The sequence below is a fragment of the Mustela putorius genome, unplaced genomic scaffold, assembly GCF_011764305.1.
Source record: "Mustela putorius furo isolate JIRA1106 unplaced genomic scaffold, ASM1176430v1.1 tig00003858_pilon_pilon_pilon, whole genome shotgun sequence".
In the NCBI taxonomy this organism is placed as follows: domain Eukaryota; kingdom Metazoa; phylum Chordata; class Mammalia; order Carnivora; family Mustelidae; genus Mustela; species Mustela putorius.
In genome coordinates, this window is record NW_025422010.1 from 35639051 (window position 1) to 35711139 (window position 72089).

Below are 72089 nucleotides of genomic sequence, written 5' to 3' on the forward strand. Positions count from 1 at the left end.
TTTAATGTGATTTAATTCATCATTGATTGTTTCCAGTAATAAATTAAAATTCAACAAATTGTTCAAAAATACTTACTATCTACATGTCAACACTTGAGAAAAGTGTTGTAGAACCTCCAAAATAGAAGTAACGGCCCCCATCTTCAAAGTGTGACGTATTTCAGAAACTGACTTTTGCTTTTGCTTTTGCTTGGGCTTGGGCTTGCGAATGGTTAGCTCGTCACCTGGATGGCCATCTCCTCTATCCTTCTCCCTTCAGTAAATCTGTATCTCAGATGTCCCAGGCAGTTGAACCAGATAATGTTGTTTTCCAGCTGGGCTTGTAAGACCCTATTTCACACCATGGAATCCTGCCAGGAACATTCTCCCTAAAATATGATTTAACTGTCCCCATACTAAACCTCAAATTGTTTCTTCTCATCCTTGATTCATAGGAAAGAGAATAACCTGTTTCCTCTTTACGACTATGTTTATATTTGCCAACTCAGAAGTAGAAAAGGATTTCTGAATCTAGGGAATATATTTGTAGAATTTCTCCACACAGTGAACACAAGAAGTTAAAAGAATGAGAGAACAGGAGAGCTCAAAGGACTGCAGAGAATGGCTCCCTTCCCCTCAGCTTTCCCATGTAGGGACTGTGCCCCAGGGAATCTGGGTCATCTGCACAGCACTTAGGTCTCTCTCTGCCACAGCATGCTGGCTATGGAGAAAAGTTAGCCCCTTAGCCTCTACATTAGCTTCTTTACATCTTCTCTTTTACACAGTGCATAGAGGACCCATAGCCAGTAAACTAAGACAATTATGAACTGTCTAGCATAGAGAAGCAAAAACAATCATGGAATGCAGCAAAGTTATTAATGTCACACTGAACAGGTATTTAAACCTCTCTTAGACTTCAAAGAAAAAAAATTAATTCATTTCAAATTTATTTAGACTGGTTTGGAAGCTATCTTTTGCTCTTACTGGTCCTTAAATCCCAACTCTCAGTGTTACCTCCTTAGAATTCTCTTTTCTACTTTCTGGACTTGGTATATTTGTGAATCGGTGTATTAACATGGTCCCAAGTTTACTAGATTCTCCATGAAGAGATGCATCTGATTTCCTACTGGTCTTAAATAATTAAAATAGGACAGGTTTCATTACTCATAAAACTTCCATGACCATAGCTTATCCACTACTTTATACCTGTCTATTTTTGCTGGAATGTACGGGGGAAAGAAAGGGCGTCTATGGCCAGGCTGTTGATGAAGTGATCAGCCAGATTTTATGGAACCTCTAGACAAAGAAAGCATACAAGAATGGAACACAGCATCTCCAGTGGGATTGTGTCTATGCAGCTATGCAGTTAAGGGTATAAAAGTCCTAAAGCAAATAACAGAGATCAGCAAATGTTTGTGTCCGAAAATATTCTTCAGAGGAATCAGGGAACTAAACAATAGCAAGTAAAATCTACTTCATAGGTTAAAAAAAAAAAAAAAAAAAAGGAAAGAAAGGAGAAAAAAAGATATTGCCAAGAAAGATAGGAAAAGGCCTTGATCAAAACAAACAAATAACAACAATAAAAACTGGATTTCTGTGCATGTTTTTTGATATTTTTTTGTTATTTATTTATTTGTTTTTTGCAGAGCTTGGTCACAGGAGAAAATACAAAGCAACATGGTATTTCAATGAGGGAAATGAAAGCAAAGTCATCCATGGCCACAAACTAAGTTAAATACAGGTCGGGAAATACTGGCCCATTACTCCTCATATTCATTACATAGTCTCTCCCACCACTCTGGATTCACTCCTCTGGGCTGGCTTAAGCTTCTATGACCTGAAACCATGACTGAAGGACATTTGGTCACCAAGACAAAGGGAATCGATTTACTACTCTTCTCATCTCTGACTTTCGTGGCCTAAGATTTTCACTAAATGTCTGACAAGAGAAGCTTTGAGCAGAATCGTAATAGACATCTAAAAGAGTTCCAGAGGAACCAGAGAAGAATTTTCTAGAACAAAGCCTATGCTATAGAGAGAAAGAGACATTGAGATATTTTGTTCTAGTGGCCCCTCCTTGTGCTGTCTTAGGGCAATTAAGGCATTGATTGCCCTTTTGTAAATGAAAAGAGCTAAGGCCCGGAGACATTCCAGGGTGAGGAAGGAATGGAGGACAGATTGGAATCAGAATGCCCCACTGCTCCAGTGGGAGCAGGACCTTCCCACCATGCCACACATCCCCTTCATAAGTGTGTGGCAAGTAGATGTCCCAACATTTACCAAAACTTTAAAATCAATTAGTGTGCTAACTTCAGAGAAGATACTGTAAGCTGTCCAGAGTAATAAAATCAGCAATGCACAGCATTACTTTCCTCTATGAAGAGCTTGAATAAATAAGACATTTATAAAAATGAGTGGAAAATCTGAAATGAATATCCCAAGAACCATGAAAAAATAAGCTAAGAGAAATTGAATTTTCTTTTGAGTCTCTAAGAGAGAGGCGGCAGTTGAGGACTTTATACATAATTTATAAGGAAAATTGTCCCGTTCACTCAGGTATACACCGTATCAGTTTGTGGGAAAGATTAAGCAAGCTGTCTTTTTTTTTTTTAATTGAAATCAAATATAGGTATGGAAGAAAATGAATTCTGAATGAGGGAGAATGCAGTGAGTCACATGGCCAAAGGCTTACTGGAATTTACATGAGAGCTTTTTTTTTTCTTTTTTAAACCAAGTAACTTTGACCTTATTTATTGATCAGTAATAAGAAAAGGCCCCACAGAAAAGTCCTACTTGGTACGAAAAATTCCTGTTCTCATTTTCCCATCACTCCAAGGAAAGCTGCCCCTTGGCATAAACAGCACATACTTCACTAAATACCTATGATTTGAACAGCATTAGTAAAGTATTCCAGGCTGGCTGCCATTGTCTCCTAAAATGTTACCATTATCAATTCAGTCCTTGAATTTTTTTACCCAGAGAGAAGCTTTTTTTTTTTTTTTTTCCTTCTAATTTTATTATGTTAGTGCTCCATGATTCACTGTTTGCATGTAACACCCAGTGCTCGGTGCAATACATGTCCTCCCTAATACCCATCATGGAGCTCGCCCAACCCCTCCCTCTGAAACCTTCAGTTTATTTTCCGGAGTCCATAATCTCTCATGGTTCATCTCCTGCTCTGATTCCTGTCTTTCATTTTTTCCTTTCTTCTCCTTCTTCTCCTTCCTTCTCCTTTTCCTGATACAAATACTCCAGGAAACACTGAACTAATCCCCACTAAGATACTGGTAACTTTGTCTAAGCTTTAAATTAGGAGGATCGCGGAAGGCTGAGCAACCAAAAAGGGAAAGACCTTGAAAGGAAGGGAATGAGCACTGCAACTGAAAGTCTGGAAGAGGGAAAACCATACTATAGTGGTGCCACGGTTTTGCTGGTAGGACCTCAGGATAGGCCAGGAGGATCTGTACCAGCAATCGCTACAGGAAACACAAGCAATTTGCCACAGCCCCTGTTTGTATCAAGCCCTGCCCTCATCCCTCTTCTCTGTGCCAGGAACTTCATTCTGATGCCCCCTTGCACCGCTGTGAATTCCTTCAGCAGCGGTGGCATGTAGGCATTAACATGTATGTCACTCTCATGTCATGTGTTCCCTGGCCATTGTTTTCTGGGTATTCCCTGTATTCTTGCCTTGGGGCTCCACTCTCACTGAAGAGTTAATACTTCGCTCTTTGGGTGCCCCACAGAATCTGTAACAAAGCTACTTCTACTTAGCAGCCTCAATACTAATACTAAAGAGAAAAGAAAAATTGCAATGATGCAGCACTTTAGTTTCCGAAACCCATTTATTTATATAACTGCTTATTTATCTAAACCAAAAAAGAAATTAAGCAAGGGGGATTTATTATTCCCCATTTACAGAGGCGGAAATAACCTCTGAAATAGCCATTACTAGCAACCTTTGCTGAAAATTACTCTGTGTCAGGCACTCTTCAGAGCACATTATACACAGTAGCTATTTTGATTATTTCGGAAGCACTATGAGGGTTCTCAGATGGATGAGGAAACTGCCGCTTTACATATTTGAGCTACTTTCTCAAGATCACACAGGCAGGGAGAGGCAGAAATTGGCTTCAACCTAGTTGTATCAAATCAAAACTTAATGCTCTTAAATGCTGACGCTCTAAATAAGAGTTAAAGTGTAGGTGGTTTTTTTCTCAAGGTCCTACTTCCTAGGTGGTAGGGAGGCGACTACTCCCCGCTCTAACTCCTCAGCAGATGCACTTTCAACACCAATCTGGTATTTACTGAAATGCAGGCGAGCTGGCAAAAGAACAGAATGATCAGATACCCCCGGCCCTGCACCCAAACTTCAGCAAACACAGGTTCCTTACCTGGAGGACTCTGCTTTGTGGTGGCAATTTCCTGTGGATCTCTTAGATGGTTTCAAGATGTCCTATCTGCAAGAAATGGAAAGGATTAAAAGGTTCCCATTAAACTTATGGTAATTTTAGCCTTTACAATATCTGGCAATAGAACATACAGGTGAGCACAGGGTAAATTCCAGTCGAAGGCTACAACTTTGATCCCCCTGTTATTAGCAGAGTGAGTCACTGGAACCAAGTGCTACAGAGAGCACTTGCTTCTGCTAACTTCCTTGAACATGACCATGAGGGAATGAGACCCCAACACACTCAGCTTTTAGATTTTTTACTCCAAAGGCATTATTACTGTATTTTGATGAAGCAAAGACATGTCAACAAAATTAATAAATGTTATTTTCTTAATAACGATGACTATTCCACTTCATGGAGTAGACTTGAATTATCCAGTATGTGTATTTCGTCGAAGAAAAGAAAGCTGAATCCAACTCCCATTTCTGACTTCAAAATTCAGGTTAATATATTTAACCAAATTGCCAGGTGAGATTCTGGCTACCTTGATGAAACGGTCAAAGGAGATGGCATGGGCTCTGATGAGGATCCTCCTCCAGTTAAGCAGCATTACAACCTGTTCTGTGTTCTGATTTGCACAGTGATGCTGACGCTGCTTCTACCACGCACAGCGGACTCTTTGTACAGATAAACCACAAACTGTCGAATGTCACTGTACAGATTCTCATAAAGTGGCCAAAATATGAGATTGCTCCAAAATATGAAATTAATCTTCACAGCACCAAAGTGAGGAGAGAACACTGAAAATTATTTAATTTTATGAAGTCATCTTGACTCCCTAACCTAATCACTAAATTTGAAAGGGTAAGTCTAGTGGGGTTGTGTAAATTCACTTACAGAGTTGTTTCTTTCTTCTAGAAGGAAATAAAATGTCCACATTTTTTATGTCAAGAACATTATTCAATAAATATAAAGAAAACAAAAACAAAAACAGAGAGATCTCACATATGTAATGACAGTGGCTCTCCAAGGCCTAACTGTGTTTCTCAAAGTATGGCTCTAAAATCACACATGAGAATCACCGGGATGTGGAGCGAGGAGGGAAGAGGTAGAACCTTTATTCAAGATGCAGATTCCTGGGCCCTAACTCAGACCTACTGAGTTAAACTCGACAGAGACACCCTGATGTCAACACACATAGCAGAGTCCAAAGTCATTGTTCTGTACTGAAGTTTGAGAATCACTGGCCAGGTTCTTGAAGCACCAGGAAAGTGAGGAGTCTGTGGAGGAGAAGGAAGTGGGAGATAAAGGCAGCTGCCTCAGACACAGTGGAAGGGCCTAAGGAAAGTCCTACTGATGGGAATTCCTAAATTGTTTTGGCTTCCATTCAGAGCAGGCCCAGGAGTCTGGACTTAGAGCCTCATGAAAAGTGCCATTGGAAGGATATGCCCCCTGAAAAGGGAAGAGAAAGAGTCATAAGGCAGGCTATGTGCTTGACTCAAAGATCCTGGGATCCTCCCCAGGGAAGAGGTGAGCTGCATGATTTCAGGAAAATGATGCTGAGGTCAGCCCTGCCCTCTACTTGGGGTTCTGGAGCAACAACCTCTATTAGGTTTCCAATACAACCTACAAGAAGTGTAGGTTGAGATCAGTCAGAAGAAGGCCTATGGAATGATGCCCTACGCTTCCTCTCCACCTGAAAGGGGGATACAGAAGGCAACTAAATTAAGAGCAGTGGGCTGACCCCAAGCCCAGTCTAGTTGAAGCACCATCCTCTGCCCTGGCAGCTGAAGCCAGAAATGGACTAAATGAGATATGCATATAAAGCATTTAATGAGGTGCTAATTTAAAAGTAGCTCACTCTCTCTCTCTCAAATAGGTAAAATCTTTAAAAAAAAAAAAAAAACAAGAGTAGCTAATGGCACAAAGTATATGCAAGTGCTCTGAGAACACTTAACAAATGAAACATACAGAATTAGCAAACTGCGGTTCCAAGAAAACTTTAAATTGTTAAACTATTGAATGTAGAGTGTTTAAAAAATTGAGCTCCACAAAACTAAGCAATAATTCTGAACCCCCATTCATACCACCTACTTGTCAATGGTGAGGAGATGAGGCCCTACAAGGGACAGACCTCTGATCCCCGACCTCACCTGCACTTGACCGGAGTACCACTGATTCTGTTTTATCCTGTAACTTTGATCAGAGAGCTTCTCAACTAAGAAAGAGTATGAGAAAAATATTGTGCTTGAAGACAAAAATTAAAAGATCACTAAGACCCTAGTAAGAAAAGAAGTACTATTCTAAGATACAGTCCCCCAGGCCCAAACAGCCTTAAAACCCAGAACTATTGTCAACCTTACTCAAGATTTGTCTCCTGCTTTGCTTACTGATGAGTGGAATTGGAATCCCAAAGCACACTTAGAGTGAGTGGAGTAGTTTATAATGTTTGCAGCCCTAACCTGACTCTACTAAAGAAGAGCATACTGCGTTGACCCCAAGGGTTTACAATAAAACCCACTGAATCTTTAGGTCCCCTAAGCGCTGCCTTGTCACAAGCACAATGAATTGCCTCACAAAGAGGTAATACTTTGAATTACTGTCAGCACCAATTCTTATCTGCTAGAAACTGATAAAACAATCAATAGGGAGGTTTTTGTGTATTTGTTTCAAGGAAATAACGATGTACTCAGGGTTACTGGGAAGGCCTCTTGGTCTCCAGAGAAGAATAAGGATTGCAAGACAAAAGCCTTGAGAACAACCACCACCTGTGCTTGATGACCTTGGATAATTCTTTACTTTTTGTCTACAAGCCTCCCATCTATAAAATGGGAGGGATAATAGTTGATTCAATCCCCCCAAATAGGAATAGGTCAAATATAAACTACTAAAGTTATAGAGGACAAGTCGGCTCTAATCATTAGACACCATCACTTTGTGTACACCAAACTTCATTGCTCTCCACCACTCTATGTTATAGCTATCCACTTAATCTGTCTCACGCCTATTAAAATAGAACTGTCTGAAGATTTGGGACAATGTCTTAATCATCTTTGTCTCCACAGCACCAACACAGTATTTGCATATTCTGGAGACTAATTTCCTCATTTATTAAATGAATGAAAGAAGGAAACAAATGAATGAATAGATTAATAAATAAAGGTTTTAAATCATTTAAAATTCTACTCCCAAATCAAGAATCCTTTTTAAACTATCCACAAGAAGGTTCCTACACCTAGAAATCTACGTAGCAAGGAAGTAATCATGATGACTAGGGAAATGTCAACAAGCGTAATATTCCATTATTAAAGGAGCAAAAATTGCACACACTTATTACCCGTAGTCATGCCATATTATCATGCCAATCATTTAGTTAACCAGAGATCTCAAATATTTTCTACCTGCTATGGATTCAAAACAGCTGAACTCTAGGCACTTTGTGAGTCTAGAATCAGAAGTGTCCATAAATCTCTAATAAATATTCACATGACAATTTGGGCCCATCATTAGCTTTATAATGATGTACAATATGCTACAAAAAAATGAAAAAAAAAATCAAGTGTCCAGCTTGATGAATTTTCAAAAACAGGACCCATGTAACTAGCACCCAGATAAAATAATAGAACATTACCAAGAGCCTCGGAAGCTCCCCTTGTGCCCTCTCCCTCACCAACCCCAGCAAGAGTAACCACTGACCTGGACTTGTAATATTGTACATTATTTGAGCCAATCCTCTAGCTCTGCATACACAGAATAATACTGAATAAAGTCTGGTAAGTTTTTTTCTTTCCCTTAACATTGCTGGGGTATATATACATATACATATGTATACGAAAGTATAGTATTCCATTATATGAATGCCCTACAATGAATGTATTTAGCCATGTTACTGTTGCTGAACATTTGGGTAGTTTCTCATTTGGGAATATTAGTAATAGTGCTGCTATGAAATCTTGTACATGTCTTTGCAACTGTGTGTTTAGCTTTCTGTTACAACCAATAAAAGCTTTCTGAATCATGAATCGATTTCAGTCTTGTCAGTTCCATGTCTGAACATTTCTCCATCTGGCCACCTCTGTATTCCCTGCTCCCAACTTGTTCTAAGCCACCTCCCTTCCAGTGTGGAAGACTCTGCTTTTATAACACAAGGTCTACACTGTAGAAGTGGTGTCTCCTTAAAAACATAAATAAGATCATACACCATCACTGCTTAAAACTCACCAGTGGTCCCCCACTTAAAATAAAATACTGTGTCACATTCTACAAGGCTGTATCAAAACTAGCCTCTGCCTACATCTCTGAATTGATTTTGAATCATTCTCTCCCCCTGCTCATCTCCTCCAGCCACACTGGCTTCTTGCAGGCTTCAAATACACTAAGCATGTTCCTTCTTTCTAAAATGTACCTCTCCCAGAACCTTCACAGAATAGGACCCTTTTCTTTATTTAGTTCTCAAATCAATGGCTTCTCAGAAAGGCCTTCCCTGACCCCCTTTTAAGTCATTTTCTATTTGGTTAAATGGAGCTCATTATACTACCTAATGTTTCTGTTATCTATTTTCTTGCTTACTGAGTATCTTACTGTTTACAACATTTTTATTGAGATATAATTCACATACCATAAAATTCACCCTTTTAAAGTGTACAACCCAGTGGTTTTTAGTATATTCACAAAGTTGTGCAAGGATCATCACCACCTGATTTTGGACCACCCCTCCTCCAAAAGAATCCCATGAGCAGTCATTTCCCATTCCTCCTTCCCACAACCCCTGGCAACCACTAACGTAGTTTCACCCCAATCACGGATTTCTGGATTTAACTACCCATATAATCATATAATATGTGCTTTTTGCATCTGAATTTCCTCAGTATAATGTTTTCAAGTTTCATCATGTTGTAGCATGTATCACTATGTAACTTCTTTTCTTTGCCTAATAGTATTCTGTTATATGGCTATATCAAATTTTGTTTATCCCTTCATCAGTGGATAGATATGTAGGTGTTTCCTTTTATGGAGGAGTGCTAGTCTACATACATTGCTATGAACACTTGTATATGGATGTATATTTTCATTTCTCTTGGGTACAGACCTAGGAATGTATGACTCTCTTTTGATATTAGAGTGTCATCTCATGTCTCTGAGAGCAGTCACTAACAACATCAGCACCTGGTAGATACCCAACCCCCTTTGGAGTTGAATTAATTAACTTAGGATCTCAAAGCAAGCTTAACCAAAAACTTACTGACTTTTATGATTTGTCTTAAAAATGTGATGTCATTTAGGCCTCAACTGCCTAACAAAAAGCACTCAGTAAAAAGTGAGTTTTCCATACTAGTTTTCACATGAAGCAGCACATACTGAAAATCATGTATTGATAAAAATATTTAAACTTAAATACACAATAACAATTTGGAGGAGAGCGCAGAGTCAAGAATACAATAAGCCTCCAAAAGAAGAAAATTCACCTATGGCCACTTCTACAGATGAATCAGCTTGCTGAATCCCCAGTGAAGATTCTCTGAGGACCAAGTGGAGATGACTCTAGGCAGGGCAACTGTGTCCTTTAGCACATGTGGAGACAGTTGAGAAAATAAATGAAGCAAATGACTTTAAATATTTGAGGCTGCTGCTTACATCAAAACTGGAGTCAAATGTTTTTATCTTCATAGCTGTGGGTATTTATCTCAAAATCCTCTTAGAATCCCATTTATCTCTCAGCAAGGTTGTTTAAGACCATCAAAGCACAGGAACTTCCCCAGTGGAGCCAGACCAATGGTCCATCCAGCCCAGGATCTCGCCTCTGAGAATAGCCAGTGTGGAATGGTATGAAAAAAAGGCAAAAGTCCTTACTGAAATGCATTTAATTGTGCAATGTCAGGGCAGGGGGTTTGGAGCAATCTCTTCTGAGCCCAGCTGGTGACCAACTTCTGCCCTAAAGCAGGAGGCCTGACGGCCCTTATAACTCTTAGCCTGGCAAGTGTAACTGCGGGCTCCATTTCAGAGCATGATTTCCTTCCCCCGGTGTTTTTAGAAACGAAGGTTGGATATTTACCACCCAACAAGCTTGCTGCTATCGCATTATGGCGGGCCATTAGAGTTAATCCATTAGCAAAGGGAAAAGGATCTTCAGGGAACTGGAGAGTTTAAGTTGAAAATCTAGATAATTTGCTGCCATTTTCTCCAAAATAATTATTTGATTCTTAGGCTGACTTTTTTTTTTCTTTTTTTAAGAGACCCTTTGCATTCTGCCTTGCTTGGATATGTTCCCTTAAACAAAGTGTTATTCTCAGCTAACTGTCATTGTGTATCATAAACAGGCTAGCAAGAAGCACAAGCAAAGCAGTTAAAATTTGCGAGCGGAATGGTGCCTCTGTACCTTCCCAACTGATACAGTGCTTATATTTCCAGGGTGTTAATAAAAGAAAAGCAGATTATTCATTCATTTATTCTTTCATTAAAAATTGAGCACTAATTGCCAGGCTAGACCCTGGGGATACAATGGTGAGTAAGACAGATCCTATACTTGCAGTCATAGAGCTTCTATACCAGCGTGAACAGGAGAAAGAGAGAAAGAAAGAAAGAAAGGGAAAGAAAAGAAAAGAAAGAAATACATGTTCATTTTCAAAGTAGGGTACAGTCTGCCTAATGGAAAAAAGGATGATGTTGAAAGAGAATGATGTGACAGAGGAAAATAAGGGGTTTAATGTACTTTAGAGACTTTTTTAGAGACCGAAGATATGATAGAGAGATTGGTGAGTTCTAGAAGGGAGAGGTACAAAGGCTCTGGGGCAGCAATGGAGTTGGTGTGCTCCAGAACTGAACAGTGACTCACCCTAGCAGAGGACAGTCTGTGAAAAAAGAGGATGACATGATTATTAGCAAGCACCATCTTGCAAAGCCTTTTACATTATAAGACATAGTTCAAATTATATTTTCATTCAACAAAAATGTGTAACTTTTGAGGCCATTATCTGAGTAGCAGTCATTGACCAAGTCCACAACGTAAGCAGGTTTCCCTGGAACCAGCTGACATGGCTGGGTAGAACCAGACGGCAAACCATGCCTCTGATCCCGCTGGGACTCTCCAGGGATTAGATGAAAGATGGTCCTTCCATCTGGAACCCTGACCTATGACACTATGTGATACACATTTCTCTTCAGTTTGACCTGACTTCCCAATATGACCAGTGTCTTTGTTGGATCTTGTGTTTCATTCCCTTGATCTGATGTTTTAACAAGGGCATGTCTTCCCTGAGGCTTTCCCTCTGATTATTAGCCACTTGTCTCAGGGCATCTAATTATGGTGGTAAGTCCTTCTGACTCCTGAAATCTGGCTCTCTCTCTAGGGGTAGACAGCTACCACGTGGAATTGGCAGGGAAGGCAAAGCATTGCACTGAAATGGAACACAGGGTAGAGTGGAGATGATCATAAAGAAAGGGGGAAACCTCAGGGGCTGGGAGTTTGGCTAGCACACAGCCTGGTAAAACCATAATAACAATACTAACTGGGTGCTTACTACAAGCCAGACCCTGTGCCACATATTTTAATGTGCATCCACTCATTTATCTTCCCTGAAATTCTACAAGAATATTTTCAATCAAAGCTTTACAGAAAAGGGAACTGAGGCACAGAGAAGATATGTAATATGTCTGAGGTAGGAAGAGCCATCTGACACTAGAGCCAGTGTTTTTACCCCTAGCTGTAGGGAGAGAACATGGAAGGGGAAATTGGGAGATCTCATTTCTAACAGCAGTTCTGCTGCTGACTCACTGTGCGATGGTGGCATCACTGATCTTATACCTCTGAATAAAGAACACCGAAAATTCTATCCATGTCCACTTCCCAATGGCCCAAAGGCATCTATTCACAGTTCCTAATGAGTACCTATGAGAAACCATGGGCTATCTCTACATGTTTGGAAGGGAAGACAAAATCATATGGAAACATCCACCAAATGAGTGTCTGCAGAGTGCAGAGTGCAGAACACTTTGTTAGGGACAGATTGAGAGACAGAGAGAGAGAGAGAGGGCGAACCCAGTGATTTATAAGACATTCTATGTGCTCCAGATGACTTGCAAAGTAGTTGGCATAACAAATGATATATACAGTGGGATGAGGGATAAAAACCATGTGAACTATAGAAAACCAAAGGAGAGAGATATTAATGTTATCTGAAACAGACAGCAGGCTTGTGAAGTCGCCCTTCACCTCATCAGAGGTGCATCAAAATCACCTGGAGAATTTTTCCAAGATACCTTCCTGTGCTCCTTCACAGCCCTGACATGATGAGCCTGCATGTGACATAGGTTTCTAGATGATTCCAATGGCCACGGCTCTGTGGAAGTACTGCTATATGCAATAACAGTGGAAAAGGTACCATAAATACCCTGAAGAACCACAGGATAAGAAATCAGAAGTTGTACTCACAGGAATGTCTCTTTAAAAAGCAATGGTTGGCAACTAATAATGAAGGACTGGATTTCCAAAGTTAACTGAGGAAGACAATGACAGAGGCTACAAAAAATCATATTCTCACTATCACTCTGTCCTTCAATCTATCACACAAAGATCACTTAATAGCGTACTCCAAGCATTTAATTGTGCAAGCCATTGTGATTTTCATTGTTTTGTTTTGTTTTAACAGAGAGCTAACCCTGGGTTCAATCCCATAAAAGATATTCTAGGAAGTATGAAAGGAAAAGTGCATTTCCTGCATTAAAGAAACTTATAAATGAGAGAGAAAATTTGAATAGATGAGATATTTGAATAACAATATAGTTGGTTTTGTGACAAAATGAATGGCTAAAAGTAAAATTTGCTCTAGATCAAAGGTCACAAAATGGAAGCCCAAAGAGCTCACCCACAAGTATGCTTTGTTTGGCCTTCATGGTCTTAAAAATGAAAAATGAGCCACTAGTTAAACACTGGGAGACCTCATATGAGGATCAAGATTTTTTACTTCTCTTGAAAACAATGGAAGCTCTGGCCTCACACTGGGATCTGCTATTTTGCATCATTACAGTGGGACGGACTGGTGGTGGCAATTTATCAGCCAAGCCTGGAGTACCCTATTGTCCACAGTCCCCACTTCTTCCTCCTACTGTCTCATCCCATCTTCCTTCTTCATTCCTGTTTTTCACCTGCTCTCTGTCGATATTCCTGTCTGCATGCTTGAGAGGAAAGAGAGGACATGGTGTGTTAGAATGCAGAATTCCCGGAAGAGAGGGACATGAGACATGAAAGGGGATCGGTATTGTGTATCAGCGTTTCTGATCAATGTAAAGAAATACACTTTAAAATTCCCATCCCCAAATGAGAAAATATATTCCTTTCACCTATCCTTATTTTCTACCCATACCATGTCAGCAGGATTCATTTATAGTCATTAAAGAATGCAACCGTTTCTTTTCAGAGTCTGTAACTTTCAGAATCCAGGAAAGAAGGAGAAATGCTTGGGGAAATGTGTTCTGGGCTTTGCCATTCTCTAAGCACTTGCATAATAGTGAGGGATTCGGGCACATTTAAAAAGGAAATGGCATTCACCCATCCAGAGAGTAAGCAGTTACATAGAAAATGCTAATTCTGAGACCTGGTGCTCTGGAGACATTTAAATTCACAGTGGGAAAAGTGGCCAGCGGGTGCAGGGTCCTCTGTTGAGCCCCTAGAAGGGAACTGGGAAACAGGAAGCCCTCATAGGTTTTGAACTCTAGGACATACTACTCTATTTGCTTTTGACAAAATGCAATCTAATTGTAATCTGATGACCTCAAAGGGGACTCTTCCATGATTAAATTCAGGAGTCAAGAACCATGTACCTACTTTTTCCTTTTCATTTCCAAACCATAAAACTTAATGAGGGAAATTCAAGGCCTTATGGAGGATTAGAGTACAAAAAAAAAAAAAAAAAAAGCCTTAAAAATAAAGACGAAAAGCCCAGATGGTCTGATCTGGACTTTTTAAAGTTGGCTGCGGCCAGTATTGCGGAGGCCCCAGCCATTATTTTTTAATCTCTCATTGACAAGGCAACGCTTCCCTGCAGACGGGGATTTGGGACTTGTTATCTCCATTTTACTGGCCTCTTTGCCAAGAATAGCAGATCCGATAAAACGCAGACTTCAGTCAGCAGGGGGAGGGAGGGATGGACACTGAGGCCTTGGGGAAGGCAGAGAGGAGCTGCTCATACTCCCCATGGAGGCAGGAGAGGTTGCTTACATAGGAGCTGGCAGCAAAAAATAATACAAGGAAGGAAGTGTTAGTGAGATGGGGGAGAAGGAAAGAAACCAGAGAGAGAGAGAGGGATAGGGAAGGAAGGGAACAAGAAGGGAAGGAAGGAATGGAGGGAGGGAAGAACAGAGGGAAGGGGAAGGGAAAGGCAAGGAGAGAGAGAAGCAGAGTTTTATAAATGGGTCAGAATTCTATTTGTTTTTTGAGCTGCCCTTCTTAAAAAGCAAGAGTATTGGGACTCCTGGGTGGCTCAGTGGGTTAAAGCCTCTGCCTTCGGCTCAGGTCATGATCCCAGGGTCCTAGGATGGAGCCCCGCATCTGGCTCTCTGCTCAGCGGGGAGCCTGCTTCCTCCTCTCTCTCTCTCTCTGCCTGCCTCTCCGTCTACTTGTGATCTCTGTCTGTCGAATAAATAAATAAAAATCTTAAAAAAAAAAAAAAAGGCAAGAGTATCAAACAACTCCTAAGATAATTATCTCTCACATCTCCCTGTGATGTTTGTGGAAGAAATTAGAGGGGCTTCCTGTCAACCTTATAATGAAGTACAAAATCTCTGTAAGTTTTATGAAGTCCTATAAAATTTGTCCCTAGTAACTTCTTCAGACTACTGCTGAACCTTTGTCATATACTTTCCATGTGAAACTCAACCTTCTGATATTTTTGTTTGTTTGTTTTTCACATGAAATATGCCCATTCTCATCTTTGTTTTATTCATAATGTTCCTTCTACCCAGAACACACTCCCCTCCTTCTCTGATGTGACTAACTCAATTCAACCTTAAGGTGTGTGTTGATTCTGAATGAGTAAAGAAAAAGATGAGGGCAGGATAATGAGATCTCCTTCTTATAAATGTCTACAGATTCAGTCTCTATCCTTGGATTTGGACAGCATGATTTGGACACCAGATAATTAAAGGAAATGTCACGAAGTGGTGGTGGGAGAAGGGCTTCAGGCAGGTTATTTCTGGAACAATCTCTGAAACCCTATGCTAATAAATGCAGGGCCAGAAGCAGAGAACATTATGACTATGCACAATCCTAATTGTCTCTACTCCTACACACTTCCCATTTCCCCCCACTGATCAGAAATGCACCTCTGTGATAATCATTTGAATAATGGTGGAGGAAGGTAGCCATAAAAATTGATTCTCTGTTCTTGGACAGACTTTCTGCAAGACTATCCCTATTGCTGTGGACTATTTATCAGGTGCCCTTTGCATTTTCCCAAGACAGCGAGTCTGGGATAGTTTCCAAATGAGATGACTCCTATCAATCATCCTTTGGAGATTGCACATTGCGTTGTAACTGGGCTTCTTGGAGGCTGTAAGAGTTGTCTTCCAAAATCCCAACTCCTGGCAGTGTCTGTAGAAGACAGTAGTAAAACAGGGTCATGGAACCTTAGCAAAAGTGTTTTACTATCCAACTACAACAGAATTCTGCACTGTAAGAAGTATTCCCTTGCCAGTAAAACCTCAATCACTAAGATTCATCTGTCTGAAATACATAATATTTGTGATAAGGTCTAGGTCTGAAGTTTATTTTTACATTAAAAACACTGCTGTTTTAAAAAAAAATTGCTGTTTTAGAGATAATATTGTCTTTTGTTCTCAAGTAATCCAAAAACAAGGGATGAGTAGGTCTAAAAATGAAAAATTTTGTCCATGTGTTGAAAACTGTTGAAGTTGAGTGATGGGGACATGGTTTTCATTCCCATTTTTATACTTTTGTATATGTTTGTAATAACAAGACTAATATATATATCATATTTTGTGTAAATGATCAAGTAGAATTACATAAATGCATTTCTGTATTTAAAATAAGTAAGTCTTGGGACGCCTGGGTGTCTCAATGGGTTAAAGCCTCTGCCTTCGGCTCAGGTCATGATCCCAGGGTCCTGGGATAGAGCCCCGCATCTGGCTCTCTGCTCAGCAGGTAGCCTGCTTCCTCCTCTCTCTCTCTCTCTCTCTGCCTGCCTCTCTGCCTACTTGTGATCTGTCTGTCAAATAAATAAATAAAATCTTTAAAAAAAATAAAATAGTCTTATCAAGCAAAAGCATTTATGCCATATTAGATATTTTTTTACAACTTTTTTAAATGTGTTTAATTCAAAATTAAAAAAAAAAAATGCTTAGTCATTTAGGTAGGTCCACGGTTACTGTTGCCATTTGATAGACAAATGAACTACAACCAAAGGAATCAGAACAGTATGTAATGAACAGCAAAGACCAGAACATCCTTGACAACAGAGGATGTCAATGATGAAGATGATGATGATGATGATGGTAATTAAAATCTGCTGAGTATTTATAAGGGGCCAAACACTATTCTATATTTCATATACACATATTAAGTCATTTTAGACTGACAATAAATTACGATAATAGGTTCTGAGGCTTAGAGAGTACAAGTACTTTGCCTAGACTTTTCAAACAGTAAGGGTCTGAGCTAGGATTCAAATTCAAACACAAATAAGTGCTCAGTGGCCACTAAGCTATATACATGGTGATAATCCTAACCAACACTGACTGGCATCTACGTACCATGGACTGGGCTAAATCATTTATACAGACGATTTCATTCAGTGCACTGAGCAACATGATGAGGTAGCTATTTTGATCCCCATTTTACAGATGAAAACTTTGAAGCTCAAAAATCTAAAAGGATTTTGCTAAAGTCCCTGGGTTTGTGAGTGTCAGAACTAGCCCTTCTAGCCTCTGTGCACCAGAGAGCCCCTCCCTAGAAAAGTCAACATATAGGGAGAACATTACCTCCACCAAGAGTATAAGCTTTTGTTTAAGAATATCAGGCTGTTCAAGCATATTCTAAATTCTCATGGTAAATGGACATGGATGCCATACTGTTTAATCTCTTGTGGCAGGAGGCTAATATCAAGTAATGTTTATTCTTCTGATACAGAAATTTCTTCCTACCTGTTACAAAGTTTTAAATTTGCATTAAAAAAACAAATTCCAGGGGCGCCTGGGTGGCTCAGTGGGTTAAGCCGCTGCCTTCGGCTCAGGTCATGATCTCAGGGTCCTGGGATCGAGTCCCGCATCGGGCTCTCTGCTCAGCGGGGAGCCTGCTTCCCTCTCTCTCTCTGCCTGCCTCTCTGTCTACTTGTGATTTCTGTCAAATAAATAAATAAAAAAATCTTTAAAAAAAAAAAAAACAAATTCCAGAAATAAGAAAATAAATCAGGTATCTCATGAGGATCCACTGCAACTGAGTTTTACCTTAAGTTTGCATTTTAAGTATAAATGTAGCATATATATCAGTTCTTTTTGTCCCCTAAGATGGTGACTATAATAGTGACTTTACCAATGGCTTCAAATTTTTTTGTTTGCTCTAGGAGTGGAACTTTTTGCTCATAGCTGTCTATTGAATCTAAAAAGTAAAAAAACAGATAAAAAGTGATGCATCAGAGATGCCTGGGTGACTCAGCTGGTTAAGCCGCTGCCTTCTGCTCAGGTCATGATCCCAGTGTCCTGGGATTGAGTCCCACAACGGGCTCCTTGCTCAGCAGGGAGCCTGCTTCTCCCTCTGCCTCTGCTTGCCATTCTGTCTGCCTATGCTTGCTCACTCGCTCTCTCTCTCTCTGACAAATAAATAAATAAATAAATAATATTTTTTTAAAAAGTGATGTATCAGTATGATTTTTATTTTATAAATATAAATTTATAACATCTACTTAGAAGTCAGTTAATGAAAACAATGAAAAACTAATTTAATGTCACACTTCCAGGGCAATGTCCATTACTTTCTATCTGACTACACCAAACAGTACCTGGAGCCCATGATCCAGTTTGCCTCTTTTTCATCAACGGTGTACAGTCTACAAGACCACCTTACCAAAATCACTTCTAGTGCTTCCAAAAACGAAGGGATGCATACCTTATAATCTCCTCAGGAGAACCACGTTTATTTCCATATACCCCATATCTCACAGGAGGGCAGAGGTGTGAGGAATGAATTCCACTCAGTAATTACTGATCCTCATTTTTATAATGTATTATAACATCCACCTGCACAGCCCCTTTGTTCCCGCATTATTGCTCCTACATTCTTGTGGTTATTGCCTCTCATTCCTGAATGACCTCCGAAACCAGACAATGTTCTTCCTCTCAATCACAAATCCTACCAGCATTCTCTAAAGTTGCAATACCCTCAGAGAAGACCCATTCAGTTTCTGCCATTAGATCCTTAACTCCTCATCTCCAGTGTCCTTTCTCTTCACTTCTCAGCCACATACTCTCATGGTCTGCCCCCTGGACTTTTTCATTAACAAAAATGGCAACAATCTTTTAACTTACTGAATGGAACTTCCCATCCTCCACCACTGTAATCTCTTGTCCAACTAGCTTACTTGCTAACATGTCCCTCAAAAACAACAAATCTGGTTTATTTAGTTGTCTAATCTCTTGGCTTGCTTTCTATCCATTCCCTCCTCCTATTTCTACTTACCTCCTAACTTTCATTGATTTCATGGTTCTTTATCATGCTTACCTCCTTGCAAACATCCCCAATTCTATTATTCCTTTTCCCTCCTTCACATTTTCCTCCCAACCGCAACCCTGGAAGAACCCAATGGTCTTATTAACTCTCCTGGATCACATAACTTGGAAAACGAGTCACTATGAATTCATGATAGCCAGCTTCAAACAGACTTCCAGCCTGACCTGACAACATATTTCTCCCCAATTCTCATGCTTTCATTCTCATCAAAGTCTACTTTGTACTTCTTTTTCTATGTCTCCTCACCACTTTTAGTGGGTAAGCTGAACTTATCCTTTATTGAGCCAATCAGGAGCCTACCAGTCTAGAGCTTCCACATGTGATCATATCTGAGGCCCTCAAATGACCTGTGTAAATATCCTTCTCCCCATTTTTCCTTCTGTCTCAAGTGATTAAGTATCTCTCCTTTCCAGGAGACTCTGTACATGTGCTTTGCTCACAAATACCCTCTCCTTCTCAAAAGTTTTATATTCTTGGTTGCCCCTCTTCTTTCCAATACCATCAAAACTCTTTCTTTTCACCAAATTGTCCACATTAGCATATCAACATGATGCCTCCCAAACTTTAAAATAAAATAACAAATAAAGTAAAATAAAAATAGCCTCCCATGACCTTGTGGTTTCCCACCAGCTATAATACAATTTCTTTGATTTCCTTCTCAGCCAATCTATTAACAGAATTATCTGGCATACTCACTCTACTTCCTCAGCTCCTCTTCATGAAACAACCCACTTCAGTCTGGCTTCCCTCCCTTCATTCCATTGGAATTGTTCTGGATTTCAGCAGTAATGAACCCAGCTCCTTTGTCTTGTATTCTTTCCCCTCTTGATCTCCAGGACACCATCCTCCCGTGGTTTTCCTCGCTCCTTGGCTGCTCCATTCAATCTTTTTATAGGCTCATATTCCTCTCCCTAAGAAGTGAATGTTGGAGGTCCTTTTGGGCTTCACCCTTCCTTCTCTTTTTCTAGATTCTCTTCCTTTATTCTGATAGCATTAACTGACATTTATATTTTGATACTTCTTCAAATGTATATTCTCAGTATGTCCCTGGTTTCACACTCATATATCCAGCTGCCTCCCTGAAAAGTCCAAACCAGAATTCCTAATTTTATCTTAAAACCCATTCTTTCCTCAGGCTCCCCCTCTCAGTAAATAGCATCACTATTCCCACATTTTTCTGAAATCAGAAACCTAAGAGTGAGAGTCCTCTTTCCCCCTTCCTCTGAATCTGCATCAGATCCAACAGCAAGTCCTATCCCCTCTACCATCAAATTAATCCGAGCTTCTCAAAGTTGTCCCCATTCCTACAATCAACACCCTAATTCTAGACACTATTATTTCTCCCTTGACTATTTTAAGAACCTCCTCACAGGTCTCCCCAGTTCCTTTCTTGTTCTTCCAATCCACCTTTTCTCCACATAAAAGCCAAAGTCAAAGTGATGTTAAAAGTAAACATATATGTGCGTTAAAATATATATATATCATATATATATGGCTATATTCATATCGCTTTTCAGCTCAAAAGTTTTTAATAACTCCCCATTGCAAACATGCTACCATGGCCCACAGTGGCTTAATTATTGTTTCAATTTCATTTCATGCTACTGTCCACCTTCTTGCAGAGCTTTGTCCTTTGAGCCTTTCTTCCATTGTTCCAAACATTACATTTTCCCCCATGTAAGGTCTCCACATATGCCATGCCCTCACACAGATATAGCCTTCCATATGGCTGCCTCTTTTCATCCGTCAAGCTGAAACCATCACCTCCTTGGACACCTTCCCCCCAACCATACAAAAATATTAACATATCGTGTCTTGTGCCACAGATACCCAGATAAATATTTTAAATGAATTATCTTAGTTAATACTTTTAACAAACCTATAAATAATGCATTCTATGAGCAAATTAAGCCACAGAGATGTGCAGAACTTACTCAAGGACAACATGGCTTATAAGCAGAGACTCTAGAATTCAAAAATAAACAGTCTAAATCTAAAATCAAATCTTTAACCACTGTAGTATATTGATTTGTGTTTCCTTCTCCTGATTTCCTATACTTCAAAAAATGTGAAATTAAGTTTTGTTTGCTTCCTTTATTCATATAGCTACATTAAGGGCCTCCTGTGTATCAGGGCCCATGGTAGGTAAAAAGGCCAGATCTTCCTCTTTGTGAGGTTTGTGTCTGAGTGAGGATGATTAACAAGAGCCAAGGAAACCAATCTCTGTGTTCCATGAGGCCAGGACCTTGCCTTCAGACCCTTGTACTGCTACATCTCTGGCACACAGTAAGTGCTTAATGATGTTTTTGTTTTTGTTTTAATATTTTATTTTTTATAAACATATATTTTTATCCCCAGGGGTACAGGTCTGTGGATCACCAGGTTTACACACTTCACAGCACTCACCAAAGCACATACCCTCCCCAATGTCCATAACCCTACCCCCCTTCTCCCAACCCCCCTCCCCCCAGCAACCCTCAGTTTGTTTTGTGAGATTAAGAGTCACTTATGTTTTGTCTCCCTCCCAATCCCATCTTGTTTCATTGATTCTTCTCCTACCCACTTAAGCCCCCATGTTGCATCACCACTTCCTCATATCAGGGAGATCATATGATAGTTGTCTTTCTCCGCTTGACTTATTTCGCTAAGCATGATACGCTCTAGTTCCATCCATGTTGTTGCAAATGGCAACATTTCATTTCTTTTGATGGCTGCATAGTATTCCATTGTGTATATATACCACATCTTCTTGATCCATTCATCTGTTGATGGACATCTAGGTTCTTTCCATAGTTTGGCTATTGTGGACATTGCTGCAACCGAATAAACATTCGGGTGCACGTGCCCCTTCGGATCACTACGTTTGTATCTTTAGGGTAAATACCCAGTAGTGCAATTGCTGGATCATAGGGCAGTACTATTTTCAACATTTTGAGGAAACTCCATGCTGTTTTCCAGAGTGGTTGCACCAGCTTACATTTCCACCAACAGTGTAGGAGGGTTCCCCTTTCTCCTCATCCTCGCCAGCATCTGTCATTTCCTGACTTCTTGGTTTTAGCCATTCTGACTGGTGTGAGATGATATCTCATTGTGGTTTTGATTTGTATTTCCCTGATGCTGAGTGATATGGAGCACTTTTTCATGTGTCTGTTGGCCATCTGGATGTCTTCCTTAATGATGTTTTTGACTGAAATGTGAATTCTGAGGAAGTCCCTTTTTAAGTAGCAGGAGTTATATATTGGTTTCATGTGGCTGCTATAACAAAGTACCACAAACTGGATGGCTTAAAACAACAGAAATTTATTCTCAGCATTCTGGAGGCCAAGTTCTGGAGTCTGAAATCAAAGTGTTGGCAGAGGTGACTTCCACTGGAGGCTCTGGGGAAGAAGCCTCTTCTTGGCTCTTCAGGCTTCTGGTAGCTACTGATATTCCTTGCCTTATTATGGCCACAACTCTCTCTGCTCTGTTTTCACATCACTTTCTTCTCTGTGTGTCTGTGTTACTTCCTTTTGCCTTGCTCTCTAAGGACATGTGGGATGGCTTTTAGGGCCCACTTGGATAATCTAACCACTGCCGTCATCTCAAGATCCTTAACTTCATGATGTGCTTGGCCATATGAGATATTATTCACATGTTACAGGGGTTAGGACATGAACATATTTTGGGGGGAGTCACTATTCACCCCACTAGGAGGAGTAGGTCCATCCACCTTATAAAGGATTGGCTCTCAATGAGATAATACATTTCTTTTCTTAAACTGTGCACATCGTTGGAAATATCTCTAGACCCTACTGAGGCCCAGATTCATTTTTTTGAAGCTACTGGAGAAGTAGTTCTCAAGCTCCAGTGTATTTAGGTGTTGCCTAGGGAGCTTATTTAAAGTCCTGGTTGGTGAATCTTATACCCAAAGATCCAAACTCCATAGTTACCTGTTTAGCATCAGATTTTATAACAACTTCCAGGTGGTCCTAATACAAGTGTCTAAAGAACACTCTTTGAGGACAGGTCCAAGAGAAAAATCCAAGTCAGAATCACAGAGAGATTTCTAGAAATAATGTTCAGTCTATTGTTCTAGAATCAATAATGCCTTAAAGTTCTAGCTTACTCTTCAATAAGCAAAGATGGATACTAAGAAGAATCTGAAAAGACTCCCATACTCAGGTACCTACAGCACTTTATTTCTTTGGAGACACTGAAAGCTTGTTCAGTTTTTTCTAGAGAATAACAATTAAGAAGGCCTCAGGATCTTTTAAATAAATACTTACACATAAGATACAGGGGCATAGCTTCCAAAAACTGTAATGACAAATTTCGCACTATTGGGTAAAGAGGACACTACCTGAATCATTAATTTAAATACACATTCTTGTGTATACACATTCTTGAAATGTCTTTCAAGTGTCTGTCTGTGAGAAACACACTAGTCCACTTAAGCTGTGGGACATATTGTCCTAATATCTTTTTTCCTGAAAAATATTTCTACTTGTTCTTTCCCTGAAAAATAAAATGAAGGCATAACCTTTTCTAATGCAAGGTACTAAACTAGCATCTTTAAAACATATTGCATGTCTACTTTTAAAAACAAAAAAGGGACACTTGAAAAATTAAAAATAAAATGAGGCTACCATTTTTCTTGTGTCCAAATTTTTCTCTTTATTTTTTCTTTACTTTTCTTTTTAAGAGATACAGACAAATTAGGGACTAACTAGATTGTAGGAACGACTCTTCAAGTTTGTTAAATCTTCCCCAAAGTGTCAGAATTCAATTCAGCCTAAAGATTCTGTATTCCTAATTGTTATAGTCTATTTTTCTACCCTTCCAATGGTTCTGGTACTTATAGGCCTGCAATTCAAACAATTACAGAGAGTCAGCAATGAACCACAATAAATTGGGATAGCTACATATTTCCGTTGCTTCACAGAGCTCAGGTGAAGTTATCCCTGCAGAGACCCAGATATGTTCCCCTACGTGGTACAGCGAATCAATGCATCACATAGGCTATTTTGGAAGTGTTCCATAACCCAGATTCTTCTATGGCAGCTCAGGTTTGCACTCAGCTGGGTAAGCAATTCTCTAAATGGCACTCAAAGAGATTTGATGGTAATCCCCCCACACCCCTGGGAAAGATATGTTAGTAGCTTCCTCCATTTCCCTCTCTACCTCCCTCAAAGAGAGTCCTGCCTATACATGATCACATTCTGTAAACTGTTTCTCTTTCAGAATTCTAAATATTCATTTTGACTTGATTCTTCCAGGTACAAATAGAGCAAGGGGCAAACTGAATTTACTTTGGTGTCATGCCCTTCTAAAAGTATGTTCATTCATTTATCTAACAAATATTTATTGAACATCTAGCATCTGTCAGGCACACAATTGCATCATGATTTACTTTCAAATAAACTGAAAGCCAAAGAGATTATTTTTTTTGGCTGCACATTTATGCATTTATATTTGTATCATGTGGATGGAAGAGATGACTTTCAAACCTAGTGTTAACTATGAAATGTACAAATGAAGTACAGCTTCTCAGTATTATTCAAAGGCCTAAACACTGGCATCTTTAGTTAAGAGTGCCTTGACAATGGACATCAGAAAAAAAAAGTGTGTTTGTATGGCCACGTATGCCTGAATTCACACCCTCATGATTTGTGTTTCACCAGAAAAACCAACTTAGCAAATGTTGCCATGTGTTAACAGCACTATTTCAGTATGACCACAGACGTTAGTTAAATATTTAAATTTCACCACAGAGGTCTAGATGGCCGTTTTTTCATTCTGTAGATAGTAGCTGTATTTGGTGATTAACTGCAAATCTCCCTCTCTCTTTCTGTCTTCCTGCCTCCCCCCCCTCTCCCTCTCTCTCATACACAATTTGCTTATTATTTTCCCACAGATAACCAAAGGACGGATATTTGCCGTCAAGATAGCTCGGGCCTTCAGTAGCTCAGCAAGGCAGTTTGTGTGATGCCTGTGATTCCATTTGTCACAGGAGCCTTTATGAGGGAACAGAAGATATAACTTCGCCTCATTTTTCATTTCCTGTTATCTCTCAGATTTCGTTCTTCAGCTGTTCTGTTTTCCTGTACCTCAACTGGAGCCGACATTATCAGAGCACCACCTGCTACCACCATCGCAGCTGAGGCCCTGTCAGCAGTTCCAGGAGGAAAGAGCTTCCTTCCAGAGCAGCCAGAAAACCCCCTCTGGGCCAGAGCAAACCAAGTCCACGGTTAGGACTACATATGCAGAACAAAGGCCTTCAATGATTAACTAAGTAATTCCAAGGGAGGAACATTCCAGGAATTGTGAAGCACTTTCACAATTTACGGATCTTTCCCACCTGTATTTCACTGGATCTTCAGAGCAGCCTGTAAGATGACAGAGCTGGGACAAGAACGCCCATTTGCACTCCTATGAAGATCATGCTTTCCACATCCCCTGATGTTAGAAATGGCCAGGCTACGGGCTGCAACTAAGGATAAGTAACAAGGTCAGTGAGTCAGTGCTGGGGTACTCATACCACAGGGGTACAAAGAAAGGTGAATGTTTCAATGTGAAGCAGACAGAATAGTGAACAGTTACAACTTAGCTATAATATGACTCTCAGAATGGAGAAAGGACAAGAACAGAAGGAGAAAGTGTTAATAACAGAAAGGAAGACCAACACACATCTCCAGGGACTCCTCTGAGCCATGCATTGTAGGGAAGGAGGCAAGTGTTGGCAGTGGACTTGCTCAGCCTATTCTTTCATGCTGCCTGTTTTTAGAGTTTACTCATCCAGACTGGACGCCAACTAATCTACCATGAGCTTATACATGCTGTTCTCCCTTCCCCTCCTCCTTTAGAAGAATACCTCCCTCTTGGTCATAGCTCTCTTAAATACAGGTTCTCACTACTCCCAAGACCATAATAACATATCCACGTTAACACAGGAGTGGGAGGAGTTGGTGTGGAGCCATGCCTAATCTCAGTGTTGACACTCTCTTCTCTTCTTTTTTCCATTACTACCCCTCCCCCATAGACACATCCTGCTCCATAACTGGTGATAATTCTAATCTTGTTTGATTTTTGCTATCAAATCTTACGTGTCAATCCAAGTCTTGATCATATATACATTCCTCCGAATCCTTTAAAAACCACAGCTTCTGGATATCCCTCATATTCCCAGAGTGGCCATACAAACCTTCTAGTCCAAGGGCTTGGGAGCTGGTAACTGCTAAGCAATACTTCCCTGAGGCAGTCTCCCTGCCAATCAGTCTATCTAAATTTCATCTCTTTGTCCCTTTCCAAAGTTGTGTTTCTCCAACTTTTGGGGAGAGATTTTCATTTGCTTTAAATGTCTCCAAAGTGAATGTCATACTTTAAATTATAACCTGTAGTCATATTCCTTTGGTATCTAGTTTCCTCCCCAAACTTACAGGAGAGTCAATTCTTATTAGCACTTATTCAACCTAAATGAGACCTGGGGACCCAATGTCAGGTCCCATGTCTTCTAGTCCTCCCAGCCTCTTCAAGTCAAGCTTTGTCACATGGTATGGAAAGTAGAAGCCATCAACCAGAATGACTGGAAGAAAATTCACATTTCACTTGTACTTTGAGAACTATGTCCCATAGAACGGGTTAGGCCATGACAGAGAAACAAGACCTGACAAAAGGCCCACCTGTGTATTCAGAGCCTTAGGAAGCTCACCCTGCAGGGACAGACGGGTAAGACTGGCACAGAGTCCTGCATGGGCCTCACTGGGAGCAAGCATGTCCACACTGCTTCTGCATGCTTTAAACATTTCCCTTCTTCAAAATACACTGACTCTGTTATCACACACGCTCTCATCCAGTTGTATATGATAAAATTTACAACTAATTGTGATTTGATACACTACTCATACTGAAAGATATTGGAGTAACTTTTCATAGAAAAGGCCTGTAAGGAATGAGCTTTGAATGGAACATCATGCAAGGCTCTGAAAGCTGAGGGTCGATGATAAAGGAGAGATTATGTGTGTGGTGCTGTACCTCTGATGGGGTGAGTGGTCAGGGAGAAAGAAAACAAAGCACAGAGAGGCTGCACTGATGCGTCCACAGGCATGACTGCAGCCATCAGAAGCTCCAGCCCACAACATCCCTGCCTGATATGCTCTCTGCAACAGGGGGAACTCCTGGTTTCCAAAGTGTCCTATTGATCCTTGCAGATTACTCCATCCCAAATCATTCTTGAGCTTTCATTAGAACTTCGGATAAGTTTACAACAGAACTCTAGTGACTTAGAGCAGTAGTTTCCCAAGTGTGAAAAGCTATAGATAATTTTAGGTGGTGCACAAGTTTGGCAAATAAAATTGAATCGCATAGTGAGAATGTTATTCCCTTTTCAATTCTCTTTTCATCCTTACGATGACACCAAGGATAAATTCTCAGTCTGGAATTGTACATCTTTAACACCTCTCTAACACATGCTTTTCTCCTTTTTAGCAAAGGAAGTGATCTGAAGCTTGAAGGCTCAGAGCCTTTGACAGGTAATAATAGTATATTCCCATAAATTAATAATGTGTGTAGTTATGTTATATTTATTTTCATACTTATTGCCTTCTTATGGAAAGTAATACCAGTCATGTATCTGGGATAGTGAGGTCAAGTTCTCTTTTAAAAATCAGCTTCTAATTTAAAAAGAATAGATAGGTTTGAAGAAAAATTAAGTAAATGATAGGTGGTATGTGGCCAAAGGCACAAGAAGAATGTCAACAGTGATATGCAAATGACTAACTGGTAGCAAACACTCATTAGGTCTGATTCCCAGCATTTCCACTGTGCCACAGTAAGCCTCTCTTACCTTTCCTGCCCTTTTTGCATTCCTTTTGCCCAAAATAAGACTTCAGTTGAAGTAAACATCGCTTGACTTGACAGAGGGTACACAAACCCTTAGCATTTGTGCATTTCATGGCAGTGCTACAAATCTCACTAAAAGCTCAGATATACACAAGGGAAGGAGAGAGTTCGCTAGGGGAAAGCCAGCGGCCTTTGCCTTTAGCACCGGGGAAGGCAGAATGGGAGTGGGGGATAAAACATGTCAACACACGGTGGGTAATATACAACCCTTCCACCTCTGCCTTGCCCTTCATACCCCCAGTTGTTCAGAGGGCAAGGGGAGGGGAAAGGGAGACCACAGCCCATGTATTTGGGTAACTGCTTTCTCAAAATGAAATGGCATCTTCTTTTTACTTCCCTTACTCTCACCTAATGACACCAGCATATTGTATTCCCCACACTGAAATCTGAGTGTATAAATCTTTTTGGGCACAGTGAGGCCTTGTTGGGTTTGGCTGTTGTTTCTGAAAAGAGTATAAGGGGACATAAAATGTAAGTGAATCAAGCCCTCAGCTAGCATTTAATTGATAAGAACCAAAGCTAATATTAGATAACAAATAAATGGTCTGTTGCACAGGCATTTAATTAAACACCAAATTAATGCAGTAATGACCTACTGGAACTAACAGCCAGGAATGCTTTACTGCGCGCCAGCATCTGGACGCTTTCACCTTCCAATCCCCCCTCCTCCTTCCCCCGCCTCCACAGACAGATACATTATAAAGAAATATATTCACTCATATCCTACGTTCTCATGTTTTCATGTCCCAACTCATCATGCATAATAATCTACTCTGCCCAAGGAAGCTTGACCATTTAGGTAACTCTCTACCAGGTCTTCCCTATCATAGGTCCCAAACCTCAGCATTTGGGACTGTTTGAAACCCTAGTCTTGTAGCCTTTGGCTGATTACATGCTGCCTTGAAGATTAATTGCAGACAGTGTTTTAGATAATGGTCTCAGGGAAGAGCATGCAAAATCATGAAGGGGCACAGAGGAATCGATAACGTGGCTTTGTCTGGGCCTACCCAGGAGCTCTCAGTCATACAATAAAACACATAATAGGTATAGGAGATGAACTCCACTCAGATTTACTCAGCTCATCCCTGTTAGCTTTCCTGTGGCTCATGTGGGCTGCGTTCACACTGTCTGCATGTTAACTCGTGCCCATAAGTTAGAAACAGGCACTAGGGGCACCAGGAACACCTTCCACATGCACAAACCACACATACTCATGTGCATGCCACATTCTTCTCTTACTCCATGAGACTTGGAATTCCCCTGCTGGACACAGGGACAGAGTCTTTTTAGCCTCCAAAGTTCCCTGTTCTCCTAGGCACAAACTCACTTCCGTAAGGAGGCAATCTCTAGGAGCCAACAGCCTTACATCAGAGCATTACTCCAATCATGAACCTAAAAGTGGATGTAGGTGACTTCACTGCAATAGTCCCACAGGATTCCTGGGTCCCAAATTCTCTAATTTCCCACTCTGAGAGCAGAGAAAGAGAACTTTTAGGATCTGGAGTATGTATGTACTTTCTAATGTGGGGTCTCCACCTATATACATTCCTAGAGTTAAGGATTCCTATATAGGAAGAGGTTTTAATGAGCATAAAGCAATTTGTTCCCCAAACCACAATCTTCCATCTCTCGGACATTTTACACCAAAATGATTTTGACAAGCTGACCTAAACCCCATTGACTCCAGCAAGAACAGTACACAGTGAAAGATGCATCCATCTATCTATCCATCTATCTATCTATCGTCACAGATTTTAATGTAGAATTGACTTTTCCCTGCAGGTCTCTCCTATATAGTATATAATATACTCTATTCTTTTTATATCACATTATCTGTCCTGATTCTACCCTATCTCCATCTCCCCTTTGGGCTCTTCATTCTCTTATTCTTCCCCAGAATTTTCTATATAGATCTTCACACATTCCAGAACATCCTGTCTCTTGGAGTTAAGAGTCTGAAAGTCAATAATAAGTTCGATGGACTTTGTTTTGGGATTACTATTTCTTTTTGAGGAGACAGAAAGGGGTAAACCTCTAATGGTGGCATTTCCTGAAAAATTCAAGGTAAACAGGAGAGATATTAGAGCTCTGGAGAGGATTCTCAGTGTCTTTCAACAACATTGAATATGTTGCTCTTTCCATATAGAGTTAGTGCTATGTGGGCAGTGGAGGCAGTTTCAAAGCAATGTGCCCAACAACTTATAGTATCAATAGATCTAATGGCATATATGGAATCTTCTGGGTAACCTAGAAACAATAACAGATAGTTTTTACTGTGGACTTACATACATTGGGCACTGTGCTCTTATGGAAATATTTAAAATATACACATATTTTTTGTGCATGCGTGTGCACGCGTGTGCACGTGTGAGTGTGTATATAGACATATACATGTTGTATGAAACACATGACATATACCCAACATTCTGTTTTCTCATTAATGTATTAGTCTTAGGGCTCATCTTGCTATAAAATGGCTGATAAAAAGTACTTCTACAGGGGCACCTGGGTGGCTCAGTGAGTTAAAGCCTCTGCCTTCGGCTCAGGTCATGATCCCAGGGTCCTGGGACCGAGTCCCGTGTCGGGTTCTCTGCTCGGTGGGGAGTCTGCTTCCTCCTCTCTCTCTGCCTGCCTCTGCCTACCTGTGATCTCTGTCAAATAAAAATCTTTAAAAAAAAAAGTACTTCTACAGGTCTCTTAATTTCCTAAATATTTCTTCACATCAGCTATTGCATGCAATACTCTTTCCCATCTCTGTAAGATAAATTGGGCAGGTGTTACTATCCCTTTTGAGGTAAGTGTCTAAAGCCCATGAAACCTGAATATCACACAGCAATTTAGGGCTGGAACTAGAGAAGAAACCTGACTTCTACAAGGTGTTTTCTCATATTATCACATTACCCCTTACCTTGAGCAGCTGCTATGCACACTATTGAAATAAACTGCTGGGGGAAAGGCAATCATGTAATAAATATTAAAAATATATAAAGAGATGTTAAATTGTCTCCTCTAATTTTTGTTCTTCAGTTATATGTTTTATCCCAGGATAGCAAATTGTTTACAAGCAATTACAGTAATTAAGCATAAATACACCCCAGCGAGGCAAATATTATTATCCACTTTTTAACAGATGGGAAAGCAGAAGTGGAGAGAACTGGAATGACCTGCACAAGGCCAAAGAGGGTGTCTGCGGCAGACACAGGTAGGGCCTGAAACCTCGGACACCCTGGATTTGTCCTTGAACTTCTGGATAGTCCACACTCTTTAAAGATTAAAAGTTTTACTTCTAAAAAAATGGGGAAAAAAAAAAAAAAAAAGAAAGGATGAAGGTGGCTGGTGACAATGCCAGGGAGAGAGATGCTGAAAGTAACAATGCCAAAAGGGACATGGCTTGAGAGATGCAAAGTGACACAGCCTGCTACCTCAGAGGCATCTTAGACAAGGTCCAGGCTCATTCTGGAACTCCCCGGGTTTAACAGCAAAGGTCATAAATGGAATATGAGTGAGTCTCCTCCAGGAAATAAGGGGGCCAAGATTTTTTCCAGTTCTGCATCTTCAGAAAGAGCCTGAGCCCATAAAAAAGAAGATTACTGGAATCACAGAATAAGATGATCTGCTCATGATGAAGATACAATTTCCCTTTCTGGAGGGCTTTGGAATTTGTGAGTGAAATGTACAGTTGCATTAATATTAGGAAAGTTACATCCAGGGGAAAATGCTGAAGGACAAGAAGGCTAACTTCTCATGCTGCGTCTTTCTGCCCCATTATCACATTTGACAAACAGTCTGAATTCAAGCAGAAAGCGTATGGCCAAATAGAGTAAGACAGAAATAAAACAACGGTGTTAAGAGTTAACAAAAACAAATCTGAAATGAAAAGTCGACAGGCAAGGTTCATGTCACATTCCAGATATCAAAAACAGTGAAGCCAAGACAAATAATTGTTTGATTTTTCTGTTGAAACATTTGGGAGATTTTTTATCCTATTTGTCATCACTTATCGATGTAAGATGGATGCAGCATGCAATAAAACAGGAGGGATCTGAAAGCCTCCCTCAGACAGCGTTATGAAGTTGTATGGCTAGGACAGAAAAGTATCCAGACACCCATTTCCACAGTGAAGCAGTTATTTACGGCACTTGTCAGTTGTATGAAAATTTATATAGGCACCACATACCAACCACAGGAGAGGGGGAGAGCGGGGAAGAGAGAAGTGAGAAGGCAAGAGAGACAGAGATAGGAAGTAAAGTTAGCTGGGTTGCACCCATCTCAGGGAGGCAGCTGAGAACAGGATGTGTTTCTGTGCCACCTCTGATTTTCTCAGAAAAAAACAGGAAGATATTCAGAAGTGTATGTACCCTCTTGAGGACTTCTTGTTACAAATGTTCGGGCCAAAACTGGAACATGTGTGGACTGTCACTACTTACAACAGAATAACCTTAGTTGGTTCCAACAGATTCCGAAAAATTACTGAGAAAAAAAAAAAAAAAACCCACAATGTAAATGTCAGCTGAAATACACAATTCTAAGTCTTTGGTATTATGACACACTAAATACTCAAAAATTATGTTTCTGTGTCAGTGGTGCAGGTAACAATCTTTCCTCTTTGACTGCCACTACCCCCTTAGATGTTTCTACATGCCACCAAAGAATCCGCTGTTTGTGAAATAAGAAAAAGAATGGAAAGACAAAGAAAACAGTGAACTTGTGCAATCTTGCACCAATTAAAAAACATTCCCACTCAACAATAAATCTCTAGTTGTTAAGTAGAAATGATCTGAAAAATCAAAGTGTGAGTAAATAGGGAAGAAAAGAATAACTAGAGTAAGAGACGCTGACTGTCAGTTCTTTAATTCTATTATTTTGTTGACTTATAATCATGGCTTCTTAAATTCAGTAGTATGAATTCCAGTGAAACAAAGCCACTGGCCTAAATGAAGAAGTGAATGAATGAATAAATGAATACATCACAAGTAGCTTTATCTTTGATGTTATTTACAACAGGTAGTCAATTTAGGAAACTGCATGTTTAAAACCTACAATTCCCTGATCCCTGCTTCATGGATTGTTCAGCCATCACCCCTCATATGTAATGCATTGGTTGACATTTGGTAGTCTCCAGGCTGAGATATTATGCAATGCTATAAAATATCCAGCAAGTAGCACTATGACACCAAAATGGCCCTTTAGGCTATTAGCATTCAGGAATCTGGGTTCGAGGTAGCTTTCATTTCCACCTTGTATACTACCCACCAAATCACTTCCACATAAGAGGGTTCATCTGTCATCAAAACATTCGGCACTTGTCTGGATAGCTTGGTTTCTCTCACCTTTGAACACAAGTGGTTTATGAGTAATGGTATTGCTGCCTTCCAACTCACTGGAGAAGAACAGACCCCTCTGGAAGCAATTACCAATCCTGGTGGTCAGTAGGTAAGCTATAGCTCCTGTCCCCAAGCCTGTATTTCAGCAATATGACCAAACATCTCTATTCTGTAAAGCTGGTCATCTAGTGTATGCCGAAAAGAGAACAGTCCAATAAAGGGAGTATCTAATGACCTCCCCAGTTGATGAATCTCCAAACTTTCAACATGACATTTGAACAAAGTCACATTTGTACTCTGCAGACTTTCCCAAGTCTAGATTCCAGTTCATGGGTCAGGGAATCAGGTTTACTGGGTCTCAAATCTCTCTTGTACTTTTCTGTTTTTTCAAGTACTTTATAATCATTAATTTCACATAGTGACACTATCTATTTTTTGGGCAACCAATGGAAGAAAACTCCTATAACAAGTTGCTACAACTATTTCTCCCAATTTTCCATTTTGACATCCAGAGGACTATTAAGGTGTCCTAGGACAAATGCCAATGCCTAGCTAATTCTGAAGCTTTAATTGACTTATTTCCAAGCCAGCTGCCACACCTTCCTTTGTTGATCAATATCTTAAATTTCCTTCATACACCTTGTGCCCCAAGAAGCAATGATAGGGATTTATGGAAATCAAAATTAGCCTTTGATTAGAAAAACAATGGGGATCTATCTTTCTGTCTCTCTATCTACCTACTGATTTGTTCATCCATTTTACTTGTTTATTTATTTATTTGCTAGTGGATATTAAAAGCAGGGGACTTTTTTGTCCCTTTCCTTGTTGTATAATCCATTATCTATCCACTTTTCAAATATAAGCATCAAATGCACTTGGGATACTAGTCCCTTTCCAGTTTTAGCAGTTCTCCCACCTAGACAGATCTACTCCTTTTCTCTAAACTGTGATGGAGAAAATATCAAGATAATCTTCAGTAATTAGTCAACTTATTCAGATGATTTGAGAATAAACCACTCTTTTCTTGAATATAATAATAGTTCTTTCCAAGACATATAATGCTAATCACAAGTTCCAACAGCCTAGGTGGATAGACTTTGTACCTCTGTAAATTCATGACTAACAGTGTCATGACCCTACACCTCAATTGAGAAAATAAGCTCAGAATCTCCATCTCAGAGAATGCAGTCTTAATATAATATGTATCTGAGCCTGTCCTCCACCACTGTAGGCTATCATGGATTTGTTGCCAAACAGGACATCCAGGCTTCCTGTCCACCAGTCTCAAAATTCAGGGTTCCCTGACACTACCTTTCTGTGGCAGTCACACCAAACTGCACATAACACACTGCTCCTCCAACACCTCTAAGCACCCTACAGCACCTTCTACACTTACCATCCTACCTGTCACATTTTTGACATGTTGAACTCACCCTTCGTTCTGGAATGCTCTAAGCTTGTTCCAGATCACTAGTGATAGTGTACAATGTGTTGTATTTTATGATTTATGGTTCCTTATTAAGTGAAACTGTAACATAAAACTACGAGCTTTTCATTAAACATTGAAAGCTTGTTTTTTGTATAAGTTTGAAGTTTCTGTATCATATGGATCTGTAATTCACAAAGTAAACACTTAGTAAAAGGTTTTCTGAATATAAAACTCAGAATGTTTTATCAGATTACAGCTTTTAAAAAAGTTATTTGAGAGCCAAAAAACTACCTGGATCAAAGTTCATTAAACATTTCTTCTGTCTAACCAACGTCCTTTAGTAAGGAAACCACAGATCCCAGAAAAAAAGGTATGATAGGTGCCCTTAAAAATCTGACAGTCAAATTGAGATGAAATCCTCATTTATTATCACATTACAAAAAGGCATACATGAAGTGCCAAGCAAGATAAATACACAAAACAATGAATTAAATAAACAATGTATACAACTAGAAAAAGTAGCAAAGAATTTGGACATTACAGGATGGAAGAATGGACTCCATCATATGGTCAGAAGCACTCCCTGGCAGCCTTTTTGAGGGAAGGTGTGGCTGCAGGAGATGAATTTAGGATATCAATCTAACTAAACAGAAGACTCATACTGGAAAATGATGAGGGTAAGCTGGAAATCAGAAACATAATTGCTACTGGTCATTCATGGACTCCTCATATTTTCATACAAATACAGAACTCGACTAGAGATGATTTGTGATCCACTTTTGTCCAACTTAGATGTTAAAGCTCACTTTCCCACCTGTGTGAGATTGTTTAGACATGTAGCAACTTCATGTTCACTAGTTAATGACTCTGCTTCATCTGACCATGAGGGTGAAGTTCATTACAACTAAGCAATATGAAGGCTTTAGCCATCAACAGCATAACAACTCAGGAAGGAGAAAATGCCAACAGCCTCTGACCTTCGCATTTTTTCTTCTCCACTCCAAGGTTAACTTACTTTGCCATTAGTTTCCCAAAATAATTACACCTTCAAAATGTAGAGTGCTATCAGCTACTTATTTCAATTCCACTTCTTTTGTTGGCTACCACATTTCATTTCTCTGCTTTCCAGACTTCCAGGTTAAGATAAAAACAAATATGCATTGGAAACATATACATTCAACTATGCCTATTTAGAGGAAAAAGAAAATCTGTGAAAACTTAGAATCAGAAGTCCTTTATGATCTAAATACAATCAAAACCTGAGTCAATAATACAATACTGGCATTTAGTAATCTTTAGCTACCTTAAAATATAGATTTAATATAGAGCCAGTAAAAGTCAGTAACCATTAAATGGTGTTCACATTCTAAACTATGGCTTAAATTAATAACTTCATATTCTATGATTAGACTAAGAATAGGAAATAGGAATCCATAAGGTCCTAATATCTATAATGTATAAATTTCACAGAAACAGTCTCAATTTCAATATTACTGTTTCATTGCTCTGACATCCTTTAAAAATAAAGTATTATATTTAAAACTATCTTCTTAAAGTTTATAAAAGTTGAGCAAAGAGATACAACTCTTGGAATAGTCTCTTCATTACCCCCACTTTCCATTTTCTAGGGCTATTTCATATTTCTGCTCCTTAAGATTCCTTTTCAAACTATTTTCAAACCATATATCTGGTAAGAGGCTAATATCTAAAATATGTAAAGAACTCATAAACTCAGTAACAAAAAAACAAATAACCTGGGGCACCTGGGTGGCATAGTTAAGCATCCAACTTGATTTCGTCTCTAATCTCAGGGTCCTAGGATAGAGTCCAGAATCCGGCTCTGCCCTTAGAGCAGAATCTACTTATCCCTCTCCCTCTGCTATTCCTTTCTCAACTTTTGCTGCCCCTCTACCTTTAAAACAAGTAAACAGGGACTCCTGGGTGGCTCAGTCAATTAAACATCTGCCTTTGGCTCAGGTCATGATCCCAGGGTCTTGGGATCAAGTCCCACATTGGGCTCCCTGTGCTCAGCAGGGAGTCTGCTACTCCCTCTGACTGTGACCTCTCTCTCTCTCTCTCTCACAAGTAAAAACAAAACAAAACAAAACCAAAAAAAAAAAAAAAACCTTTTAAAAATAAATAAGATAAAATAAAATAGATCTTAAAACAACAACAAAAAATAACCTAAGAAATGGGCAAAGAACCTCAACAGACATTTCTCCCACAAAGATACACAGAGGCCAACAGGTACATGAAAGGACACTCAACATCAGTAGTCATTAGGAAATGCAAATTAAAACCACAATGAGATATGACCTCATGCTTATTAAAATGGCTATTATCAAAGACAAAAGATAACAAATGCTGGCAGGGATATAAAAAAAAGGAAAAACATGTGCACTCTTGGCATGTAAACTGGTACAGCTGCCACAGAAAACAATATGGAGGAATCTCAAAAAATTATAAATGATATGGACTATCATTTGATCCAGTAATTATACTTTGGGGAATATAAGCAAAAATAATGAAAACACTAACTTAGATATCTGTAACTCCACGTTCATAGCAGCATCATTTACAATCACAAAAACAACAACCTAAGTGTCCATCAATGTATGAATGGATAAAGAAGTTGTGATATACATGTTTACACAATGGACTATTATTGTCATTAAAAACAAGGAAATTCTACCATTTGTGAGGACATGGATGGACCCTGAAGACATTTGCTAAATAAGTCTGAAACAGAAAGATAAATACTGTATGATCTCACTTGCATGTGAAATCTATAAAACAAATAAATAAATTCATAGAAGAAGAGATCACACCTGTAGATACCAGAGGCAGGAGGTTGAGGGAGGGGAGGCTGGAGGAAAGTGGTCAAAAGGTATAAAATTCCAGTTATAAAATAAAGAAATACTAGGGACATAATATACAACATAATGACTACAGCTAACAATGATGTATGATATGGAAAAATTGTTGTTAGGAGAATAAATCCTAAGAGTTCTCATCACAAGGAGAGATTTTTTTCCCCTTTATTTTCTTTTTTCTTTTCTTTTTATTGTGTCTATATGAAAAGATAGATGTTAGCTGAACATACTGTGGTAGTCATTTCACAATATATGTAAATCATACCATCAGGCTGTATGCCTTAAACTTATACAGTGATGCATGTCAATTATTTCTCAATAAATCTGGGGAAAAAAGCTTCCTTTTCTGTATATACTAGAAAGACATTCTTGAACTTGTCCACAGCTATTTCTAATTTGTCTGATCTTCATCAGTCAGTTTAAAGGAGCATAAAATGTCATCTGCCTCATCCGTCACTGTGTGTATGTGTTAATGTATTTATCTGATTCACTTCCTCTGACTCGTCTAAGCTTGATGGAGCTCTGAATCTCTTCCATCTCCTAATTTATTTCAGTCACTCCTCGGGTGTACTGGAGCTGAATTTCTCAGGTAGACCTGTCTGAAAAGATGCTATGCTCTAGCAATTCTATAAGCAATTATCATCCTAATAGCCTGGAAGTCCTGCTTTGTATATTCACTGTTGGTCTAGTATCAGACAGAGGTCCATTTCCCCCTAAGCCCCTGACTTGGTACTTTCAGGAGGCTTCTCAAAAGAGAAATGCTTTTTTGACTCCTTTGGAACGTATGGAGATGGCTAATGATGTTGTGTCCACTTGCAGGACTGGTATGGACACTGACATTTGATGGCAGGATGGCCACAGCTGCTGTGACTAAAAACTTCAGGTCAGCCTCCTGTTGCAGCTGAAAGGGTGAGATGGAGTAGGCCTGCTCTGTTCTCAGTAGTTCAGGGCAGTGTCAGGAGACCTTTCTTTTTTATTATCACCACCACCATTCTAATTATGATTGCTTCATTTACATATGCTTATTATGTAAGGCATTTTTATGCATATGAGAGACAGAATGATAAAAGATAAAAGATAAATATCAACACAGACAGACAGAATGATAAAAGATAAATATCAACAGCAGATGCTATTTCTCAGGTGAATGACACACCAGGATTCCAGAACAGGAATGGGATAGTCAGTAGACAGACCAAGATAGGAGGCAGCAGGTAGAACATTAACTAGGCCATAAAGGAGAGGCATAGGTATGTGTAGAGGAAGCTGAAGAATGACCTGGGCAATGATCTGGTGGTCATTCTGTGTTGGGAATAACCTATAAGCAAGCCACTGATGTGAAAGGCTTAGTAACAAGAACACTAAATAAGTTTTAACTAACACAGAATAAGTGAGAATTTGAATCAGGGAGTGGGGAGGTTGGATTGGAGAGTGTGAGCTCTGGCTTTATACCAGAAGAAAATAAGAGACCTAAGCACTCCAAACAGGCCCCTTGACCTGGACTAGCATGTCCTTGGTATGAAAGACTTTCTAGCAGATGCCTCATTTAGTCTTCTATTTACTTATGAAGTGAGGGGTTTCTGAGTGCTTATTGGGTGCCAGGAAGTTTTCTAGGTGTCACACACATGGCCAGAAACAGGACAGACAAGGTTTTTCTCATGCAAGACTGTACAAATTTGCCTGGGCTGACATAACAAAGTACAACAGCCTGGTTGGTTTAAAAACAGAAATGCACTCTTCCCCAGTTCTGCAGGATAGAAGGCCAAGATCAAAGTGCTAGTAGGGATCATTTCCCCTGAGGTCTCCCTCTTAGTCTTGCAGATGACTGCTCTGTTCTGCCTTATCACATGACTATCCCTCTGCCCCATGCACACCCCTTCATGTCTCTTCCACTTCTGGTAAGGACACCAGTGATATTGGATTAGAACCCCACCCTAAGTGGGGGGAGAGCTCATTCTAATTTAATCACATTTGTAAAGAGCCTATGTCCAAATATGGTTATAGTCTGAGGTACTAGGGCTTGGGGCTTCAATTTATGAATGTGAGGAAAGACATAATTCAGTCCATAACATTTTTTCAGAGTACATTAGAAATGCATTTCAAATTTTATTTCAAAACAACTTAAATCTTTTGAGAAATGATTTTAGTATATAAATTTGATTTTGCTTTTATAAAGAATATAAAGATTTATGTCATTGATCTTCCCTGTCAAGGGTATTACAATCCTTAAGGGAGTTACTTTCTGCACCCAAGTCCGCATCTTACATGTAGGGTAACATGGAGTAACATTCGATTGGTGGAAAGATTGATTCCTGCAGGGTTACTCCATCACAGCCCACATGCCTGAACCGGGGATGTATACACCTGAGCTCCCCCTTACCGATCCACTATGACCCTTCTCCCCCATTAGCAGCACCATCTGAGCAAAGTGAGGGGAAGAGTAAGCACCCATCTCTTCTGTAATATGCCTATTTATAACTTTTATTCTCTACAAGGATTCTCTTGATCCACCATAACCTGATGTCTCTTGAGAGTAATAGGGATAAAGGACTAACATAGTGAGACTTGGCCTTGGATCCATATACCCAGGGGATGTCCCTGATCACAAGGTTCACATAAGAATATATTAAGAGACTAAAATGCTTTGAAAATAAATATACTATATGTAACCTGAATTTCCTAGTCTCAGCAGTCTGTGGGTAAAATGAGGTCACATTAATATTAATAATAACAATTTCCTGGCCTACAGCCACACCTGAAGAACTGCAGATTCTCATTCTTCATTCCCCTGGCCTATACCCCAAGGTCTTTGATCATCTCTCAGTTATTTCTGGGAGGCCCTAGGGTGAGTCTCAGCTCATGTTTGTTCAAGAATAAATGCACATTTGTCCTTTTTCTCAGCTGCCTAAAGGAGACCACTGACCAGGACATCTGGGGCAGCACCTCTCTACCTCTCTGTCAGCACAACTGACAATGTCTTCTGAGAGAGCTGAGAGAGCACTGTCTCCCTGCCACACTGCCTCAGCAACCCCCAGTTCCTGACTAATGTGGACATGCCATCGCTTGAAAATCTGGAAAGAATATCCCTCTCTCCAGCTCATCTTGCTCTTCCTCACCAAGGCACCCAGGCAGCACAGCTTGTGTCCCAAGTCTCACACACCTTTAGCTAGCATCCCCTAGAAATGGGGCGGAGCATGCTTCCCACTCCAGCCTCCTCTTCAATGCCCAAATACAAGCCCTCAAGCACACCAAATCGTGAGAGAGATGGCTGCAGAGAGGAGTGAAAGTGTGGGGTCAGGCACAACCTGCCCTTACACACCCAAATTCACTTTGGCCTACCTGATTTTAACCACATCGCTATATATAGGAAAAGACATTCTCACCATTTGTGAAGATGTGACAGTTTTCATATCATCTATGTAGACACTGGTTACCTAATTTCTGCCAGATATTCTCTGTCAGGATAAATAAAACAATACTTATTCTGATATCTTGCTATAGACAAATTAGACTATCTCAAACATTAAATTCTTTTTTGAGCACTGACTGTATGCAAAGTATTTTTCTAGCAGAGCTCATTGGTCATGTGCTCTGGATAAGACAACCCTCCTTCTTTTAAAAGTATTTTTCTCTTTTTCCTGAAGATTTAGTGGTAACTGACTCTATTTTCTTAAACAGAAGGAATAACTCTCTTTCTTTGCCTCAAAGTCAGTAGAATTAAGGATAAATGAAGTACCTAAACCTTATAGAAGACTCAACAAGTCACATGTCTTGATGAAAGGGTGAAATGACAGACATCCAGCCTGTATCACCTACACCCTAGATCTCTATTAGCAACCACCCAAGTGGGCCAGTTAACTTTACAAGCCAATCGACAAGTTCTTTGCTTTATTCTCTTGTCTGAACATATCTGAGATAAAGCATCTACTCAATCTACCTCAAATAAGGAGTACAGTAAAAATAAATTATCAAACCAGTAGTATCAGGTAGATGATTGACTGAACCTTCTATTTCCCACTGTTTGCTATTTATGGCACAGGCAAAATCTGATTTTCTGTAATGTTTCCCACACATGGAATAGTAGGTTGATTTCTACATAAACCTATATTTGAAAGACATTTCAAAAATCTATCTTTTTTGTCTTCCAAAATAAATTCTTCCAAAAAAAGGAAAAGATTCAAACAAATAATCCTAATGTCTTCCATTTACAACAAAGATTCTAATATTTCCCCAGGATCTGCCAGACAATTTCCAGTCCTCTAATAATCCATATAGTAGTGATTGCTATCTGAAATCAATGGAAAAAGCAATAAGTGTGTGACTTCTTCAAAGACTATTGATAATAGCAAGAATTATTTTTGCACAGCTTCAGAATTTACACTATATTCTATGCTCCCTACACCTCACTTGAATCTTCTACAATCCTTAATAACGTGTATGTATTACTATATCCATCTATGAGCTGTACAAGAATGAGAGACAAGACTTAGAGAGGTCACTTGCCCTGCCAGAATTATGAGATCAGCAGAGAGCACAGGCCAGGTTTCCTGACTCTCGTTTTCTTTCTGCACTGTCACTATTGTCTTGTCACTAAAAGCCATAATTGTACGTCTCACCATACCCCTGATTTTTCCACCTTCTCTCCCTTTTAGAATTTTATAGCCATACAGTCATGAATACTTATCATCGAATTATATGTAACATTTTTACATCAGCAGCCATCCTTAAACAATAGTCTTAATTCTATGCAAGGACATTCCTACAAAAAACCGTTTCTCCTTATATTCCTCCCCACCCCCCATCAAAATCCTCAAATATCATTTATTGCAGGGCTTTTTCTAGCCTTTGACTAAATTTACCTTAATGATGAAAGTATGCCTACCATAAACAACTATTAAACTGGCCAAAATATATAACACCATTGCTTTCAAGGAATGTATAAAAGAAAAAGCAATACCTAAATGTTCTCACACACACACACACACAAAAGTAAATGTGTGAGGTGATGGATGTGTTAATTAGATGGGAGAGGGAATACATACACATACACACACACACACACACACAAACAGTGCTATGATTTTTATATATAAATATATATATATATATATAAATCATCTATACCCTTTAAATATTTTACAATTTTGTCAATTATACCTCAACAAAGGTATACATATTCAAGAAATTAAAAAATAGTCATCCTGGGGCGCCTGGGTGGCTCAGTGGGTTAAGCCTCTGCCTTTGGCTTAGGTCATGATCTCAGGGTCCTGGGATCAAGCCCCACATCGGGTTTTCTGCTCAGCAGGAAGCCTGCTTCCCCCTCTCTCTCTCTGCCTACCTCTCTGTCTACTTGTGATCTCTCTTTCTACATCAAGTAAATTTAAAAAAAATAAAAATCTTAAAACAAAGAAACAAACAAACAAAATGGTCCTGAGTGACTCTTCAGGGAATGGAAAGGGATGGTAATTTTGAAACTGGTAAACACAAATTGTAAAATGATAACATCACTGAATGGGTTTAACAATGTATTGGAGACAGTAAAAAAAAAGTTAGAAAATTTGAAGACAGATCAATAGGAATGACTAAACCTAAAAATCAGTGATAAAAATATTTTGAAATAAGTGAACAGAGTCTTTGCAATCTGTAAAAGAATATCAAGAGAGCCAACTTATATGTAGCTGAAGTCACTAAAAAAGAAATACAGAAAATAGGGCAGAGAAATATATGAAGAAATAATGTCAAAACTGGTGAAAAACATCAACTTACAGATCTAAGAATCTATGGGAATCCCAAACAGGACAAACGTAAAAAGAACCATACCTAGGCACATCAGAGTCAAAGTGCTGGAAACAGAAAATAATCATAAAAGTAACCAATGAATAAAGACACATTACATACAGGAGGGCCACAAAACAAAATGACAGCTAACTTATCATCAAAAATAAAGAAATGTAGAAGACAATGAAATGACATTTTTAAAGTGCTTTACAAATACGAAAGAGTCAATCCAGAATTGTATATTTATGGAAAATATCTATTAAAAATAAAAATAAATTTAAGACATCTTCAGATTTATAAAAGATGAAAGAGTCTGTTGTCAGCACACTTACACAACAAACAATGCCAAAGAATTATTCATCCTGAGGCAAATGACAACAGATGGAAACACGGATTTATAGAAACACAGGGGGAATGGCAAATATGTGGGTAAATATAAAATTTTGCCATTTTTCCCCTCAATTTTTTTTGAAAGACAACTGACGGTTTACAGTAAAAGTAGTAGTGTTTTATTGTGAGGTTTACAATTCATGTAGATGTATAATATTTGACAGTAACAACACAGAGCAGGGAATATAGACAGGATAAATGAAATAATACTGGGGCACCTGGCTGACTCAGTAGGTGGAGGCATACGGCTCAAGATTTCATTGTTGTGAGTTCAAGCCCCATGTTGGGCATAGAGCTTACTTTAAAAAGAATTTTAAAAAGGGAAGAAATAATATAGATTCAAGGTTCCTACACTTTACTTGAAACAATATAATATTAATTCTAAGTAGGTTGTGACAAATTAAGAAATATATTATAAATATATATTACAAACCCCATCACTTTAAATACAAAGAGATATCACTAAAAAGCTGATAAATAAAAAAAGAGAAATGCTAAAATTATATTGTATGCCTTAAAAGAAGGCAGAAAAGGCAGGAAAGAAAGTACCAAAGGACACCAACAGATTGGACAAATAGAAAACAGTCTAACGATAGCAATAATCACATACGGTGAAGTGCATTAGAGTCTCACATTAATGGTTAACTGGTGTTTTTTTACAGTCTCAGAGGCAATTCAGCAGCATCCTCTCAACAAATGGTATTAAAATGATGATATTCATGTGCCCCTTCCACACCCCAAAGAACATTACATCACATTCAAAAATTAACCAAAAATAAATCACGAACCTAAATGTTAAATGTAATAAAACTATAAAATTTCTACAAGAAAATCTTTGTGACCTCAGTTTAAACAAAGATTTCTTTGCTTGCAACACCAAATACATTATCTATCTGTTGAAAAATAAAAAAAAGAAAAAGAAATGGGTTAATTTGGTTTCATCAAAATTCAAAACTTTTCTTTTTGAAAGACACCTTTAAGAAAATGAAAAGGCAAGGTACAAACTAAGAGGAGTATCTGCAAATCCCATATCCGATAAAATATTTGAATCCAGAATTTATATTTTAAAAACTCTCAAAATTCAATAATCAGAAATAAGACAACCCAATAATAAGATGTGTGATTTTTTAACTTTCTGAACTGAGTAGTGGTCAACCTGTGTTTTTCTTGTATTGTTATTGTTTGTACTGTGGACATGTTTCATAGATATCCCTTTTAATTTACTCAGTATTTAGTAAAATATATTACCAAGTCTTAGAACTTAAACATTCAATTTAAAAGGTAGAGACTGTCAGACTGGAGAAACAAAACATGACCACCATACATTGTCTAGAAATGATGTAATTAAAATAAAAAGACTGGAGACGTTGAAAGTGCAAGGATGGAACAAAGATAAACCATGAAAACAATAAACATAAAAAAGAAAGTGCTATTAGGTTAGTATTAGTCAAAGTACACTTCCAGATGGCAGCGCCATCAGCAATAAAGAGGAACCTTTCATAATGATCAAAGGGTCAGTTCAACAAAGTAATGGGGAAGGAGTGAAATAATTATCTGCAAACAGCAGGGCAAACTAATTGAATAATGAGAGTTCATAGACTACTTCTTGGTCTCTCTGGAGAGCAGAGTTGTGACCTAGAAGGACTCTGGCTCTGTCAACTTCACTGACCCACTATTCTGAACTGCCTTCCTCAAGATTTCTTTTATATCATACTCATAAACCTCGATCCTTTCCCCCAAAGAGGGAGGGGAGTAAACCAACAACACCAATACCAACAAAAAAAGAGTGAAAGAATGCAGGGGTATTCAAAAAAACTCAATATTACAACTATTAACATTCGGTAACTCATTATAATACCTGAATATTAGCTCAAATTCTAAAGATAAGTTGTTTAGATTCCGAACTTTTTGATTCTACCTCTATTTGTAACTTGCTCCTTTGCTTGAATATTTTTTTCTCTCTTTGATTTTATGTTTGCACTTACATCAGGAATGCAAATATTGAACTTAAAAATAAATTGATACGTAGTTGAGCCCATGTGTAATCGGGAAAATCCAAATCATTTTTCTTTTCAGACAAAAGTATTAAAATGAATTGCTATCCTGGCTAAGTGGAGACATTACAGTGATATGAGTAATATTCCAAGTTGCTGCAAAAAGCTGCAATATTTGCTGATTGCTCTATGGTAACTGTGTCAGAAACAGGGCTTGGGGACAGATTTCATCTTCTAAAATTATTTCCACCAAGGAGGAGAAGCTGGCACCTTGATGACTATTGGAGAATAAACAAAACAAAATAACTCAGGTAACTGACATAGGCTGGGGACCAGTACAAACTACCCACTTCATTGGCCCCTGTCCATCTAGTCTTCTCTCTTAATTTACTTGTTGATTTACACCATAGATAGATTTACCCTCTTCTTTTCCCTGGTTTACACTTCAGATTTTCAGAGTTGGATTATTTTTCCTCATTTCAGCTCTCCAGAGGAGGAGGTACAGACCCATATAACCTGAGGTTCAAATACAGAGGGGTGTCTGTATCTGCAGAAATCTTTCCTCCAGCTGTCACAACCTTTACAATCTGAATGGCTATAAGCAACTGGAGGGCGTTCAGAGCTGAAGACACTAGCAACATATTAACATTATTTCTAATATGAAAACATAGTTATGCAGGCAGTACGTAACCATTGATCAAGTCTATTCTGTCAATTGAAATGTAGGAGTGTACACTTGGGTGATTTGTACAAACCATATGCAAAAACCCATCATATGATTTAGTGTTAGTGCACATTCGTGCTCACATACAGAGAGGGAGTTTAGTAATACAAACATTTTCACCATTCATCATATTAACAATCACTTACTCATTAAATATTTTTTGAGCATCTATGGTGTACCAGGCCATGAAGTAGATGCTGGTGGGGGCTACATAGAAGAATTAGTCATCAACTCTCCCTTAAGTGTCTTATAACCCCAAGGGCAGGGATAAACCAAAAACTCAAAAACCTTACTTCCAAGCAGAAAGTGATATGTACCACAATAAGGCAAAAAAAAAAAAAAAAAAGCACCCAGGGTGTCTGAAAAGGGGGTAGACTAACTCTGAGGGTGCAAACTATAGAGAAGAGACATCAAGGAATGCTTTATGGATGAAGTATTTTTTGAAATGGGCCAGACGGTCTTATCAGATTTCAACAGGAGACATTCCCATCAAAGCAAACTGAATGTACATAGCTGTAGAAAATAAGTGAGGTGCATTATCAAGTGTGTGGATTTGTCTAATTTGAGTAGAGCCTAAGTTTACAAGAGAGTCCTGGGAGATGAAGTGTGGGCCACAGGGGTTTAGAATCCATGTAATGGTCAGTGGGGAACTATTCAAAGAACCTGAGAATGGAGATGACATGCACTAAGATGTGAGCTTCTTCTTACAGTTATTTCTATACTGCTCAAGATCCAGCAGAGATCCATGCATTTAGTGGATGTCCAATAAAAAACAATGTTTACAGCTTACATTTATTGAGTACTTATTATGTGACTGACCCTGTTGTAAAGACTTCACACACAGAAGCTCATTTAATCCTCACTGCAACCTCATGAGGTTTAGGGACATAATCTCACTTCCATAGATGAAATAACTGAGATGTTATGTTTAAGCTAAAAACTTAACCCAAGCAGATGTGCTTATAGGGCAAAATAAGCGCCTCATTTTTGGGAGGGGGGACAGTAATATAATCAAAGTCACACAATTTGTGGTAACAGAACCAGGAGATAGGCCCAAGTCTTAACTAGTTTTCTGTATTACTTCTCAACAAATAAATATCTATTAAATAAACAAATGAAGATTTCTATACTCTAAAGAACAAAACATTATACTCTTTCATCTCATAATTAGATGATAGATAAAATTAGACCCAACCTACTGGACCAAGTCATAGCCTTAGCTATTACATTCTCAATGACAGAAAATAAGAATTATTGGTTTGGGTCATATTCTTGATATCCTCAGGAGAATATGATGTGTTATTGTTTTGTTTTGTCACTGACTCCTACAATATGTGCAAAAATAGTTCTCAGGTTCTACTGCCAGACTGTACCCATCGAGAGCTGACCATCCATTATGATGTGCTGCCATGTGTGGCACTGTGTGGTTATAAGAAAGATATGGAAGAATCTGCAAGTGGCCTGTGTGGAAAGGAGAGTAGAACAGAACCCTTGGGGTTCTTTGGGATGTGTGAAATTCCCTCCCCTTCCACAGTTGAATCAGACTGTTTCTCAAACTGGGATAAAAAAATTATTCTGCAGTTGGTTGACAAAGGGGGAAGGGAGAGGACTGTGCTATACAGTTATCTGAGGTTGGTCTACGCAAGCCAAAGAAAGGGAAAGCAAGCATCTGCTCTTCATAATTATAAAGACATCATAGTTGGAAAGCCATAGGTTCCAGAAGTCATCTTTTCCTTTGAGATTCCTTTTTGCTTTTTCCAAATAAAATACCTTAAATGTTTCTAGAAAGACACTGCTTTAGGTTTCTGAAAAGGGGCACCAATCCAGGCTTGTCTGGAAGTACTCACTGAGTGCTTATTATGAACCATTCAGGTCCACTGTGTTGGGAATGAGAAGACCCTGAAGCAGTTGTGTGGTGAAGGGATGAGGGCATGGACTCTGACACCAAACCAGATTCCCCTCTAGCTCTTAGTTGCAGAGGCCCTGCTCAAGGCATTCCAATGTTCTAATCCCATTACTTCACCTCTAACTTGAAGACAATATGATAGGGTAATGGTGGAGTTCAAATGAGATGACAGAGATGAAAAGATTTGGTAAACATTAAAGTAATCCATGTATCTGTGTGTGTCTGCATGTCTGTGTGTGCATGTGTCTAAGTGGTCAAACCACATTTCAAGTTCAGCAACTGCTGAAAAGTTCTCTCTCACATTCCTGAGACCACAGAGCCAGATTATCAGGACTCAATATACTTGATATGACCATGTGTTGAAGCTTTATTGGTGGGATGAACTACCCTTTGTCAACTTTTAATGGAGTCAGAAGAATGTGTCAACCCTTCCTCTACTTCTGCTTCCTGTTTTCGGGTGCAGTAGGGAGTAACCACAGGTTTAGGGAGGTATTAACAAAGTTTTAGAATCAATTTAGATGAAATTATACAGTATGTTGGCAATGTGATGCCATAGTCTAGATAGACTTTCCTTCCATCAGTGTGTATTAGTTTCCTATATCCATTCTTATATAGAGTCTTAAATACAAAAATATAGTGGCTTAAACACTACAAACTTATTATTTTACAGTTCAGAAGGTCAGAAGTCTCACTGGGCCAAAATCAAGATGTAGGCAGAGCCTCCAGTGTTTATTCTAGAGCCTCTCTGGGAGAGAATCCATTACTTGCCTTTCCCATCTTCTACAGCCCACCTATGTTCCTTGGCTGATAGTCCTCTTCCATCTTCAAAGACAGCAATCGCATCAATCCAACCTCTACTTCTGTCATCACATTACCTGATTTTCCTGTTTCCCTCTTACCCTTACAAGAATTTGTGTAATTACATTGTATCTTCATCTCAACATCTCCTCATCTCAAAAATGCTTAACTAAATCACATCTACAAAGTGCAAAATCCATTTTGTAACATAATGTAATTACATTCTAATGTAATAGATCCACACATCCCAGGGATTAACTAGTTTTCTCTACTGTCTCTTAACAAATAAATTTTTTATTAAAGAACAGATACATGACCATCTTTGAGGACCACTAATCTGCCTACCATATAGTTTTGTTTACTGTTTTTTTTCTTGCTCCCCCGACCAGCATTGTCACTGGATGAACCTCAGAGGTATTACAGAGGTCTTTGAAAAAACTCTCACCTTGGGGCAGAGTTGCTTACCTACTGAGAGAAATACTCTGAGGACATTTGAAAGCAGACTTTGGTAGCAATGATCTAGGCATACATTTTTGCAGAGCTTTTCCCCTCTTTAGACCCCAGCTTGGCAGCACTTCACACTGACTCTTTGAAAACAGCCCAAATTCAGGTAAACACATTCTTAATTATTTGGTTTGAAAGTGTAACCTCCCCAAAGGGCAGTGACCTTCTGTCCTTCCAGCATCAGGCCTTGTGTTCAATGCTTGGATTTAGCACAAATGACATGAGAATACTTCTGTTTCTGTCACATATATTTGTATAATGACTGTCAAAGAAAAATGGTGTTGAAGAAAAGATTTTTTATTATATTTTATTTTACCCACTTAAAATCTAATTCAGAGCATGGAAAGAAATGCCCACACAAAGCCAAATTTCATGTTCATTAATGTAATTGGACATTAGTGCCAAAGATACCTCCTTCCACTCCACAGTGAAAACCACCCTCTTCCTGTATTACCATCAATAATGGCACAGTGATGGCCTGGCTGGAACTGACCAGACTATAACTGAGCTCTGGGTCCCTTGGGCAACTGGGTGATTTTTATTTACAGTGACAAGATGATCTTTACACTTGTTTCTCTTTGGACTGTACACACACAGCTCTATCCATAAGCCAGAATATAGCCAGGCTGGCTCTTTCCGCTCTGCACTTTACTTAGCTGACTAGGTGTCAGCATTAATTTCTTGACTGTGGGGAAGTTTCATCTCTCTTGCCCTAGGGTTGTTTTCTTGACCTCTCCAGTCCTGTGATTGGGAGCAGTTTGGTCTTTTCTCATAAGCTCCAAACATTTTCTTTCTTTTCCATTGCAATTATTATCTCCTATGACATTTACAAGGACCCATTCTGCTGTAGCCAGAGCTATAAACATGCAAGAAGCCTCAGCGACCCAGAATTCTTTTCTGCTTCAACATGCCAGTTAGTAACTACAGGGGCTCTCAGCATGAATTTGTGATTTGAGAACCTTGAATAAGTGTTCAGCTTCAAAAGCAACATACCAACAGTGTCTTTCTAAGTTGGACTCTTCAAAAATATATTTGAAAAAATTACAGCTAAGCATAATTACATGAAATGAAACACAGAATTGTTCAACTCTACAAAAACTATTTTTTTAAATTGTAAGTAAATAAGGTTCACACATGGCTAGAAAAAAAGTTTGCACTAGGGTTGAATTCAAAATCAGGGCAATAGTGAGAATACCATTGGGACAGATACAATCTAAACTCAAACCACTAATCAGCTGTACCACCTTTGACAAGTCATTCATTCCCTATTTTCCTAATTTGTAAAAGAAAGTAATTAGCCTAGTGCTCCTCTAAGATCTTTTTTAGTTCTGATATTCTGGAAATAAATAAGCACCCATATAGAACTGTTGAATCAATATGTTGCACACCTGAAACTAATATAACATTGTATGTCAATTATATTTCAACAATAAAAATAAATAGGCATCCAGAAGCTTAAAATCTTTATGAATATTTACTGTGAGAGTGTTGCTTCCCTATTACAGTTGAAGAATTAAACAATAGATGTTGGAGGCCACGGCACGGTTAGAGTCGAGGACCAAACCGGGCCCTGACTTGTGTCTCCTTTAAAGTCCGGACACCTTGACAAGGGGTTAAGGACGGGAAAGTTGAGTAACACTGACAAAGGGTCTGTGCTATGTGTCACGCGCTCGCCTACGTGACTTCCCACACACTCTCCCTACAGAAGGAACAATGTGGTCAGGGTTGTGAGTTCTTAGTTGGTCCTTGTTGTTCCTGTACCTCCCATAACCCATTCCCTGGCTGATTATCTTGCTAATGGCATTAGCCGTGACTACCTGGCATCACGAGTTTTGCTTGTAGTTAATGTAAACTTATAGAAACTTGCAGTCATCTGACTAGATTCTGATGTATTACTCCTCCTATTGTGGTCTGCCTTATAAATGATTATAAGATGTGGAATAAAATCGGCACTGTTGGACATCCTCCTCAGTGCTCCTCATGCCCCCATCTTTTTGTCTCTTAATTTCTTTTCACCATCCTCTTACCCTCACGTTTCCTGGTCTATCTGTCACGCCGGCTGCGACAAATAGACTACCCATTCTGTGTCTAGTGCCGTTGACCTCAATGCTCACATATTTTCACTGCCTAACTGTAGGCAAGAAGAACAAACTAGAACCAGCAGGTGTTTGCCCTTAACCGTGTAGAGATGCATTCAAAGGCCCAGAGGTTGAAGTGACAAGAACACCCAGTTGGTCTCCATTTACTAAGGTGCATTTTCCAAGATTCAATGACTTTGGTTAACCATTAGATGATTGTAAAAAGTATCCTAAAGACATTTTGATTAAACAATTTTATTTTTGGAGAGTGAAACTTTGCTTTAGAGCAAGATAAACACTATTTGTCAAGGGCAATATAGTTATCCATTTTCAAAAAGTCTACTGAATTTTCCTGTCACTGCTTTTTCTCTTCTAGATTCTCTTGAAGTGAAAGTTGAAATTTGCCCTTATCCTCTACAGAAAGCTGGTATTCAACAGCAAGTTTGCTGTGTTTTTGGCCCCTGATTCTGAGTCCTAATACTCATTTTGTCTCCCACTCCTCAGGTAATATGTGTCCTGTCCATCATGCAAAGCACAATGAGTACCTGGCCTGCCTCCACTCTGACTCCAGGCCTCTGAGAACCCTGTGCCTTCACTTAAGAGGATATGCACCATGCAATTTAACTTCTGATTTTTTAAAATCTCACATTTTTAATCAAGTAATTAAATAATGAGAACACTGAGAACAGTAAACAGATTATACTTCTATAGTATAGTAAGTAAATAGTAAGTGATCAATAAATATTTTTAATGAATGCTACATAACTTCTGTCATGTAAGATGATAACCACAGATAAATATTGGTCTCAAAGTGAACTCCTTGAACCAAAAACATCAGCATCATCTGGGACCTTATTAGAAATGCAAATTCTTGGGCCCTCTCTCAGACTTCCGAAATCGAAGATTCCAGAAGTGTGATCCAGAAGTGCAACCCAGCTGTTTTCAAGGAGCCTCCCAGGTAATTCTAATGCATGTTAACGTTTGAGGACCAGTCACAGACTAACTTCTGAATACCTGAAGGTATAGGAAGTTTCTCATCACTAACCCAAACATAGCAAAACTTTGTTACTTATTTTGTAGTGGAAATATGCAAAGAATTAAGTTGAGGCTCCATTTATTCATTCATTCACTCATTCATTGTGGTGGTTTATTCATAAGGATAAAATGTTTGTCACCCAGGCCCTCACCTGACAGTACAGTGTATAGAGCAGGCATCAGTAAGTGTTTTCAAAGTGTTCATTTATTTTTATCAGTGAAAAACATCACATATATTATTATCTTACTATAAATTGATTATTAGTTGGGGCGCCTGGGTGGCTCAGTGGGTTAAGCCGCTGCCTTCAGCTCAGGTCATGATCTCAGAGTCCTGGGATCGAGCCCCACATCGGGCTCTCTGCTCAGCAGTGAGCCTGCTTCCCTCTCTCTCTCTCTGCCAGCCTCTCTACCTACCTGTGATCTCTATCTGTCAAATAAATAAATAAAATCTTTAAAAAAAAATAAAAAATAAATTGATTATTAGTTACTTCTATTAAATGTGATTAAAACACCAGGATATGAAGCTATTTGTGGATCACTGACTGTATGGGCAATGGATCTGGTTTGACTGATTTAGCTGTTAAGAACAGATGTTCTCTCTTCTCCTTTTAATCCTCAGCTTTCCTCCAAACTGTATCTTCTGGAGGAAAGGCATTAAGTGTACTAATCTATGAAAAGTCCACATATAGGATCAAAATCCACTATAACAGAATACTAGATGCTCTAGATCCATCCCAATGAGGGGCTGTATGTAACCTATATTGCTTTTTAAAATTTATTTATTTTTGCTTTTATTGTTTTAAAGAACAGACAATCTGGTATCTGTCAGTCAATCTTCGCATATATGTTCTTTCAGTCAATGACCCTGAATAATGAATATAGTTATAAACAAGAGGCCCGGAAGAGGTGTTGGTTTGTGTTAGTGTGTATGCTTATGCATGGACAACATTATTATGAGAGAGAGTGAAGAGAAAGATTTATTCTCCTAAAATACATCACCAAGATCCCTCAGAGTTAATTACTTCTTTTGAGAATTTAGCCCTGATCTGTCACTGGCTTACTGACAGTGATTTCCTCTGATAAACACCTGGAAGCAATTGCCTTCAGCTGCTTACCTGTGAATCAGGTATATATAGGAGCACACACTGTAGGAGTAGAAATTTTTACTTAAAGTTATGCAAAGGCATGGACAGGGTGAGACACAGAATGCCCAAGAGATATGAGAGATTCCGAAGAAAAATCAATTCAGTAAATCAATACAAAATGTTTAAGTACCTTTTCTCCACTCATTCCATGTTAGGCAGACAACAGACACCTTCTTTCCTGTTGCTTTGGGAGTATACCCTCTAAACTGGAATTTCAGACACATAAGGGGAAGGAAGTAGGGGAGGAGAAGAGGGGAAATACAGACAGGGAGGAGAAAAAAGATATTAAAGGCAGTAACTGATCATATGGAAAGGACTACATGTAATATAGGAATTCAAAGAAAAAAGAGTGCATGACATGAATAAATAGGTAAAGGCTTCCAGAGAAGTGAGACTTGAACAGGCAGGCCCTAAAGGAATAAGAGTTTTCTTACCAAACAGTGACTTCTCCAAGAATTAATTCTCTTCTGATTAGGCCAGAAAATGAGGAAAGCAGATGCAGGCCTCCTTTGGTTAAAGCATTTTGACTATTTAGCTGCTCTCAGGAAACAGATAAATTATACTGCCACTTACCCCCTCCACAGTGGCCTTTAATACTGCAGGAAAGGACATTTTTACCACAGGCAAATTAATCCATTCCTTTTTTAAAAAAGAAATAATAGATTTCTATTGATATATTTAAAGTATCTGTCAATCCCTGTGCAAACTGCCAAATCATGTGTTAAATTTAAAAATAGAGCTGAGCACTTAAAACTCATCAGACTGTAATAATTGAGCTTAGGTTTGAAGAAAGAAAGAAATATGAATGAATGGGAGGCACAGGAACTAAGTTAACTAGATCTCTCCAATTTTGTGGAATCCAGACATATTCCAGCCATTTTATGGAACAGAAACCAAACACTGCTTTTCATTGGGGATGCCATGACTGGTACGATATACAGTCAACAGGAAAATCATAGTCCCTTAATACTTCTGAAATAGGTAGAAATTTCAAATAAGAAGTCAAATGAAATTTTCCTTCTCTAGTGGTAGGGAATGGTGATAATCTACTTCAAAGAAACTGATGTTTCAATGTTTCCAAGATCCTTTGGAATATAATTTAGTAAATGAGACTTCAGGACCATCCACTGGAGAATTTTAACTTGAAACTCAGAAGTTGGTCAATATTATAAATCTTTCCTCTGTCCTAGTTTGTTTTGAGGTCACTTCTTCCTCATTATTTGGTTAATAAGATGAAAAAAAAAATGCAAAGTGTTTCAATTTAGAGTCTTGTTTCTTCAAGAAACAATAACCTGTATTTCTTTATAATCAGTTACTAGTATCCATTTATTTATAAGATCAACTAACATAGTCCTTAGGTGCCTACTTTTGTTCAAATCAGATAATTATTAGACATAATCTCCATCATCACAGAACTTAAAATCTCATTATGGAAAGACGGGAGAATACCTATGAGATCTATTACAAATGAAAACAAAATTCAGTAATAATTTAAGAATTGTAAGTTAAATTATACCATAAATTAAGAAGTTAAGTGACAATACAAGCTTTATTCTTTTTTTAAGCACCTTGTATAAGGCTTTGACACAGCATGCACCCATTAAACATAGGCTGAATGATAAATACCAACAAAGACAACAGTACAGAGGATGTCAATTTTCCAAGTAAGCTAATATGGTCAAAAGAAGATCTCATCAAAGAAAAATTATTCAGATTTAACAAGAGTTTTTAATGGGGTAAATTTAGAAAAGACAAAAAGGAGTAAGAATAAGTATCCTAGGTTAAAGAGGATAAGAAAAATCTTAGACCTGTACTATTCAGTATCATAGCTGCTAGATACATGTGGCTAATTTTCTAGCTACAATTCAAGTGCTCAATAGCCATCTGTGGCTGGCGGCGACCATACTAGACAAAGCAAATACAGAACATACCTATCATCATAAAAGTTTTCATTGTACAGCACTAACTTAGACTCTCAAATATACACTGAGTGTGTGTGTGTGTGTGTATACATGCATGTACACTGTAGAAAGACTGACCAGCTTTATTTCTCCATCTATAAAATTATATATTCAAATATGAACTGTGTCTCTCCCAGCTTTAAATTCTGTCTGTATCTACATAGAAAAGTCAGTAGAGCAACTGGTTTGTATATGGGAGAATAGAAGAGAAATTTTAGTAAGAAAAATGGAAAGAAATAATAAAGGGAACTTGATGGGACTTGTACCTATGCTGTGGGCAGTGGTGAGCCACTGGCAGTCTTTGAAGAAGAAACTGATATGGTCAATATTGGTATCATTTGCACATTGAAATGCCCCTTTTTATGTAACACTTTTCTTCCATTTCTCAGCTATCATTGGGAAATCACATCCTTCCTTTTGAACAATAATATGTTCCTAATGTTTAGATGTGTCAAACTGGGTCTTCTAGGAAGCAGCTACTTAGATGGAATTAGGGGTGCAAATGATTGACTGGGAACTAACTCAATAAAAGACAAGAATGATGGAAATAAAAATTAAGCAGGGGAAGCCTCAGACTATGCAGAATTGACCCAATAAAGAAAAAATAGTATATGAAATAGGACTGGGCAGGGACAGCCTCAGATCATAATGCAAACCTAATCAGTTCTCAGCTAACCCAATAGGGAGTTGAGAGAAAGATGGCCCATGAGAGGAGTCCTTCATTGGACAGAAATAGCTAGGCCCTTGAAGAGTATATAGCCTTGGTACAAATACTGAGGCAGTTCCTTAAGCTTCTGCCTCAATATCAGCTGAACAACATCTGATAACTGCATTCCTTGCACCTAAGTAGTGAGATCTACCTTAAAATGAGATCTAAGCAGCACACATCTATGGCTAAGCCTCCAGCTTGCAACTCCAACACTCCTACCACCATCTCTCCGGGTTAAAACCTCTCATTTGGTTTTGTTTTTGGCTTGTCCCTCTTCCCCTAGAACAGCAGGGAGCAAGCAAGACTGAAAATAAACCTGTCATTAATAAGAGAATGGGACATCAAAGAAGGAAAGAATCTCAGGGACAGTTTCCTTTCCTCTGGCCCCAAAGTCATCCTTGCTGAAATGTGGCAAGTCAAAATTCTGTACCTATAGCCTTGGCTCTGCTTCAGGCAAGTCCTGAGCTAGACTATCATAAGAAGCAAAAAGGATAGTACAGGAGAAAAAGGCTTTCAATTTAGTTACATAAAGGCAGTGGTCTTCCCTACTCACAACTATGTTAATAAGCTGTTCCATGTCCAGAAAAACCAAAGGTGCCAGATATCTACCCCATGTGGGCTGCTTCTTAGGTAATAGCAAATGTCTCTTCCAATTGTAAAGGAAAGAAAAGTGTCACAAATGTACATCTCTAATATTAAGGAAAGAGTTGAACCTGGGCAATTATGCCATGCTGACTTGGGCATTTTAGACATTGCCCCAAAGGGAATTTATTCATTTCCCCTTGAAAAGAGGCACACTAAAAAACATGAAATTTCACCAAATGTCAAATTTTTACCATATGGATAAAGGCATTAGGCCTAAATAGGTCAATAGTAGGTTGAAAATCTAAAGTTGGTTCCGGATGTAAACACAAATTTAAACTGAGGCTGGATATGGGATGGAATCTATCATTAATGCTCAAGCCCAGTGATTATTAAACTAAGATAGTCAAAGCAATAGCATCAGCATCACCTAAAACTTAACAAGTTCACAAACTGTATCTAGTTCAGCTAGATACACAGACTGAATCAGAAACTCTGGAGATGAGGCCAGGAATCAATCTGTAGTTTAACAAGCCCTCATGGCGATCGTGATTATGAAGACGGAGAGCCAGTGGTCTAGTTCACAGTGCCATTGATTGAAATGTATTATTAGTTACTATAAGTAAGTTCAGGTGTCCTGGCTGGACGGTTAGAGTGGAACGCTGGAATGGGGTCATATGCCATAAATAGAGTTGGACTGAGAAAGCTGAAGGCACAATAATAAAGAACAGGTTTTACTTAAATGAAGGGGTGAGCCAGGAAGAAACCAACAGACAATTAAGTATGTACAAAATATAAAGAGGAGTGGTTCAGAGTGGTGATGACGTCTAACTGTGAGCTCAACAAAAAAAGCAGGAATGTGATTAGGCTTCCTAAGGCCATATGTAAACATTTTCTGTGCATTTACATATGTGAGAGCAAACCATACAATGATCTGGTCCTTGCTTGTCTCACTTAGTTTTTATGTTGGAAGCTTTTCTCATAATTTTATTTAGAACATCATTCATTTAATTAGTTATATAATATTTGCATTTTTTAAATAATGGATATAATTAGTTGCAATGGTCATCTTGAGAGAACTGTGTGATTCTGGTAGGAAAGAGAGAAAGTATATTGAGTATGTTATCTCATACTTTTAAAAGTTTGTACCATGTACATGTATTAGTCTATGTTAATAATAGCAAGGAATTCTATTTCTGAAGCACCATCATTTTCATAACTTGTACCATAAGAAGAGTGGTGGGTTAATTTAAGGAATAATGGTAGCACATTTGCATTTTAATCTTCTGCTATTAGGACTATGTTGTAAAAAATATATCCTTGCACATATATTATTTAGCACATGTATCTGCAGGATAAACACCTAGAAATCCTGTTTTCGCTTAAGTGAAACGTGATTCACTTTTGACTCACGTGTCTCACATTTGAGTCACATTTGAGTCTCCAAATGTCTTCCATACAGGCCCTAATTCCAATAAAAATGGAATGAGAGTGCTTTTTCCTCACAATCATTAATACACTGGGTTATATATCTTTTTTTAAGTTTTTTTCATTTATTAGACGGAAAATGATAAACATTTAACTTACTTAGTACTTCCCTTTTTTAGGGGACATTAAACATAACCGTTAAAGAGCTATTTCTTTCTTTATGAACGGTGTATCAGTTTCTTTCTATTGGGTTGTCTTTTTTTTTCTTATTACCTATAGAAATTCTTTATATATATATATATATATATATAAATATATATATATTCTTTATATATTAAATAATATACCTTTCCATCTACCACATAAATATTTTATGCTTTTATGTATTGTCCCATTCTGTTACATTACATTGACTAGATCAATGTTTTCATGATAAAATATTTGGGGGTGATGGTTATGTTCATTATCTTGATTGTGGTGATGTTTTATGCATGTATACTATGTCAGACTTATCATATTATACACTTTATATATGTGTGGTTTACTGTATGTCAACCACACCTCAATAAAATTGTTTAAAATTACTATTATATAGCTTTCCACTATATATTCTAATTTTATGTTTATATGTGTAATTGTTTTGAACAAGTATATAAAAATTGTTCATTCTTATATATTATTTTATATACATATATATTATTTTAGTATTAGTATTAGTATAAATAATTTAGTATTATTTAATTATTAGTATTAATAATTTAGTATTATTTATTTTAATATATAATATTTTAGTATTTATACTAAATACTAGTATTTATTTTAATATTATACTAATACTAGTATTTATATATATTTATTTATAATAATACTAGTATATTATTTTAGTATTCAGCCATTTTATTCTCTTACCTTTTAACATCAATTTTCAGTTGATTTTCTTTAGCTTTCCAGGTAAAAGGAATTTTTCCCTTTTCTCAATTTCAATTTTTCCTGAATTTTTCACCCCCCTTCTATTTACCCTCTTATCTTCTCATCTACCAGCTTCCTTAATGCTCCAATATTCAACACTACGAGCTGGATTTATAAAACACACACAGAGGATGGTTGTCCACTCAGATACAGAGTGGGCCAGGTTCTCTAGTGGCTCAGTGGCAACTGAGGGAAGGCCTACATTAAGTATGATCTCAAATGAGTAGGAGAATGTCCCTGGGACAGGTTGAGAATAAAAGTACCTGAAGTAAAAGCAACAAGAAGAGATCGAAAAACACTATGGAAGGTAAGGAGTCAGAATGTTAGTCCCAGAAGGGATGAAAGAATCCAAAACTTCAAGCTCAACTGAGTCAGATAATGCTAAATGCATGAAGAGGGTAGTGGAGAACTGAAAAGCTCATATCCAACCTAAAAACATTCCAACACGTAGTTTTAAAGCCACCACCCAAGGCAAGAAAACACCTCAAATGGCTTGCAGCTAAGGTTAATACTGAAAACAAATGTCCAATGAATCTGGCCAGATTCTTCTACCATTCATTTATTCAATCAGCAGCTATTTGGACAGCAAGAAGTATATAAAGCACTGCGGATACAATGTTAAATGAGACCCATCCCCTTATTATAAATAGTTTGTAATCTACTGGGAGGACAAAACATCTGCTGAGAAAGTAGTGAGACTCCTAGGTGAGACCACTTGATAAGGTTTTATGTAACTGGGATTTGGCCAAACAGAACATGGAATTAAAAAACAGGTAGGTATGAGACCCACTTCACAGACAAGGGCTATGATGACACTGTCTCATTCCTAATGGATGTCCCTATACTGTTTGTTTTGCTACAGAAATGTGCTCAATAGTAAACATTTGACTCCACTAAATAACTAGATTCAATTAAAAATGTAAACAAAGCAAGGGGCGCCTGGGTGGCTCAGTGGGTTAAAGCCTCTGCCTTTGGCTCAGGTCATGATCCTGGGGTCCTAGGATCGAGCCCCGCATCTGGCTCTATGCTTGCAGGGAGCCTGCTTCTTCCTCTCTCTCTGCCTGTCTCTCTGCCAACTTGCGATCTCTGTCTGTCAAATAAATAAAACCTTTTTAAAAAATGTAAACAACGGATACCAAACTTTGTATTTTTCATAATTTCACTTATAGTTAACCCTACGTCCACTTAAAAATATGAATATTGTTGGAGGCTATGGCATGGTTGGAGTCGAGGACCAAACCAGGCCCTGACTTGTGTCTCCTTCAAAGTTCGGACACCTTGACAAGGTTAAGGACCAGGAAATTTGAGTAACACTGAGAAAAGGGTCTGTGCTATGTGTCGTGCGCTCACCTACGTGACTTCCCACACACTCTCCCTACAGAAGGAACAATGTGGTCAGGGTCATGAGTTCTTAGTTGGTCCTTGTTGTTCCTGTACCTCCCATAACCCACTCCCTGGTTGACTGTCTTGCTAATGGCATTAGCCGTGACTACCTAGCATCACGAGGTTTGCTTGCAGTTAATGTAAACTTGCTATAGAAACTTGCGGTCATCTGACTAGATATTGGTGTATTACTCCTCCTATTGTGGTCTGCCTCATAAATGCTTGTAAGATGTGGAATAAAATCAGCACTGTTGGACATCCTCCTCAGTGTCCCTCCTGCCCCCATCTCTGCCTCTTAATTTCTTTTCACCATCCTCTTACCCTCACGTTTCCCTGGTGGATTGTCACGCCGGCCACGACAGAATATCAAGAATGCAAGCCGTTTTTCCCTTGACACTCTCCAGAATCCAAGCATGACAAGGATTTGTTCATACACTGGATATTTATATTTATTATTCCATGCAGAATCAAATCAGTATGATTTGAAAGCAGTTGGATTAACTTGGATCTGGCTTTCTCTGTTTCTTTTCATCCCTCTCTGTAGTTCTCCCACACCATGAGAAATGCTCCTGGAATCACCCCACTGAGAAGAGAGACACAGAAGTGTGTCTGCACCCCAATGTTTGATAGTGAGATGTCACTGCCTTTCTACTCAATATTGGAATAGAGAAGGGTAGACTCACTTACAGACTTATTTTGTCACTGGACTAACCCAACACATACGCGCACACGCGCGCGCGCACGCACACACACACACACACACATCAGTGGTCTCCTCAGCGATCTCAGAAGGAATTGAGAACATACAACCCTCGTTCCCCTCTTCTGCCTCACGTCCTCATGGATTTAAAGCAAACTTTTTACTCTTGCCTTCCACTCTGGGAAAGCCTTGGCAACACTGCTGCCCTCTGCCAACTCTTCACTTTGATCTGGGGCCAGGGAGCAGACATTATAAGGACAGGTAAAAACAGAGAATGGCACATTAGCATTTCCAGTCTACCACATCGGGAATCTTGGCGTTTTCAATATATATTTAAAATAACGGAGCGAGACAAGCTGCTGCCTTCCCTCAAAATTGCCAACGTATGCTCCAAGATCTCCTGCATTTTGCATTGTGTCAGTCTGTGTCAGAGGTTTCAGGAAAGGTAATATAGAAGATGAATGAAAGTCTATCATTGCAGTGCCAAGATGAAAAAGTGACAGCTCATAATGAAAAGAAAAATAGTTTCCATTTTGGGCCTCTGTAAGTAAGAAAGTGACAGAGTCTTGGGAACTGTGAGCCTGAAAAATGGTCCCTTTGACAGACATGCCTGTAAGTGAGAAGGCCCCGGATATAATACCACCTATAATAGAGGGAGTAATGATTATTTTAGGCATTGCATGATTTTGAATAAATCCTTGACTATTCCCTAGAAAATGGAGTTAAAAGGAATCCAGGAAGAGTGGTGGGTTAATTTAAGGAATAAATGACCACATTTTTTTAGTCTTTTAAGTCAAAGTTGGTTAAATTTATTCCTGTCAGAAATGACCAAAAGCCAATAGTATTAATAAAAAAAAATTTTTGCCTCAGCAATGATAAGAAAAAATGTCACTCTAGAATTTTCCTTCAGGATTTCATTCTTTTGGTGGCCAAATCTTTTGGAATTAAGTTCTAGATTGGCTATAATAATTCAGTGTTTTAAACTAATTAAAATTTAAATTCAAGCTGACACAGCAGTATAAAATACTGATTTTTTTTAAATCAAAGACCACATTTCAAGATGTTTGGGATTATCTGAGAAACTATTTTTACTTTTCTTTAATAAATGATATTCCTTGGATGCAGCCTCAGATGTTAGGCCATTTTCAGTGTGTAGAATTTCTTACCTGCATAATTTCTTTATCCACCTTGATGCACACACAATCAGAAAGACACCACCAAATCATTCACAAATGCTAGGTCAGAGGTGCTTTCCCTGTGTGTTTGTTTTACTGAGAACACAGGCTAGTGCACTGATTTTCTTAAACGAGGCTACACAAAATCCATCTAGGAATTGGGGCTTATAAAGTCTCTACTATCTCTGTTCTAACCACAGCTACAAGAAATAAATGATCACTAAAAGGAGTGACTGCTACCCATTGAGAGCTGAATTGTGGAGCCTGAGGGAGAATCCAAAATTGCTTATCACAGAGGCATAGGGCTGGAAGGGCCATACAGGACTTGGCTCCACTGGCAGGGAGCTGGATGCTTCCCACATGCCAATTCCATTTAAAGCAGATCGAATTATGAACTTTCTGATTCTGAGTCAATACCAATTTTCTTCTGACAGGCATTCTTTGGTCCCATCTAGACCTGGAAATCCAGGGAAAGGACCTGTACCCTTCCTTTAAGTAGGTTAAGGTTGTCACCTTTGGACAGAACCTACTTCCCAATCTTTTCCCCAAAAGAAAGTTGAGTTACAAAGACCATCGAGAAGAGCCACGAAGGAAAAAGACCTCAGAAGAATCCACAGTTCATCTCCTTCCTCAGTGTTCTGCCATGGTGCTGTTGCCTACAGCATTCATCTTCCTGTGCAACGACCACGTGATTATCCCTGTGTGGGCTCTAAATACAGAAGAGTCAACAACTCGGGCTTTGGGAGGACTGCATTTGAATGTGGCTCAGCCTTTTCCAGCTTTTGTCATCACAGGCCAATCATTTCATTTCCCCAGTTTCATCTGCAGAATGGGGGTAATTCCTGTTGGCCCAATTATTGTGAAAATCGACTGAATGTGTATAAAGCTACTGGAAAATAATAGGTATTTAATAAATAATAGTTCCTGTTCCCCCAAGGCTTATGGCTGATTTTTAGCTACCTTTATTTCTTGGATAAATGTCATATAATAGGTACTCTGAAAATATATGGGGAGATAAGAAAAGAGGAAGAGATGGGGAAAGGGTAATTTCAATTCACTTGACAACAGGGATTGCAGAGACAGGGAAAAAGTAGAAGTGTATGAAAGGGTTCTTTTCTTTTTTTTTTTTTCCCTTTCATTTTTGAACACACAATGTCTCTAAGCTATAGCAGGGTTGGGTGCTAGAACATGGCACCAGAGGTGATCACTGCCATCCACCTTTCCAGAGAATATTCCTGAGCAAAAACCAAAATAGGAATGATAATGAATAACAGTGGAGAAAGTACATTTTGGTATAAACAGTCTCAGAAAAATAAACTTGAAAATTCTGGGTGAGTACAAAGAAGCAGGCCCTGATGTTGAGATTTATTAGTCAAGGAAAATCTCTCCAACTAAGTGCAGGCAGCTTCCGCTCTCAAAAACAAAAACAAAAACTGTAATGGAAAAGATTGTATTGTACTAGGAACAATGCAGCTCTGAAAAGATGGTGAAGAGATGCCCTGATAGAGGTTCTATCTCTCACACTTGCTCAGCAAGGACAAACAGAACCAAGAGAACCAGCACTTTCTCAGAATGCTGGGAATAAGAAAACAATTTCCTGAATGGAGTTTACTGCTAATCAAATGGGCATGCTGTAAGCACCCCTGAATTCATCAAAAGTGAAGGCACTGGATCAGGATTTTGAGATGGAAGCTGGGATGAGAATATTTATCTCATGTTTGCTCTCTTGCTCAGACCCTCCTGCCTGCTTCCTCTCTGTTTGCCCAGTGTTTACTGTATATGCTCTCCATCATGGAGTGTGCTTCCACTGTTTAGAAAAGAAACCCATCCCACCATCATAGCCAACACACATACACACAGTCCTACTGTCCTTCACATGCATGCATTCTCACACACACAAACTCCTTTCCATTTATCAAAACTCAAATTACCTGTAAGGTGTGTGTCAGGCCAATGTATCACACCCTCTGCATAAACCTCTCTTGGATTCAGTAAATTCAAAAGGCCTGACTGCCTGTCCTAGTGAGCCTGACTACTACTAGACAAGTTCCTTCCTTTCAAGAACTCAAGGAATTGGCAATCTGACTGGTGAGACAAGGATTATTAAATACGCACACACTCATTCACTCTCACAAACACACACACAACTAGGTTTTTAAAATGAATGGTACTGAATAAAAGCACCATTAAAAAAAAAAAAAACTATGTTGAAGGAGAAATGTTGTCAGCTGAGAGGGAGATGGGACTTAACTGAACATTAAAGCAAGGATCTGACTTAGATAAGCAAGGAGGAAATAGAAGCAATTTCCTAAGTTTTTACTACAGCATTCTGCCCACAGACAGGGGAATTTCCTCGTGTTGATTCAATCAAGATAGACTCCATATTTAGCTGCCTTTCAGTGTAATGAATCATACCTGGTGAAAGTTTTCAAGACACATATAGACTATCTGAAGCTACACTCATGGCTGCATATATATAGTTCCAGCCTTAATCAAATATAAGGATTTGAGTTTGTCTTGAAATTTACGCCTACTATCATTGCCCAAATGGTAAAACAGAAAGACAAACTTGGCCAAAGAAACTTCGTCCGGTGTGCCAGTTATTAACTTACTGCTTCTTAACTTGAACTATACTTTCTTTTGGTCCTACTTCATGATATTCGAGCTGGGACACTACAGAGGACATTTGATTCTACGTCAGTTAGGCAATGGCGGCGGCCTGGATCCCAGCCTCAATGGCCCTCCTTAAAGATTCCAAGTTTCATCTTGTTCACTTTTTCAGCCTTCAGGGTGATGGTTGCTCACCCTAGTTGCTACCTTTATTACCCTCTATAGCTCCCACTTATCCCTTTTAGCAGGTAACCACATTCTACCTAATTATCAATTATTCATATTTAACTTACCCTTTTAATGGTACTATATTGTATATTTGAAAGCTTTTAAGAGAATGGATTTTAAAAGTTCTCAGCACAATGATAACTATGTGGGGTGACAGATTTTAACTACATTAATTGTGTAATCATTTTGCATTATATACATCTATAAAATCATGTGATACACCTCAAATTTTTTTTAATATTTTATTTATTTATTGACAGAGATCCCAGTAGGCAGAGAAGCAGGCAGAGAGAGAGAGAGAGGAAGGGAAGCAGGCTTCCTGCTGAGCAGAGAACTGGATGCAGAGCTCAATCCCAGGACTCTGAGGCCATGACCTGAGCTGAAGTCAGAGGCTTTAACCCACTGAGCCACCCAGGCGCCCCAGTACACCTCAAATTTATATAATGCTGTACGTCAATTATATCTCAATAAAACTGGGGAGAAAATTTACCCAATTCAAAATAAATGATATAGCTTCTGTCTCCTGACTAGATCCTAACTAATAGGCAGGATTTGCTTTTCCTTAATAGGAGAGCACATTTCCTTTAATCTGTGAGATTCAGGTAGACAGAGACATAGAGGTGGACATGGAGATAGAGACAGAGATGGAGACAGAGATGGAGAGATACCTTTACCCATTAGTCTAGCCCCCTAGACCCCTTGGGCATTTTATTGACTGCCATTATGGATACTGTGTTAACAATTCTTGCTGTGCAATCAATTCACCCATTTGCTCTCAGATCCATTCCTTGCCCTTGCCCTTCTCTGCTTTGTATCACAAGGGCGTGATACCTTTGATTCACGTTTTTTTTTTCCCCAAATGGTTTCTGGCTAAGTTCACCTAGTGATGGGAAATGAAAAGGAGGAAAATGGGAGAAGTCTAGGCATAATTCCTCAATCTGTAGGTCAAACATCTTGAGCAGTGCTGTTCTCCTTGGTTGAGGCTATCAAAGTCGTTTCAATTCCTCCTAGGCAGCCCTGGCCCTTCAGTTCTAATAATACCACCATTTCCTTGCCTCCCTCCAGCCCTGCGGCAGAGCCCCTTCCTACCATGGCTGATATTTGGTTTTGCTATTTTTTCAAGATCTTTTTAACTAGTTGTCCAAAATAAATTCCTACAGTTAAACAAACCCGGTGGAGGCTCTTTTTTCCTAATTAGAATTAGATATACCTGTAGAGATACCTTTTTCATAATCTTTACCAGTTCATTTATTTCAATGTTCTCTAATGCCATCAAATATATTCTATGTCTTATTTAGTTTTTTTAGACAGTATCATGGCTGCTTCAGAAGGAATGTCACTTGATTCCTCAATGAGCACAATTATCTGTGGGTTTCCTTTCTCCTTCTTGGTTATTTTTAGCAAAAATCATGAAAATGAGTAAATAATAAAGTCAACCAGGGTTTCTTTTTTCAATTTTACATCATTACAGAGCACCTCCACATCTCAAAGAAAGGAATAATGAATAAAAGTCTCATTTAAAGCCACTTTTCCCCTAGAAGGTCTAGATAATTGAGGAAAATATGTTTCTTCCCCTTTTGATTTATAAATCACTGGTCCAGATCTCCATCCGAGATAATAAGCTAGAGGAAAAGAAGGAAAATAATAAGAGGAAGAGGATAATCATAGCAACTTTAACCAAGTATTATTAATGTATGTTTTTCTATTAATTCTCACAATAGACCATGAGTTGGATATAATTCTTATCTCTGTTTTACAGCCAAGATAATTGAGGCCCAGAGAAGTTGAATAAGTTCCCCAAAGTCATTTTACTGAGCAAGTTTGTTAGACCTGGGGTTTGAAAACAGGTCTCCCAAACTTCAGGCCCAACTGAGTGTTTCGATAAAGGACCAGGGAGTGGGAAAAGCCTGGAGTTTGAGATAGAATGCCACGATGAAAACATTAGGGCCCACTGTGGGTCACCATGTAAGCCCAGAGAAAGCAAATGTGAAATTTGGAAGGGAGAGTCCTAATGAAGAGTGGGAGAGGCTGAAAGCAAACACAGTCCAATTCTGATCCTTGCTGGGCAGCAGGTAATAAGGAAAGAAGGGGCACAGAGGCAGCAATCCCACAGAAAACATTCTGAAGGGAGAAGTGGCCACATGTGAGAAATGAGCTTGAAATCCACAATGGCATCCACAAGGCCAAAGTGTCTTTTTAGCATATGCCATTCCCCTAATAGGCAGGTAATTGCTTTAGTACCATGGTGGAGAGGAGCCTTTGGTTTGGGGTATCTTATTAAGATGTTGACAGACCCTGGAGAGTTCAGAGGGAACAGGGAGATGATTACAGGGGCTGGAGGGGTTGATTTATGATGCAAGATGGAAAGGCTGGTGCTGTTACCGCTTGGATAAATGATAGCTAAGGGAGGTATAATGATATCTATAAATATTTGTAGGGCGGAAGCAGTGAGAAGAGAAGGGATTCATATGCTACTGAAGGAATACAATACCCTCCGTTTCCCTTTGCTGAACTGCCAGGAAAAACTTTCTGACAGCAGTGTCATCAGAACTGCAGAAAAATCAGCCCCGGGGGAAAGGGTGAAAGTGACAGCCCAGGATCACTTAAGACCAAGCTCCAGGAAAAATCACAAAGTGTATTGAAGGGCATCCTCTGTCTTCCTTGACTCAGGAATGGATTGGAAAGGCCCTCATGGAGACTGTGGGCACTGGGGGGCCCAGGGCTCTCCTTGCTCCTAGCCTTGCCCTTCACCCTCCTCTCTGCACCAGCCAGCTTCAATCACTGTGTCTTTGTTCAGTCTATCCCCTTACCTTTAAATCCTTCCTACCAGTTGGTATCTACCCATTCTATACCCACAACAAATGAGACCCACCAGCAAGCCAAGAATTAGCTGACTGGGGATACAAAGGCAAGAAGACCATCACTGTCTTCAAGCTGATGACTAACTGGAAAACCAGCCAAGTAAACATATCCGTGAATGCCGTGTAATGAGTGTGATGGTAGACTCAGGTCCAAGGTATTCTGGGAGTAAAGAGACAATGCCCCTAATCCAGATTGGGGGGCGTGGAAGATAACTCCCAGTGTTGACCTTCACCCAAGCCATGAAGAGAGCATGGTTAAGAAACCACCCCCCAACACACGCACATTTTTGTGTTCTGGGAAATGGCTTACCATAAGTTATAGCAGCAATGTCCACAATAGCCAAACAATGGAAAGAACCTAGATGTCCATCAACAGATGAATGGATAAAGAAGATGTATGTATGTGTGTATGTAGATGTATATATATGTGGATGTATATACACATATATGCACACACACATTCACACCCACACCCACACCTCTCCACACACACACCCTACACCCACACCCACACAATGGAATACTACACCCACACCCACACACGCCCTACACCCACACCCACACAATGGAATACTATGCAGCCGTCAAAAACCACAAAATTTTGCCATTTGCAAGGACGTGGTTAGAAATAGAGGGTATTAAGCTAAGCGAAGTAAGTCGAATCAGAGAAAGACAATTATCATATGATCTCACTGATCTGAGGAATCTGAGAAACAAGACAGAGGATCATAGAGGAAGGGAGGGAAAAATGAAATAAGATGAAACCAGAGAGGGAGATAAATCATAAGAGACTCTTTTTTCTTTTTTTTTTTTTTGTTAAAGATTTCATTTATTTATTTGACAGAGATCACAAGTAGGCAGAGAGGCAGGCAGAGAGAGAGGAGGAAGCAGGCTCCCTGCTGAGCAGAGAGCCCGATGTGGGGCTCCATCCCAGGACCCCGGGATCATGACCTGAGCTGAAGGCAGAGGCTTTAACCCACTGAGACACCCAGGTGCCCCCCATAAGAGACTCTTAATCTCAGGAAACAAACTGAGGGTTACTGGAGGGGAGGGGGGTTAGAGGGATGGTGTGGTGGGGTGATGGATATTGGGAAGGGTCTGTGCTATGGTAAGTACTGTGAATTGTGTAAGACTGATAATTCACAGACCTGTACCCCTGAAACAAATAGTACATTATACATTAATAAAAAAAAAAAAGAATACCATTTCACTGTGACTTAGGTAAGACATGCTGGTCCACTCTTTCTCACAACTTCCCAGAAGACTCATAGATATCTCCTGTTGACCTGTGACAGCCCAACACAGTCCTTGCCTTTTTTGCCTGATACTTCTAAAAAGCCAGGCACAAACCCTCCAACTCCCCATTCTTCATCTCATGAATTAATAACAGATTAGAAATTGTCCTTCCAGCGTGCCTGGGTGGCTCAGTCAGTTAGGCTTCTGCCTTTGGCTCAGGTCATGATTTCAGGGTCCGGGACTGAGCCCTGTGTCAGATTCCCTGCTTAGCGAGGAGTCTATGTCTTCCTATCTTTCTGCCTAGCTCATCCTCACACATTCTCTCTCTCTCTTTCAAATAAATAAATAAAATCTTTAAAAAGAAAGAAATTGTCCTCCAATGATTAACTAGATCTAATCCTATTCAGTTGACTAACTGAGACTTGTAATTTCAAAAACAATCCCAACTGCAAAATCACCCTACCTGTAATTTGTCCTCTCCTTTTTTTTTTTAAGATTTTATTTATTTATTTGACACACAGAGAGAGAGATAGATCACAAGTAGGCAGAGAGGCAGGCAGAGAAAAAGAGGGGGAAGCAGGCTCCCCGCTGAGCAGAAAGCCCAATGCAGGGTTCGATCCCAGGACCCTGAGATCATGACCTGAGCTGAAGGCAGAGGCTTAACCCACTGAGCCACCCAGGTGCCCCTGTGCTGTCCTCTCCTTTCTATAAAAGTTTAAGGTAAAGCCATCCTGCTTAGACACCCTGACTTTCAGATCTCCAGGATTCTCCCTATTGTAATAACCTGAATAAAGTAAGTTTCCTTACTTGCTCTGGGTTTCTCATAGGCAAAGTGTTAAGGAAAGTGGCAAGGGTGCATATGGAAAGGAGTTGTATGGAAAGAAAGTACCTACTGTGCAGACAGCCCTGGAACTAAGATAATATGTTAGTGCCACTGCCATGGTTGAAGGGGCCATATCTAAGGTGGGAAGGAGGCAAGGAATTTGACTGGAAAGTCATCATCTATTAAAGGACCTGAACCTAACCTAAGTATCTTTTCTGACTCAATTTCCCTACTATAAAAATGGAATAAAAAATAATAACTACCTCATGGGTCAAGCTTCTGACCCATGGAAGATGCCTAGTAACTGAGCAGTGTCCCCAGAGCAGAGCAATGCATGTAGTAGGTAGACAAGAAATTAGGTCTTAAGTGATTGGTAGACACAAGGTACCATATCACCTGCTACACTCAAGTGAGTTAGCATAGCCAAGTTTGTAGCCACATGGGTTGGTAGAGAGCACAGACTGACCCTAATGTCTCAGACTATGTGCTCAGAGAGCCTATGCTAGTTTTGGGTGCACTACTGTGACTCAAGCTTCTCAGAATGCAAACAAGGGCAGAACACATTTACTGTGCGAACACAAACCCACCTGAATTCCAGGAGCACACTGGCCAGATCATGTACCTTAGAACTTGAGCAGGGACAGCCTGGTGTCAGATGCACACTGCTCACACTGGACATCTACTGTGTGGATCGTCAGCCTGACCCTGATTCAGATCCTAGCCCCTGCCCAATGCACTACCACTTGTGGCAGCTGCAGTTAGTATGGACAATTGGTTAGGAGGGATAAAAACAGATTTCCCAAACCAACTGTATTCAATGCAACATATTTTTCGTATGTTTAATGGAACAGAAATTTTTATTTTAACCGACATTTATGGGCATTACTAGTTCTGTGGAGGGAGCAGAAACCTGGTGGGGAGAGATAGCAGGTATAGAAATCATATTATTTTTATCATAAGATTAGGGCACTCTGTGTTTTCCTCCCCCAAGGCTCCTCTCTCCTCCTCCCAGCCTAGAAAAACAAGAGATTATAGATGGAGGCTCAGCTGTACAAAACCCCAGCTCGGGTTAACCCTTCCTCCATTGCAGCATGGGTACCAGAGATCCCATTATTTAATGCTAATGTATTGTTTTTCCACTGCCTGGCTCTGGGAGATCCAGATTCTTGGCGCCACAGACTCAAACATCAGCCAAAGCAATAAAGAGGAGACAATTCTTCATTATCATCCCTGGAAGCTACTCTGTGACAATGAGGGAAGTGTAGTTTGGGTTATTTGTGTTCCTGTATATATTCAGAAAGCGTGTCCTGAAGTTGTGGTTTTAGTGACAATCAGCTTTATCTACTTCAACCATCCTCCTCCCCTACTTTGCTTTAAAAAAGTGCAGCTTCCATCAGATCAACAGAGATGACAAACTTCAGAAGGAAGGTCCTTGAACCAAGTATGTCCCCTGCTTTAGTTCTCT

The 72089-nt window shown here is 39.1% G+C and overlaps 1 long non-coding RNA gene across 1 annotated transcript; it reads left to right on the forward strand.

Annotated features, from left to right (window-relative positions):
* The first annotated feature begins 25158 nt into the window (after positions 1-25158).
* On the forward strand, positions 25159-52510 carry LOC101680047. The gene is made up of 3 exons (XR_199380.2): positions 25159-25591; positions 27568-27611; positions 52284-52510. It is a non-coding gene; the product is annotated as an uncharacterized LOC101680047 (long non-coding RNA).
* Positions 52511-72089: the final 19579 nt, after the last annotated feature.